Source organism: Podarcis gaigeae (genome assembly GCF_964106915.1).
Source record: "Podarcis gaigeae genome assembly, chromosome: 8".
NCBI lineage: Eukaryota > Metazoa > Chordata > Lepidosauria > Squamata > Lacertidae > Podarcis > Podarcis gaigeae.
In genome coordinates, this window is record NC_139684.1 from 2441053 (window position 1) to 2503012 (window position 61960).

The following is a 61960-nucleotide window of genomic DNA, read 5'->3' on the forward strand; positions in this document are numbered from 1 at the left end:
CTGCTAACGTCCTCTGGTATTACAAAGGCATGTGTGAACCAAGTCCACTTGTGACCTGTATCTGTGTAGGAGGTGTAAGCAGTCTCACAGTTCTAATTGCTCCTCTTCAAGGCCTGGCCTAGATTTTGGAGCCACCAAAGTAAGAGGGGGCCATGGCTGTGACTGGGATTATGCTGGGGTCCCTGTGGTTGCTGAAGGAGAGTTTGCGGGGTATGGGAGGGCTACTCCCACCCCTAAAAGCAGCTGGATCTTGGGAATGGCTATTGCTCAGGTGTTAGGCAGGTGGGCTTCCTCAATCAAGCTCCTTCAATCGGCTCACGGCGTCTATCCCTGGATTTGGGGCTCTGGGAAAAGTATCTGAAGAAGGGTGCATGCACACGAAAGCTCATACCAATAACAAACTTAGTTGGTCTCTAAGGTGCTACTGGAAGGGATTTTTTATTTTGTTTATACCTTTGGTTAAGTTTCCACCAATTTTTCTTCTAATTTCTTCATAACTGTAGCCTTCTTAACTTAATAGTACTATTCTACATCACCTTCTGGGTGACTAGTCAACTCTTTGCACCGTTTCTTTAATTTTACTATGTTTTACAAGCTCACTAAATGAAAGAACAAAAAAAACCCCAACTAACCTGATAGCAATCACATAACATACTGACAAATGTCCTCCTTATTTATGTTGTAATAAATAATCCTTCATAAAAGCTATTGCACAACATTCTTCATTAAATTATCTTCCTTTCCATTGATATATAATTTTATGGTATTACTCAAAAAAACAGTCGTGTTGTGAGTCATCATTGCCAAAACAAGATGACACCCGATTGGCTCTCTAAACACTTATTTTTCTGGTTATTTGGCTATAACTTTTGATAATTGAACAAACATAGTTGCATTACATTCTTCATTAAATTATCTTTCCATTGATGTATAATTTTATGGTATTGCTCAAAAAAAAGTGGTGTTGTGAGCCATCAAACCTCAGAAATACACTTTCTCCAAAAAGTTTCCACAATTTTGGCCACTAGTGTAGTCCTGCTTAGAGAAGACTCATAGAAAATAACAGGGCTCACTTACACCTATTGATTTATAATGGGACGAAGTAAGGATGACTAAGCCTGGATCAAAAGTATGCATTTTATTTCCCCTTTAGAACTTTCTTCTCACCAGAAGCTTATTCACATGTAATTCCTTAATCAGCTCCATCAGAGACGCCCAATAACAGTACAGACCTAAAGAAAAGCATAGGCTATCCAAAACATGAATTCCAGCTCTTAACAAACAACCACATCCCCACCCTTCCAGTTGTTACAGCCTGCAGACTCAAAATGGCGAAGCTTGCCCTTTTGGACTGTACCAGCTCATCAGTGTGCCAAAGGAGCTCTGCTGCATCGACCAAGAGGCCTCTGGCACCAAACCCAGCTCCCAAAGGACCCATCCAGGAGGTGGAGATGGCGTCAGAGCCATGAGCTTGCCTCACACTTTCACAGAAGTGGCAAGGTAGGGGAGGTGACTATACCAGACCTGACATGGGGCTCCCATGAAATGTCCTCCTACTTGAAAAAAGAAACTTGGGTGCAAATGAGGTGGGCCTTTGAATGCGAATGGGGCACACGTTTAACCCTTTTTCTGCAAGCTCTTTATCCACTAAAAATCAATCCCAGCTGTTTTTCTCGCTACATTTGAAAAGATACATGGGCCCAATATATTTCTTCCCGTGGATGGAACAATGACGGGTAAGATGGGGAGGGGATGGTGGATCAGATAACATCCCCCAGGGAAAAGGTTCAGCTGGCCCTTCTCTGCTGCTCCAATTAAATTTGGACCCACCAACCTCATTTGTAGCTGCATTAAAATGTAATTAAGGCCCTAGCAACAGCCTTCCCAAACGCAGTGCCCTCCAGATGTGTTGGAACTGCATCAGCATGTGCTGGCTGATGGGAGTTCTAGTCCCAAACATCTGGAGACCACCAGGCTGGAGAAGGAGCTGTTTCATTTGTCTCTTGTGTTGCATCTAATCTGGCTCTTCAGATAGGGCAAGATCAGAACATGAAATGGCCCAGGAGGCTGGACCATTCCCTTAGCTGGTCTCCTTATGCTTTCAGCTTCATTGCTCATTCATTATTTTACAAAGTGGTCAAACTGGATCTCCATGCGGAGAGGGCAGGACTGGCCAGCAATGGCATCTTATCCATCAGGGGGTTGCAGCAGGTGAATGAACTCTTCTTGGCTCAGCTGATCCAGCGCTGTCCTGTAACTGGATACTGCTTATCGAGCAGAGGGATCTCGCTGTGCCCTTGGCCACTGAGATCAGCAAACGGAAATGAGCTCACCTGTCTCCCCACTTGAACTTTTGAATCAACTTAGTGTTTCCTTTTAAAGAAATATTCCTTGTGACCAAACACTAAATAATAACAGTTTTCACACATCACACTACCAAGACAGTGTCTGTATAGATAGAGATTTATAGATAGATAGATAGATAGATAGATAGATAGATAGATAGATAGATAGATAGATAGACACACACCTAGTCAATGCAGTTACTATGGTATCCTCTTAATATTACCCTGTGGAAAATATCTTTGTCAGCATCCCTATCAATATTTTTTAGATATTTAAGCAATGGAAGCCTTTTATATTTGAAATTTCCTCTCTCCTGTCACCCATCACACAATTGAACCAGCTCTCTGATTTCATGCATTTCGTCAACTAGCTTTTGCATCAACATTTGACAAAAAGCAGCTCTCTTCTCCCCCACCCCAAAACACCCAATGCCTGCACTTCCTGAAGCAGAATCCTGGAGTGTTTATGTAACCTTGAGCGCTTGGGCAGTGGGAATAGCATCTCAACACGATTAAATATCATCCTATCTGGCAGCTATTTCCATCCTGCTCCTCCTGTACCTGTAACATGAACTCTTCAGCGCCAGAGAATCTTGGCTTTCAAATTCCTGTAACCTCCTCCCTTCCCTACCTTCTACCAGACCTCAGTGGTTTATCTGTGAGACTTTGACAGCAGCAGCAGGAGGCTGGCAGAGCCGAATGGGGCTCCAGGGCATTCAGCCAGAGGATGGCTTCTGCCCCAGAGCTTTTCAGCCACGTTGTTTCTCCACCCAGCAATATGGTGGTAGAAAGAGAAGCCGTGCAGCCCACAGTAACAAATGAGCGACAGTTTGGGACACCCTTCGCCAACTTGGTGCTCCCTGGATGCTTTGGATGGTGGTGGGCTGACAGCATCTGACCAGCCAGAAGTTTCCCTGCCTGGTTTCAGCTGCTCAAAGGTCTTACTTCATTTCTTCAGTAATCCTCTTAAGTGTTATTGATCTCATGTGTTTTTGTAATTTATATTCAGTCCATGAGAGTAATTTGCTTCTGAAATTTCCCCTCTTGTTGGACCAGCTTATTCATTCATTCAGTTTTTTTGGTCTGATATAAAACTGCTTCCTAGGCGACTTACAGACACAATAAAAAACCCCAAAATCCCCAGGTTTAATGGTAAAACAATGACACATGATCAAACATTGTAGACATATACCACATCCACACCTTACATGTGAACAGGTGTTGCTTCCCTGCAAAGAATAATGGGAGCTGTGCTTTGTTAAGGGTGTTGAAAGTTGTTAGGAGACCCCCTGTTCCCCTCACAGAGGAGTCCCCTGTGAAAAGGGACTGGTGGTTAAACTGCTCTGGGAGGATCTCTTCTGCTCAACTGTCTACAAATCCACAGGAGGCACAGGCTGCCGTCTGGGCTGCAGCTTTTTAGATCCAGGCTTCACTCCACCTGCCTGTACACAGGGGCACCTGCTCCCTGCTCCTTTACCCCACCCTGAATCCAGAGTGCAAGTTCTGGGGAAGGCGTTCCTGCCGCAAAGGCAGGGGCCACAGCACAGCAGCAGAGCATCTGCTTTGCATGCAAAAGGTCCCAGGTCCAACCCTCAGCATCTGCAGGCAGATCTGGGAATGCCCCCTGCCTGAAACCCTGGAGAGCCACTGCCGGTCTGTGTAGGCAACACTGAACTTGATAGACTAATGGGCTGACTTGGTCTAAGGCAGCTTCCTATGGCACTTGGGCCCCCAGCTGGTCCAGGCTTTGTGTGTCAAGGCCAACAAGGTTGAATCGGGGCCAGTAGCTTATTGGCAGCCAATGCAGCACCCTTGGGAGCAAGTAGCATGGCGGTAGGGAGCCTGTGCCCCCTCCCCAATGTCATGGGACTCCCAACGGCTCTGATTTATCTGGAGCTCTTCTCATTCCAAACAATTGCACATGTTTCCCACTCTGGACCTGGGAATCCCACTGCCAAGCTCTGGAAACCTTTAAACTATGAAGTTATTTTAGCCCGCGTGACATGGCACCTGAATTATCCAGTTTGCTGGAGGGGAGGGAGAGCTTTGGAGCAAAGCCGAAAGGCAGCCTCCCCCCCCCCCCCCGGGTGGAATAAAAACAGCTGCTGTGCCTGGCGGCCAAGGAGTGAGCGTTGTGGCTCTGAGGTAGGGGGGACCATGGAGATCTTCAGCATTCAGCAGTTGGTAAGCGATGGAGGGGTCGGGTGGGGGGCTGAGGGCAATCCAGAGCAAACTGGGAGTAGCGGGGTGGGCGCTCAGCTCAGAGATGGGCAAACGGCAGGCTTTGGCTCTTGTTTTTTTAATGAGAGCCTTTAGGTACACCAGCCACAGTCTGGTGCCAGGCATGTGTGCGTTGAGAATTAAGGAACAGGATGTCTCTGTGAGTGTCTGCTCAGCCCAGGAATTTGTGACCAGGACCAGGACTGAGCTGGATTGTTGCAATTGTTCAGGCAATTAGTTAGAACACCTTGCAGGCATACTGCACATCACCTAGAAATCTACTCAAAGGCTCCACACCTGCCGTAGACCTTATTTGGGTGGTGAGGTTCTCTGATCCAGGACTGCTCCAGACTGCAGGGGCGGGGCAGGGGAGTCACGGTGTCGGGCGGTGTGGGTTGGGTGGCCAGCTATGCGTTGCCCCCAAAAGAAGACAAAAGGGCCAGCAGTTTCCATATGGCCATTTAGTTGTATACACGCAAATTTAGAATGGCGCTCATTTCAATAGGAATGCAGTACAATACAGCCGACCAGCAGGTGATGGGGGTGTGCCTGCTGTAGCCCCCCCTGAAGGCTCTGGGGTCAATGCCCAACAATTAAATTTGCTGTCAAGGGATGGGTCGTGGCTCAGTGGTGGAGTATCTGCCTTGCATGCGGAAGGTCCCTGGTTCAATCCCCCATGGAATCTCCAGGTGTGGGGCTGGGTGAGAACCTGCTTGAACCCCCCCCCCGGATGCTGCTTCCAGTCAGTGCAGGCAATAGTGAGCTAGATGGATCGGTCGAGCGCAACCTCCTATGTTCCCTTGCTGAATGAGCTGAGACTGAACGAACTCCTTCAACTGCCTTATATGTGCAGATGGGAAGGATGTCACAAACAAGCCTGCTAGGCCTCCCCTGGGCTGCAGCTGGTGTCTTATTTTGGCTGCTGTGTCCAGCTGAAGCTCTGCTTGCTGCCTCATGGAGGTCACCCAAGACCTCTGGGTGTCCTCTTCCCTGGAGGCCTAAGAAGCAAGGGAGCCGCCATCCCTGCCAAGCTTCAGGGGGGTCCTCTGAAAGTGGGGGAGGGGGGAATCAAGAAAGGCAGGAGCAGACCCCGAAAGGTGCAGCAAGGCTTTTTAGTGTTGACCCCAGCAGAAGGTGGGGGGAGGGGGAGGGGGCGCCCTTTGGATTCCATCCCAGGCAACCAAATGTATTTGTAATACATTCCTTGGAAAGGAAGATAATGGAGGCTTTAAAAGAGGAATGGACTAATTCCTGGAGGATGAGGCTATCAGTGGGTACTAGTGATGGCATAAGGCCATTGCAAGCCAGGAGAGTTTATTCAACAATTAATCTGCTACATTTATAGCCCAGCTCCACCCCACCCCCGAGCAGAAGGGGACAGACATGGTTCTCCCTGCTCCTTGTTTAATACAACAACCCTGTGAAGTAGGTGAGGCTGAGAGGCCGTGACTGGCCCCGGGGTCACCCAGTGAGCTTTGTGACTGAATGTAAGCCCCGAGCTCCCAGGACTGAGTCCAGTTCCACCCCACCCCACTGGCTCTCTTCTGCTTCCCAGAGTCCTGGACCCCCAGGGCTTCTTGCTGGTTTCCCCTTGGGCGTCCTAAGGGCATCTGGGTGGCCACAGGGAGAACAGGGTGCTGGACTTTAAGGGCTCCTAGGTGTTTGGGTTTTCTGCCTCGCTGCCAACATGTCTCCTGTTGTCTCTGTATGGACCTCTCAAGCAGCGCGTTTTCCTTTGGCCAGGGAGAGCGTGGGGCTGGCTGTGGGCAGACCACGCTGAGCTACAAGCAGTCAGGAAATGATCGCCCTCTTGCAATGACTGGGACGGGCATGAGAGCCTGCGGGTCATCGGAATGAAGTTTGGCCAGCGGCTGTTCCCAGTCACCTGCTAGTGCCTGGGGATTTTCCACCCTGGAGACGTCCTGCCTCAGGCGCCCAAATGTCTCTAGTCGGCCCTGTGGTGGACAGTGCTGACTTTGCCCTTGCGGGAGGAGGGAGCATTCGCCGCACATGATGTGTGTTCCTGAGCCAGGGGCTGCTGCTTATATACATATCCATATAAATAGAAGTTGCTTCATCCGGGCCAGGAGGAGCAGGCGGCAGAGGGGGGGGGGGGATGTTGCAAGTTGGCCCTGGCCCTGGGCACCCTTTCCACTTGGCGGGAGAGCAAGGTGGATCAGCAACTTGCAGAAACATATAAACTGGGCTGAGGGAGCAACTGGCTGTAGGCAGGGTGGGAGCTTAAGAGCAGCTCAAGAACTTCAGTGGGCGTTCTGGGGCCAGGTAGGCTGCTGTGGATTCTGATGCAACTGAGGCAGATTGTGCACCTTTGGTGCATTTGTGAGATGACCTCCTTAAGTTATTTTGTACACCTGCAAAACCTGGGGCTCTCCCTCTCCCTCCCGCCCTGTTTCCCGCCCTCCTGCCCTGCCCTGGTCCATTTTATGAATTCATTGCTGTCATTACTGTCTTTATATCACCTCCTTCCAGCAAGGAGATCAAGGTGGGGGACCCAGTGAGTTTCACAGCTGAGTGTGGTCTCCCCGGTCCTAGTGCAACCCTCTAACCGTGGTACCACAGAGGCTACAATCCCAGCAGTGCAGGAAACTGCCTTATAGTGAGTGAGCTCAGTGATGTCAGTGCTTTCAGGCAGCAGGTCTCCAGAGTTTCAGGCAGGAGACATTCCCAGCCCTACCTGGTGATGCTGGGGATTGAACCTGCACCTTCTGCATGCAAAGAGATGCTCCACAGCTGAGCTATTGACACCCACCACCAGAATTTGCAGCCAGAAGGAGGGATATAGACACTTTGCTGGAAGAGAGAGAGGGGCCCAAGACAGTCCTCATGCTCCTGCCTTTTTCCTTCTCCCGCCAGGTAAGTGGCGAACGACATGACGAGAAAGGGAGAGGTTTTGAAGTGCTGGCAGGAAGCGCGGCCAGGGAGCCGGAGAGATGGCGGTCAGGCCCGGCAGGTGTGTGGGAAGCAGTCAGCAAGGAAAGGCAGAAGGCAGAAGATGCGAAGAAGAAAAAGGTGGGTGAGAAGTTCCACCTTGCTCGTGGGGGGGTGGGGGGTGGGCAGGGGCCTGTCTCCCCCGCAGCCACAAGGGGGCAATAGTGGACAAGAAGGCTCTTGTCTGGGAAGCCAGCTGGCCAGCTGTTTCTTAGTCCCCCAGCAGTCAACCTGCTAAACAGACAACGCAAAGGTGTGCACCTGGGATCTTTTCACGCAGCTGAGCCAGAGGCTGACCTGCGTTCCCAAGGCATCACATGGCACTTGAAAGATCAAAGGTGCTTCCAGACATGGATGATTTAGCAGCAGCAAACTTCTGCAAAGTTCTGCTTGAAGCTGGAATTGGAAGAGCAGCTCTGCTTCCAGATTTCTAACTCAATGTAGTCAACTGGGCAGGTCCACCCCACTTTCCCCCAGTCTTCATTGTAGGACGTGGGAGGGGAAAATGCTATGGGACTATTGTATGTGGGGAAAGGACTAAATACTCCCTGCACTGTATTCTCTGAATGTGATCACACACACCCTGCTTCCTATAGCAGTTTGGAGTATGTGTCTAAACAGATGTAAAGGCAATGATATTTGGGAAGGAGAGAGTGAAAGTGATAGAGCTGATTCCTACAAAAGAGAGGCAGGCCACAGAAAAGGAAATGGCTAGAGCACATTCTAGAATGGTTGAGCAATCTATATGAATACAGATCTGGAATAGCAATGCAATGGATCATCTACACCAGTGTTTCTCAAACATGGGTCTCCAGCTGTTGTTGGACTACAACTCCAATCATCCCTAGCTAGCAGGGCCAGTGGTCAAGGATGATGGGAGTTGTAGTCCCACAACAGCTGTATATCCAAGGTTAAGAAAAACTGGTCTACCTTCGGGGAGATTATGCTCTGGATGCTCTGCTTCTGTTAAATGTCACTGAAGACTGAATCCTCTTTCTGCTTTGATCTCTTAGCCCTTCAAGGGCCGCAAGATTCTGTCGGCTCTGTTGCACTTATTGCTGGATTGAATTTATATCCTGTCTTTCCTCCTAAAGGAGCTCAGGGCAGCAAACACATTCATAACAAAACATTTTTTTCAAGAAAGCAACAGACAATTGGGAGCCTGAAAGGGCACTCCTGATGACTCTCTCTGGGTCTGGTTCTGCTCGGGAGCTCTCAGTCGGAGCCCCTGCATGGAGCCGGGTCCTGCCCCAAAGCAGTTGCTGGTATCAAGGGGATACCAGGTGGGTGGCTGCACCCCAAGTGGCCCACGCGGGTTGAGGGCTGTCAGCATCCTGCCCTGTGGCTCCACCCCTGGTTTACTGTGAAGCAATGTGGGGCAGCCTCCTGAATACAGGGAGCACCAGGAAGAGTGGCAGGATAATTTGTTTTTGTTTTTTAATATAATATAATATTTTATTAAGTTTTAAAAGTAACAACATACAGAAAAAAGAAAAAACACAAAAGAACACAAAAAATACACAAAAAGAAAAAACAAAAATCCCTCTTTTTAAATTCTTATCTTTGATTCACTTATTTTCCTGACTTCCTCATGCCTCCATTTTGTATCCCAATTTGACAATTAATTCAGCAAATTCAAATCCTGCTACTTTACCCTTAAATATTTTACCTCCCAATTTTATAAACTCAAATTTCTCTTGTCACCAGAACCCCTTCATATTATTTCAATGTCATCAGCATTCATACATTTTACAATGCTTCTGTAAGTAAATTTTAAATTTTCTCCAATCTTCTTCCACCAACTCTTCTCCCTGATCTCGGCTTCTGCCAATCATTTCAGCCATTTCCATATAGTCGATTACTTGCATCTGCCATTCTTCCAAGGTGGGTAGATCTTGTGTTTTCCAATGCTTTGCGATGAGTATTCTTGCTGCTGCTGTAGCATACATAAAGAAAGTTCTATCCTTCTTTGGCACCAATTGGCCTACTATGCCCAGGAGAAAAGCCTCTGGTTTCTTCACGAAAGTGTATTTAAATATCTTTTTCATTTCATTGTAAATCATCTCCCAGAAGGCCTTAATCCTCGGGCACATCCACCAAAGGTGAAAGAATGTACCTTCAATTTCTTTACATTTCCAACATTTATTATCGGGCAAATGATAGATTTTTGCAAGCTTGAGTGGCAGGATAATTTGAACTGTGGCAGACAAGCAAACACTTCCCTGCTGCAAAGCAACCCTGCACAAGCCCCACTGAAATGAATGGAAGCTTTGCAAGGGGGTGCGGCAAAGCTCTCCCACTGGGTGTCCCAGGCCTCCCCTCCCCCACTGCGGCAGGTGCTGTGGGGGAAGCCGGTTGCCCACACATCCCCTTTCCCTCGTCTCCTTTCCAGCTTGAGACACTCAGCAATTCCAGGCTGAAGCTAGACAGCCTGCAGGACTTGGAGGCCATTGTCAAGCTTCGCAAGAATAAGAAGAGGTTGAAGAAAGTGGTCCGCCCCAAAGAACGGGAGCCAGAAGTGATGGTGAGTCTCGCTTTGCCAGAAGACTGTGTGCTGCAGCACAGGGGTGGCCTTGACACACTGCTTTGGAGGGAGGGGGCTGCGCTTCCCCTGCAAGAGGAAGTTTGTGGCTTGGACCTAGCTTGGCAGGCATTCATCCCCCAAAGGTTCTTGCGTTGGTGCACCACCAATTGCATCTCTTCTCAGAAAAACCTGGTCTTGTCACAGGTATCCATGCTTGGATAGCATCCCAGACAGACCGCCTGTGAGACTGCCTGTGATCAGCACTTGCGAGCTACTATGGTGCCCAGGTTACCAACTGCGTCCCACCATAAGACAGCTTCCAATTTATTTTTGGGTGCAATTCAAAGTGCTGCCCCCTTGCAAGCCCTAAATTAATTAGGGGCTGGTGCATCTCTCATATGAACTCATTCAACATACCAACATACCCAGATCTGCTTTAGAGGTCCCCTTTATAGGGCTGGGACAAGACATTTTGCTACCTGAAGCAAAGGGCAAGATGGTGCCATCGCATTCCACACCCGGAATTCAAGTTTCACCTTCCACACCACCCGCAGGACAGAGCCTTCTGCTGCATCCCTGGGAGCAGAGGCTGGCCTAAGGGTCCCCAGGGGAAAGGTGGGAGATGGATGCTCTGCCCACCAGCATTGGCAGCTGAAGCAGATGCCGCCCTCTGCCTAATGGGCAGGGCTGTCCCTGCCCATCCACCTTCAGGGCTAAGCACGTGGGCTACAGACTTTGCAATGGAACAGCCATATTGTTATCTCAGAGGCACCAACTAAACCTTTCTTTTTATAAGTAAAATTATTAGTAGAATTATTAGTAGTAAAATTATTTCTTATTTAAGCAGAATTTGTACATTGTTCAACTAAGAAACCCTATTATTATTAGTAGTAGTAGTAGTAGTAGCAGCAGTAATAGCAGTAGTATTGCTTAGTTTTGGGGTGGGGTGAAGGTGGACAAGGCAGACCGAGTGCCCCCTCTCTTCAAAGGGGGACAGGCACCTTGTGGAAAAGCAGAGTTTGACTCCTATCCCCCTCCTCTATAGACAGAGCCTGTGGGTCCAGTGCAGTTTCTTCAAGCGGCACTGGAGAACCGGATGCCTGTCATTGAGAAATACCTGGCAGATGGAGGGGACCCCAACGCTCATGACAAGGTAAAGGGGGTGCTAAGAAACGCAAGCCTCCTGCTTCCATCCGGAATTTGCCTAATGATGAAACAGGGAAAGGGGGATGGGGTCAGTCCAGGGAACCTACGGCAAAGGCAAGGATGGCAGCTGGGGTGGAGGATATTGGCGAAGGAAGGGAGAGAGAGGCAAATTTGCCCAAGATATATTGGTGTCAAGAGCCAAAAAGCACCTCCCCTTTTATTCAGCCTTAAAGGATGCAATCCCCTGGGACGTTCTCTTGCACAAGCCCCACTGAAAGGAACCTACCTGATATTGCGCAACTCTCACTCACTCTGCAGGAGATCTTCTCTGGGGAGTGTGGTTGTTTTAGATCATTTCACTTAAGTCCCAAACTCTGCAGCTTTCATCACAGCTGCAGCATCAGGGGCTCTCACAGCATTCGCTAGAATCAGCCCCCCCCCCCCCCCCCGGTCAGGTCTCTCTCCTGCCCTGATGCAAAAGCACATTTACTTTGGAATAGCCTCATTTTGGTGTAGAAGAGGATAATATATTTTACAGTAAAAATAACAACATGAGCTCAGGCTTGCACCCCCAACTATAAAAAATAAGTTGAAAGGAAGGATAATAATTAATAATAATAATTAATAATAATAATAATAATTTATTTGTACCCCACCCATCTGGCTGGGTTTCCCCAGCCACTCTGGGCGGCTTCCATAGAAAGCAAAAATACACTAAAATATCACAGATTAAAAACTTCCCTGAACAGAGCTGCCTTAAGATGTCTTCTGAATGTCAGGTAGTTATTTATCACTTTGACATCTGATGGGAGGGCGTTCCACAGGGCGGGCGCCACCACTGAGAAGGCCCTCTGCCTGGTTCCCTGTAGCTTTGCTTCTCGCAATGAGGGAACCGCCAGAAGTCCCTCAGCGCTGGACCTCAGTGTCCGGGCAGAACGATGGGGGTGGAGACGCTCCTTCAGGTATACTGGGCTGAGGCCGTTTAGGGCTTTAAAGGTCAGCACCAGCACTTTGAATTGTGCTCGGAAACGTACTGAGAGCCAATGTAGGTCTTTCAAGGATGTTGCTGCGGTGATGAGCGCCAGTTCTGGGGCCTGGGGTACCCCTGCCAGCTCAGGAACCAACGTCAGGCCTTTTGGTCACTTCTTCCATCAGCTGCCACTCTCTGGGATGGTCATTTGATTGCCCCTCCCCCAACGCGCCAACAACCCCAAGATCCAGCCGCAGATGCACTTTTGCATCTAAAGCCATCTTAGTTGATTCAATGCATGCGTTTGAGTTGATTGATTACATCTGTCTAAATTTGTATCAATGGAAAACAATCATTCCCAAAGGATGGTTTTAAAATTCCAGGTGTTTTGTGCCAGGCATCACCTCAGAAGTGCAGTTCTTGCTTCTCTCTCACGCGATGAATGGTTGCTAAGATGGCCCTTTGCTATCTGCAGTTTTGATAGGTGCTTGTATCAAAAATATACACCCACAAGAGTGCAAGAGGAGCGTGGCTGCAGGATCAGGCCAAAGGCCCACCAGCATCCTGTTCTCTTAGTGGCCAAGCCAGATGTCTCTCTGCGTGCGATGGCCAGCAGCCGCCATTCAGAGACACGCTAGCCCTTGTGGCCATCAGCCAAGGAGAGCCTTGTCCTCCTCCACAAATTTGTCCTGTTCTCTTGTAAAGCCATCCAAGTCGGTGGCATCACTAGAAGTGTGAGACAGATTCCATTGTTTAACGTCTGTGTGGAGAGCCTGCTGCTGGATCAGGCCAGTGGCCCATCTAGTCCAGCATCCTGTTCTCACAGGGGCCAACCAGATGTCTGTGGGAAACCCGCAAGCAGGATCTGAGCACAAGAGCCTCTCTTTCCCACTTTTGATGATTCTCGGTATCTGGCAGTCAGAGGCAGACTATCCCTGCACAATATGTTCACATGGAGACAGTTGGTCAGCAACTTTTTAAGCTGCATTGCCCCAGAAGCAGACAACCCCCTGGTGGAAATAAAACATCCCCTTTGGTGTTCCCCAGCTTCATTCACTACAAACCCCCAGATTTTGGGTCCCTTCCATACAGGTGCTGAACCTTTGTAGTCATTTCATGGGGTTTTGTAGCATGAACCCCACGTTTTGTAGCCCCCCCAACTGAGTAATTGATATACAGTATCAAGCTATGAACCCCCGTTTGATATATCAGTTCCTCAGTTTGGGAGGCCCTGCAAAATGCAGGGTTTGCAACTACAGCAAACAACAACAAAACTTTCCCATTGTTTTGGAGGGGATTCATGGTGAATGAAGCTGTTTTCCCCCAACCCCAAAGTAGCAAATGCTTGTCAAAGCTGCTATGTGGCTCTGATCACCGGTTTCTCTGTAGGCAAATGTGTTTCACTGCAGGGGCAAAATCCCCTGCAAAGGAGAATTCCCTCCCTCCACATCCTTCTTCCAGGTCCCACTACCCTGAAGTGTTTCCTCTGCTGGGCTGGCTATAAGCCTGGCAGTGAGGGTGGAGATACCCATGGAGAGGGGGAATCAGTGGAAGGGAAAAGCTTAAGCGCCCTTCTTCCCAGCACTTCTCCCCTACAAACATCCCATTGCCCTGTCCCTCAAGTCGCATGACTTTGACAAAGGTCTGCATTTGCTAGAGCAGCCCTTGTCAACCTGGTGCTCTCCAGTGCTGGCTGTGGCTGATGGGAGCTGTACCTGAAACCGTCTGGAGGGCAAAGGCTATCCTAGAGTCATGTGCAATTCTGCACTAGGAAGGAGATCCCCTGCCCCAGGAGATGCTGTTTTGGCTTGATGGGCTGCGCCAAGTATCCATCACAGAAGACCTTCGGGTGGATGTGAAAGGGGTGGGCAGCCTTGCAGGGTGCCGACCCGTCAAACCAAGGTGCTCCTTTGTGTGTCCTCCTGTAGTTCAGATGTACAGCCCTGCACCGGGCCTGCTTGCGGGGCCATGCAGAGATCGTGGACAAGCTGCTGGAAGCTGGGGCCAAGCTGGAGCCGAGAGACATGGTGAGCACCCAGGGATTCCTGACACCTGCTGATGGAGAAAACGTACCCATCAATTGCTACTTTAACTTCACTCACTGGCTTAAAAATGCTAAAAAGCAGGAGCAAGCCAGGTTGGCTGTCGTCAGGGCCATGATTCCAGCCCAGGGGACAGGCATGCGCTCTCCTGCCTTGCTGAAGCTCTAGTGGTTGAAGAGGGAAAGAGAGGCAGGGAGGGAGAGGTTGGGACCCTTTCCAAAAAGTAGGAGGGGTACACCCACCCCACCATTCTCTTTGCCAACCTGGTGCCCTCCAGATGCTTTAGAGCACAGCTCCCAAGAGCGCCAGCCAGCACGGCTGCATGATGCTGAAGATGCTGGGATTTGTAGTCCGAAATGTGGCAGGCGCCCATTGGCGAAGGCTGCTTTATGCCACAGACTGCCCTTCCCCACCTCCCCGCTCCTGTGGGGCCAGACCTTCTTGTGCCCCAAATGATCTTCTCCCTATAATGAGTGGGCTCTGCTTTGACGCAGCTGGACGCGACCCCTGTGCTCTGGGCCTGTCGTGGGGGGCACCTGGAGACCCTCAAGCGCTTGATGGGCAGGGGAGCCAAGATCTCCACACGGGACAAGGTGAGCAGCCTCAGCCAATGCTGCCTGCCCCATCTGGGGGGCGCTGCCTCCGTGACGGAGTCCCCACCGGGACAACGGGGTGGGCTCTGAGGGATTCTCTTTCTCTGGCAGCTGTGGAGCACCCCCCTGCACGTGGCCGTCCGGACGGGGCACAGCGACTGCGCAGAGCACCTCATTGCCTGCGGGGCAAACATCAATGCGCAAGACAAGGTATGAGATGGAGGGGGGGGCTCTCTGCCTCTGGGCTGTGGGGAGCAGCTGGGGCGGCCAAGCCCTCATTTTGGCTCTGCCCGAGAGTCCGCACTGCTTTGGGGAGGCAAGCTGCCAGCAGAAACCCTTCTGAGTTGAGCGGCTGAGTTCTCTCCCTGCCGCTGGAGGAGCCATGCCTCTGAATGCCGGGAAGTGAGGGGCTGCTCAGGTTTCTTTGGTGTCTGGATGGCCCTTGAGGATGGGATGCTGGACCAGATGAGCCTTTGGCCTGATCCAGCTGCAGGGCTCTTCTGATGGTCTTTCCTTCCAGGCACTTTGGGGTGTATCCTCAAGCACTTTCAGAAATGGCCCTCGCCTCACAGTGAGCTCTTTGCTTTCGCAGAAGGAATTATGCAAAATAAAAGCAATTGCGCTTGTTTGCATAATATATGCAAGACACAGATTTTTTTTAATCTGACACTCTCTGCACACAGCCCTCCTTTTACTGAGTTGGAGCATTCATCCTTCTAGCCCAGGTCAGTTTGTTCATTGCCATTTTCCGTGGGTCCTTGAGACTTCCAGCGGGGCTTTTTCCTAGCCTGGGATCCTTTTAGCCAGAGATTGACCCAGAGATCTTTTTGCATGCAAAGCAGCAGCTCTTCTGCCGAGCTAAGAATCTGCCCTTAACTGGTCCTGGTGTGGAGGAGGCCAGGCGCACTTACTCTGCCTCCCCCTGCCCAGGAAGGAGACACGCCCCTTCACGACGCAGTCAGGCTGGGACGCTTCAAGGCTGTGAAGACGCTGCTGATGTACGGGGCAAACCTGGCCATCCAGAATGAGGTGAGGCATGGACAGCGGGGAGGTTTTACCACCCTTTCAGAATGGGCAGCAAGCAGGGAAGAGCCTTGGGCCCCCAGAGCTTGGGGGGGGGGGTCTGGTGGCACTGCTCCTTGGTGCAAATGTACCATTTGCTTTCTGCACCACTCTGTAGGCTCACTGAGGCTCACTGAGTCTGTCAACTTGCGTCTGGGCTGTATCATAGCAGGTGACAGCTTCAGATGCTAAATGCTCCTGCATAAAAGGGCCCTTCACATAGAAAGGTAGCAGTTCAGGGCAAAGGTCAGTCTATAACCCTTCTCAGCACCATGTAACTTCCCAGTATAGAGGGCTTTTTTAATGAGTGTTCATACCTGCACTCGGAAGCCCAGGCAGATTTACTGGCAGAGTGAGAACTAAGCTGAGGCTCAACGAGGACGGGTGGAGGGGGCTGCTTGGGAAAGAAAAGCCCCCGTTGCTTGCCTTCTGCGGCCAGCGGTGGGCCTGTGCCACAGCCTGCCATCCCATCTGTCAAGAAGCCCAAACAGGCGGAGCCTGTAGTGTGGGGAGCAGGGAAGCTGCGGCTCTCCAGGGTGCAGCCTACTGCCCTGTGGTCAGTCCTGCCACAACACCTGGCATGCCTTGGGCTCCCCTTCCCTAACAGAGATTGAAAGGCTTCTTTCTGCCTCTTCCTGGCCTTCCAGCGTGAGGCAGGAAGCGGAGAGGCAGGCAGAGCTGTCTGATGCCGTTTTTTGTTCTGGCAGGAGGCGGTGACTCCAGTGGACCTGGTGAAAGACTGGCAGATGGGCATCCGAGAGACACTGCAGGCCTGTGCCAACCGGCAGCGAGGCCCCCTCAGGAGCTGCTGAGAGTGGGGGACCCTGGCTGGTGGGGTGCTGGCTCTGTGAGCTGACATTCCACCGTACCCCTCTACCAGCTGGGGACCAACTCACTCCCCTTGCCCTTCAGCAGATATGCCCCCACCCCGTCGTGGCTCTGGTGCCAGCGGGGCACCAGGTACTTATTTGGTACCCTCGGGGTGAGAGATTGTCCCTGAGGCCTCCCTCTTTTGTCTCAACAGGCTTTGAGGGTCAGTTTTCTGCTCCTCGGAGTGGGCTGGGAGCCAGCCATGCTGGGCCTGTCCCCACTTGCTCTTCCTGGTGGAGCCGACAAACTCCCTCCCTCTTGTGGCTCTCTGTGGAGGCTGTCACCCGAGGAGAAACTAAGGCACAAGAGATGGCACTTGGAAACCTTGTGGCTGTGATCTGGGGCGTGTGTGGGAATGATGGTCTTTCTTCGGAAACAGGGAAATCCGCTGTCCTCTCTGGCCAGCGAGAAGGGTGGAGGGGAAAAAAGGCTTTTATGACAGGGAGGTGGGCAGATGCACAGCCCCTTCGGGAACTCCCAAAGCAGCTCTATCAGGCAGGGCAAGCAGGTGGTGAGGGGAACGCTGTGGCCGTGGTCCTGCTGCACAGGAACACCTGGGGTGGGGGGCTGCAGGGCTAGTTCCCCCCCCCCCCCGCCAGACACTAGGCAAAGGACAGCATGGCACACCAGCCTCATTCTGCTCCCAGAAGCTGGTTGTTAATGGCAGTCAGCTCTCACTTCAGTGCTGGTGATGGGCGGCAGACAAGCTTAGAGGGTGCAGGGAAGGCCATGGGGCACACAGCTTTTCTCCCAATGTTCCACTGCTCCGCCTGGGCCTGTTGCAGGGCATTTGCAGCAGCAATGGGTAAGCAGCGCAGCACATTGAACTCACCTGCTGGAGCAGCCAGCCAGGGCGCTCGCAGGTGAGGGTGTACTGAGGCATTGGGAAGACAAAGTAGCCAGCCAGCCACCCCACCAGCCGGAAAGCATTGCTACGGGGAGCTCAGGAGGAACGTCTGGGGAGGACAGGAGCCCTTGTACTGCGCCCCCTCCCCATCTACTGCCTAGACAGCCTCCTCACTCTGCCGCATGATAGGGGGACAGAACTTGTGATGGCTGCCCTTCCCAAGTGCCTTAACAGTTCTGTTGGGGCTGAGAGTCCAAGGAGGCCTTGGAGGAAAAGGCAGACAGCTTCTGCCTTTCACAGATCCTGGAGGCCACTTCTGGAGCTTAGTTGCAGCCCTCCCTGGTTCAGTGGTGAGGACTGGAAGCAACTTCCTTGTAGACCCTGAGACACTTCGGCCACAGCTGGTTATGAACCAAACCTCTGCCGGCCTCCACAAGCAGAAACAAGGATCCTCTCTCAGCTGCCTTAATTTCCCCTTTGAGGCATGAGGGAAGCACCCCAGCTCTTTCTGGTCAAGCATCCCTGTGCCTGTTCCCTTGGGAGACGCCCTGGGGTGGGGCTTTGCACATGCCTCTTTGCTCCCAGCCCTTAGAAGGTGCCAGCGACTGCCTGCTCCTTGCCATTCCCAGCCACTGCTGTGGAGCCACATGCCTCCAGGCACGGCCCTCTCATTCCTTGTCTGTTGGAGAAGCAGGATCTTGGCACTGCTGGTTCAGGCCATGACCCCCCCCCCAACCAAAACATGATCCTCAAAGGATTTATTCTCTGATGCAAAATGGATCTCAAGTGCTGCAGGTTCCACAGTTTGCACACTGCTGGCACAGCTGTTCTTGGCATCATCCCCTTACTGTTGTTGTTTCTGGAGTGTGCAGAGCAGCTCCCTGACTTTCTGCTAACTGACCTTCACCGTGGAACTGGGTTTCACGTTCTGTATACCTGACATACATACCTGTTGATGGATTTTTTTTCAAGGTAATCAGTGAAAGAGCCCCAGAGCCAGGATGGGCATTGCCCTTCAGTGTCTGGTTACCACAATGGTCTACCTTGTTGACCTTGCTGTCTGGTACATGGGTCACACTGGACTCTGGAGAATGAACTTTTAATACATGTCTGTGCCCCTTCCGTGGGACGCGGGTGGCACTGTGGTCTAAACCAGAGAGCTAGGGCTTGCTGATCGGAAGGTCGGCAGTTCGAATCCCCACGATGGGGTGAGCTCCCGTTGCTCGGTCCCTGCTCCTGCCAACCTAGCAGTTCGAAAGCACGTCAAGTACAAGTAGATAAATAGGTACCGCTCCAGCGGGAAGCTAAACGGTCTGCGGACTAACGCCAGCTCCCTTGGCCTATAGAGCAAGATAGATAGCGCAACCCCCGAGTCGTAAACAACTGGACCTAACGGTCAGGGGTACTTTTATGCCCCTTCCATTCTGCAGAGAAATGTGCAGAGGGGATTGGAGGAAATTACTTGAATGGATCTTTGCAAACCAATGTGAGGTCTCAATTCTTCTCAAGTTGATCTTGAATCTAAATGTGTTGAAAACAATGTTCTAGCCTCTAATTTTTTGGGGGGAAATTCTGACAAATTCAAGCAGCTCTGGGCAGCAGCACGTGGCCATCTGGAGGATGGGCTCTCTTTGCCAATCAGGTGGTGGAACTTTCTCAAAGGCTGTTGACCTTGACATTTCTGGCCCTTCACTCTGTGAGAAGACAGCCCTCCTCTCCCCCACAGCTGGCATGTCAAACAAGGCCCTACTTAAGGGACTGCGTGGGGCTGACTATAGATGGCTAAACCCCAGTCACCCAAAAGGCTTGGGTTTGTTTTTTTGGAGTATGAAACTGATGCGATTCCTCTTTGAACAAGAATAAATCATTGGAAGCCCTGGCTTTGTGCACAGAGTTCTGTGTTTTAGGAAAGGGCTGCTCCTGAAATCCTTTCTCTCTCCAGTGCTCTGGCATCAACTCTTTCTCCTCAAAGGTTGAAACAAGAAAGGGCCCCCTCTCAACCACTGTTGGTAACCCTACAGCCCATGCCTCAATCGGGGGGGGGGGGAATCTTCTGGGGAGCCACATACCTGTGGGGAGGAGGATCAAGGGTGACTGGTCATACATGCCAGCCACTCACCAATTCATAGTTTTCTACAACTCCTCCCAGAGACCATTTTCACAGTTCAAGGACACAATTGAGCCCAGCACCATCTCTTGAGGACAGAGAAAAGGGCTGCTGGGGTGTAGCCTGTGGAATGGGGGCCCCCAGCCTGGGACTCCTCAACCAGACATGGCAGACTGGGAGGCGACCCTGGCAAGAGCCTGGCTGTGGTCCCTGTCACCATAGGTAAGCAAGACTGTCTTTGGTGGAAACCCAAGGAGGTCCTCCTTCCCAGAGCCACGGGCAACCTAGGAGTAAGAGGAAAGAGGGGGCATTTGCATCTCCTTCGCAGAAGCCGCTCACGGTAACAGCTCTCTAATTGTTTTTAGAGGTCGTTACACACGCAGCGTACCAAACACTCCTTAAAGCCAGTAACTTATAAATAGATATATAAGATTAGACTATTCCATTTTGAAGGTACAGTCCTTGCAGAAAAACTACAACATAAAGGCAGGTTACAAATAATTTACCTGAAATTATACATTGCTTTTAGACAACTTCTGCTGTTGGTTATGGACAGGGAGAGGACGAGAGAGCGAGAAAGGGAAACCAACTTTCTCTCTTTCCCTCTCTTGCTCTTCAGTCCTTTATTTCATTTTAAAAACAAGAACTCCAGTGGGGGAATACTGTAAGTAGCAACTAAGGGTGGGGTGGGGGGACTGTTTCTCTCTGCCAAAGCTAGCGTGGAGGGCAAGCATAGCATCCTGTGCTGCCTCTCCAGCCAGAACCCGGCAGCCAAGGAGGACAGCCGAGAACAGCCTTCTCCACCTGGTGCCCTCCAGTTGTGCTGGACTCCTGCTCCCATCAGCCATTGAGCAGGAACCATGCTGCATGGGGCTGATGGGAAGGTGTAGTCCAAAACATCTGAAGTGCACAGGCTGGGGAAGGCTAGTCCAGAGGGAAATGCAACAGCAGCTGCTCTTCTAAGCACAAACACAAGGAGCCAGAAGGAGCAGTTACAGGAGGAATGGTGGTCCTTTAGGAATTTCTTCCACCCAGCAGGCTTTCTTCTTGGGTAAACTGCAGCAAAATGCTGCAGATCCTCCATGCACTGCAAGCATTCAGAAGGTGGGAGACTCAGCGCCTGGAATGCCAGCAGATTGATGGGCCAAATCCTGTTGTCCCATCCCCAACCACTCAATAGCTTACGTGAGGAGTCACTTCAGTATTTGGGAAACACCAGCACGGGGTCAGAATGGCTCCCGCCCCAGTCCCCACCTGTGCAAACTGTTTTTCAAACCTGTGTTGGATTTAAGAACTAGAGATGCAAAGCAAGGGGGAAGAGAATGAAACTTTAGGTGAAAGTGGCCAGGAGACAGGCATCCTGTGGGAAGGAAGGGTTACTTTGCAGAATAGCAGCATTCCCTGGGTTGGCACAGACAGAGCCCACCACCCGTTCGCCATGGGGACCCACTTTCTGGAAAGAGGGTGAGCAGTGCAATCCTGGCAAGACAGAGTCAGGCTGCACATGTGGCTCTAGGGAATGTGGACTTTGGCACAATTTGGGGGGGATGGTTTGATGCCCTGCCTGGCGCCAGGTGAGACTCACGGCTGGTTCAAATGCCCTCGGAGCCTGGCGCTGGCATTCAGAAGACCAGCAAGGCGGGTGTGCTTGGAATGTGGGAGGAGCAAGTTTCAGGTCCTGGAGTCAGGCCTGGCATGGCGGCTGGGTGCAGCTACAGTCAAAGACAGGAAGCGCAACAGCTGCAGAGGGAGGCTGGTGGGTGGGGGTGCCCCAGAGCCAAGCGCTGGAGCCACCAGTGAAAGCCTGGTGTGGGGACTAACAAACTGAAGTGTGCCTGGAGGGTGGGTGGAATGTACATATGAGACCGCTGGGTGGAAGGGAGATCTGTTGCACGCGGGGAGGAAAAGATCAACACAGTCAGTGGAGCAGAGGGAACGCTGTTGCAATGACACCCTTGCTGGTCCCCGCTCACACCGACTCCTGCAAAAGTAATCCAGTCCGTAGGCACAGGGTGGCTGTTCTCTGTTGCTCACAGTCTTAGAGATTCCCGCCCCCCCAAACTCAACCACCCTTTGTCCGTCAAGTGCTGCTCAGAGGACGTCCTGGGTGCTGCAGCCGGGTCACAGCACCAGAAGCAACCCAAGAAGCTGCTGGCCAGTTTCCTCACAGTTCCAGGAGTCTCTCTGGGACGCAGGAGCCAAAGGGAAAGGTTCCTCGGAAGGACGGGTGGACTCCAGGAGAAGGCGACTGAGATTTCAGAGGGGGCCTCCCAAGACCCCTTGCCCCCAAAGCCTCTAGCGGGTCAGACACCTGTGCTCTGGCTCTCCTCTTCCAGAAGGTTGAGCTTGCTTCTGCTTTTCCCTGGAATGGGGGGCGGGGAAGGGTGGCAAGGAAGAGAAAGAGTGGCAATGTTTATACTCCATCGTTGCTGGGCTCTTGGCAGTTTGGCAACGAAGAACTGAGCCGTGAGCAGGGACTGAGCATCCTGTATGAAAGAAAGAGTAATGGGGAGCCTGCAGCTCTCCAAATGGGGCTTCAGGACTGGAAGGCCCTGTCTTTGGCCCTCCGCTCTCTCCCCAGGCTTAGTCCTCACCCTTCTTGAGCTCCAATCCTGCCTCTTGCTTGTCTGTCTGTTTGAATGAATGGAGAGGTGTGTGCAGAAAGCAGCCCCTTGCAGAAAGGTCAGCTCCACAGCGGTCGCTCTGCTCACCTTTGCCTCTGGCTCAAGGTGGCATGCTTTCCATCCTCATAGCAAGCAACAGCCCTGCGAGGGACGTTAGGCACTGAGAGGAAGCCCAAGGCTACCCTGTACGCTTCATGGCTGCGCTGAGAAGTGAACCTGGGTCTTGGCAGTCTGAAATGCCAACCACTTTGCCACCCTGGTTCTTTCAAGCACACCACTGCCTTCAAGGAGAAGCAACCAGGGTTCAAATTCCCACTCAGCCATAAGCGGTCTTGGGCCAGGCACTCTGCCTCTCAGCCTAATCCACCTCACAGGGTTGTCGTGGGAATTAAATGAGGAAGGTGGGGGAGGGAGGGAAGAACCATGTACACACCACCTTGACCTCCTTGGGAGAGAAAGATGCAAGAAATAAATAAATAAATAACAAATAAATTGAGATTCTGGGAAGCTGAATATCTCCTCCAATGCCAATTTCTCTGCTCCCATTAAATTGTAACACACACACACACACACACACACACACACAACCCCACAAATACGGTTGTGCATGGTGGGGGGTAGGATAATACAGTCAGCCAGTTCACCAAGTGCTTGCATAACAGAGTGTGGCAAATACCCACTTGATAAACTACCACCTGTACTCTTGGCATGTGAAGAGTGGAGACACGCTTTAGCCCTGGGAAGGAGACAGATTTTCTCTCTCGAGTCTCGCTGAAGGGAGGAGGAAAGCAGGCTAGCATGGAATCAGAACAGCGAAATCCAACCCCCCCCCCCCCGGGATCTCCCCTGCCCTCTTGCAAGGTGGGCCCCACCCCTTCCTCCCCTGCACAAAAGAGCCACATCTGGTTAAGGTGGGAAATGCAGGATGGAGGGGGGATTAGCGATCCAACAGACAAAGGTCTGGTTTGCAGAAGCTACAAAAATTAGATGGTAGAAAGAACTGTTCCACTTTAGGGTGCAGCCAGGAGGGTTGGTGCTGCCCTCGTTAAACAACAAATACAAAGCCCCGCAAGCAGAAAACCTGCAGAAGAGAAGAAGTAAGGGGAGCATTCAAACAGGCACCTCCCACTTACATTCTGACATGATACAATCATTCTACTACTTCTGAGTAGACCCAACCTAAGATGGGTGCTCTTAATGACCCATCCATCAGGCCAGGGGTTGATTAGTTGAGTCTTTCCCCCTGACAGCTCCCTCCTGATGAGATGCAGATTCCATGGGGAAGGAGGGAAGGAGTAACCCAGTTAGCCCCTACGGTGACTTGGTCATTTAAAAGTTCTGCTTGTCCTACAGCAATCACACGAATGGGAGACTAAACAAGGACTAGGCAACCTGTGGCCCTTCCAGGTGTTGCTGACCATGAGCCATGCAGATGGGGCTGAAACCCAATAACCCCCAAGGGGCCTGCTGCTGCCCTTCCCCTGGGTCCAGAGGGCACTGTAAGGAGAGGGGAAATGCAGGAAGGGAACCAACTGGATATATTTACCTTGTGGTTTTCAAACAAAAAAGGCACTCCAGACTATGGCAGAGAGGCCTGTATTAAATGCAGTTCTCAATTGTGCCAAAGAAAGAGAGATTGAGCGGGAAGGCTGGAGGGAGAAAGGAAGAAAGAGAAGAGGAGAGATGGCAGTGTTTAGCTCCTGGAAGGACAGTGCAGAAGAAAACGCGTGGAAAGGAAAGACATACAGCTTTGCTGGGCAAGGAGCCCCACTGGCAATGCCCCTCTGCTCCTGCATGCAGACCAAGAGCCGTCTCCTCACCTTCAAAACTCTCACCTTCACTGCCTCCCCCACCTGCCCGTCTCTGAGCTCTTATGTCCCCAGATGACAGATACAGCCCTGCCTGCGACTTGTCATGTCTTTCTATGTCTCAGGCTCATTGTCATGCCTGGGACTGCCTCCCAGAAAATCAAGCCTCCTCTCCCTTCCTTCTTTCAAACTCCTCCCTTGAAACCCACCTGCCTTTTTCATGAAGCCTTTGGCAAACACCCCTGATCCCCAGGCCCTTTGGCAGCCTTCGCCAACCAGGTACATTCAAGTGTGTCCACATTAAGCATTCATACTGAGTCTTAATTGCATTTTTATTGCTTCTTTTTATTTATTTTTATTTTATCACATAACAATTTGAAGTTTATGGAAATACAATAAAATACAATATAATAAATAAAAGAAGCCATAACAATGCAATCAAAGATCATACAGCACATTACAATTGCTGCAGCGGATAGAGACAAGTGTGCACCCCTCTCTCATAACACTAGAATTCACAGACATCCCATGAAGCTGAATGTTGGAAGGTTCAGGACAGGTAAGCAAAGTCCTTCTTTCTTCACGCAGAGCGCAGCTAAACTATGGAATGTGCTCCCATAGGAGGATAAGGTTCCCAATGGCTCTGCTCGGCTTCTGCGGTCGGAGGCAGCCATGTTTCTGAGCCCCAGTTGCTGGAGGCTACAGGAGGGGAGGTGCTCTGGTGCTGAGGGCGCTTGTGGGTTTCCCTTGGGGGCAACTGCTTGGCCGCTGTGCAAACAGAATTCTCAACTAGATTGGCCATTGGCCTGAGCAAGCAGCTCTTCTTATGTTTTCAGAACAGGCAGAAAAATAATTTAGAGGTCTCAGTAATTTCCAAGTGGTCAATTTTGAGGGGGAGGAGTTGGGAACCCCTCTTTGGGACTACAACTGCCATCAGCCGGAGCCAGTGCTCAAGTCCGTGGAAGGAAAAAATGAATGAAGCCTAAGAAGAGTTGTGCTGGAGAAGATCAGGGCGCATCAACAGATATGCCCTTCAGGTGCTGCTGAACTCCAACTGGCTGCTGTTGAGGGGTGCTGGGAGCTGCAGTCCAGAAACACCTGGAGGGCCCCACCTTGGCTGCCTCAGGACTACCTAGTCCAGCATCCCACAGCCTCCAAAAATCTACAAGCAGGACATGAAGACAATGGCCTACTAGAGCTCCTTGTCAGGGATTGCTCCGTTGTGTCATTCCTTGGCACATGGAGCTCCTATCTAGCCACCAGGCCATGGCGAGACCAATCCTCCACAAAATGGTCTAAGCCACATCTAAAGTCATTTAAGCCAGTAGCCATCACCAAATCTTGTGGCAGCGTCCAAGTTGGAGAGACAATTGGTTGCCACTTCATTTCTGGGCACAATTTAAGGTGCTCATACTAGTGTTTAAAGCTGTTTAAAGCCCAAAACGACTTTTGCCACCTTCCTCCCTGCCAATTTTCTCAGTCAGATGTAAGATCAGCAGAGGGGCCCCCCGGGTCGTTCCACCTTCTTCAGAAGTTTGGGAGGTGGTGGCCTGAGGGAGGACAATCTCTGTGGCAGCCCCACATTGTGGAAATCCCTCCCCACAGAGCTGTGCTTGGCACCTTCACTACCCTGCTTTCAGGGAATGCTGCAGACAAAACTCTTTACCTTGGCATTTGGCACCTGAGGTATATATATTCAGGAACCACCTTATTTCTGTGGTTGTAATTTGTTATAATTGCTTTTGATACTGAATTTTAAATTGCAATCTGCCCTCGGAATTGATTATGAAGGGTGCGTAATAAACGGACTAGACAATAATCATAACTCTGTGCATATACATCAACCGATTTTCCTGACTAGCTCCTCTTCCCTGGTGTTGCATCTGCAGCGCCTGCAGGAATCCTGCCCCATCTCCACCCAAGCAGGCAGCCGTGGTCCAAACGGGTGGAGAAAATGGCAGGTCCCGGCAAGGGGGCTGAGCCACAGCGCCACCTGGTGACCCACAACGGAACAAGCACATACCTGGCGTGGCATTTTTGTCATTCAGAAGCTTTGTCTGGCTGCTGGGGATGATTTTCAATTCAACGGTGTCAGGTGACTGTGGGGAGTTCTGTATCCTCGAGGCCATGAGAGCATTGAGATACTGCAACCGGGTAACCTGCGAAAAAGAAGCCACAGGTCAGTGAGAGATGATCTGCACCTCAGCCACCATCAGCCTGGAAATCACGTGGCTGGTTTGTTCTGTGTTTGCCAAGGGTCCCTGGCTAAGAGCAAAGATGGGAAAGTGCCATGGTTGAACGCTGCATTAGATGAGCCTTTGGGTTTTTTAACTGGTTAATGCAATCAATTAAAGGTGCCACCCTAGTGATCTGTGCTCACCAGAGGATTTTGCCAAAGTCTTGCCTGTACATCTTGCCTAGCTGAATGCGGCCCCCTAGGAGCTCAATATACCTCATATTCCTGAGATTGCAAAAGCAGGGAGATGATCCAGTCCCCATCAGGGCATCATATATGCTGCGGATCAGCACGCGACTTGATGGAGGCCTAAGATTGCAATTTGGTCAAAAGAAGGAACTTACTCAAGCAGGTGAGCCAAAGTCACACACTATGGAAAAATGCTACAGATTTCAAAGAGAAATCCTATTTGCTGAACTAATTTCAAAAGATCTTTGGCTGGTGGTCAACAGCCTACTTCTCCAGAGTCTTTCTTTTTATGGTGTTTACCTTGATGAACTGCAGGTCAGTGAGTGCCCGGACAGTGTAGTCAGGACAGTATGTGGTGGTCTCTGTGCATTCAAGCTGCTGATCACGACGGTTCATCCGGAGAGTGGACACTGGGGACTGATGAACTATTGAAGGAAAGCACATCAGTGTTGCAAATGAGAGGCAGCGAGTTTAGGAATACGGCTTCTAAGCCAGAACTCTGCAAGTCCTGCCTTTAAGAAAATGAATGTGTTTCAAGTTCTCATGAATGCAGCCGAAACAACAACTATCTAAACCTATTATCTGTTCTTGTTAAATGCAGTTCTGTAGCTTTTCCTGAATGCCCCCCTTCCTCCGTTGTTGTATGTTTAAACAAGCCAACAACAAATGCCGGTGGACAATCAAGTGACTCAGCAGCTGAAGCGTGCAGGGGAAGAAGTCTGTGGATGCCTCTCTTGACGCTCAGGCTGCAGGGGGGGGGGGCTAAAGGGCTTGCAGGGGTCCAATCTGTGGGCGGAGCCAACACTGCCGGTCCTTCCAGGCTGTGCTCGGTTCAAAATACAGGAGCATAAGAAGCCGCCCAATACCAAGTCAGAACCATCTAACACAGTGTGGTCTAATCACCAGCAGTGGCTCTCCAGGGTTTCAACACAAGGACACCCCTTTAAAAAAGTAGCCAGCAGCTCAAGCTCTGGTGCAAATCTCTCATCCCGAAAGGGCTCTCAGGGGCGGGGAGAGGTGAGAAGAAACGCGCGACTCACCTGAAGAAGGAGCTGTCAGGGCAGAGACACCGTAATACGTGAAGGCTCCATTCTCAAACTTCAGTCCCTCCTTCCCAATCTCGACTTCAACCCTGCCCTGGGAACGAGAAGAGAAAGCAATGCAAGGTGAGAGGGAGGGAGGGAGGGAGGGAGCAATGCAGAGAGAGGAGAAAGCAAGTTGAGATTTGACCTACTTGAATCTTAGATCCTGATCCCATATTCTTGTAGCTCACTCAGCGCAAGTTGGTTTGGTTTCTATTGCGTGAACCAACCCTTTATTTAGTTTAAGACAGTCCCTGCTTTTACTTTAGTATTGCCACTCTTGAGTTGCAAAAAATAAAGTTTTAATATGAGTTATGCATTAAAAAGAGAAAAGTAACAAACTAAGCACCTTTTACCCAACCTAAAGGCATAGTTCAGATCTAAATAACAATAGCAAAGTTCATATAAGCCCTGAAGAGAAGAGTCTGAAAGTTGCTGATGTCAGTATAAAGGAAGACGTTAACACAACAGCATCTTACAGAATACGGCAGGTACAGTTTCCCCTGGAGGGTTCATGTGCTGGATAAATGGCCACCAATCCGCCATGGAAGTTTCTCATGGGGGGGGGGGCGTTTGTTTGTACTGGACATCTTCTGCTAACCTGATGCCCTCCAGGCCCCTGCAAGAACAGGCATACCAGCTGGGGCTGATCCGAGTGGAGGTCCAAAAACACTAATTTTTGTATCCAACCAAGTTCTACTCAGAGTAGACCCAATGAAATTAATGCACTTAAGTTAGCTGTATTAATTTCCGTGGGTCTATTCTGAGCATTAGATTGGATGGCCAGCGTTGGATACAGTTCTAGGCTGGCAAAGGTTACTGCAGGATTATGGTTCCCCTGATATGGCCCCTGTGGGCACCCCTTGACACACTCCCCTTTTATGTTATTTGAGCGGTTTTGGGGAGGCCTGAGTTTTGTTTTGGGGTGTATGGAGGTGCTGGAGTGTGTTCTGAGCAACACCAGTTTTTCTTCTGTGAAATGGGTATTCTGTGGTGCCCAGAATGTGCTCCTGTGTCCAAAAGGCTGGGGACCTCTGTCCTAAGCCAACTTTACTCCACAACAAATTTTAATGAGGGTGTGGTTAACCTGCTAACACCCCTTCCTTAGTTTCACCTGCAAGGGCAGATTTTCTCTTTCTTTTCCCAAATTCCATAAGGCAAGAGGCAGTGCAAGACCGTGAGCAGATTCCTGCGGAGGCACGTGTGGTTCTCAGTCCCACAGCAGCTGATGACTCCATATGGCAGCACTGGCCAATCTGGCCCCCTCCAGGTGCTGTGGGACCACAACTCAGCAGCTGCTGGCTAGGGGCTGATGGGAGTTGTAGTCCTACAACATCTGGAGGACACTAAGTTGGCGAAAGCTGCAATTCCAAGTGCACCTCCCCCCTACCCCTACCCCAAACACGCACACAATGGCCAAGCTAGTAAGTGAACCACTTTTATAACAATGCATCACCATTCAATGAAGGGAGCATTTTAGACAGTTATGGTTCTGGCTGTGGAATTGTCTCTGCACGTTCCCAACCCCCACAGCAAAGAACCTTGGGAACTGCAGATCGTCCCGCTCACAGAGATACAATTCTCAGTACCTTCAACAAACTACAGTTCCCAGTTGGGGTGTGTACTTTAAATGCATGTCCTCCACCACACCAGGGGGCAGCATCTCAGTTTTGGGAGCACAGGGCAGGCTGCGTGGCACACATAGCTCCGCCCTCCAGTGGAAGGGGAAAGTCAAGATGTTCAAGAAGAACAGCTGGGGGGGGGGGCTGCCAGTGCTGTGCCCACCAGCATCTTCTGCCACACTCTGTCCAATGGCAGAGCCGGCTCTGTTCTCTGCACCGCCCTCCACCAGAGGTTCAGCCTCCCATTGTGGACTGCCTCCTTCTCCTGCTGCCCTCCAGAAGCCCCTTCTGTCTTGGGGCTCAGGGAAGGGCGAGGTGAGGCTGGCCCTCCTGCCGCCCCTCATTGCTCACTGGCTTAGAGGGGGCAGCTGATAGGGAGGAGGCAGAGCAGGAGGGCTGGGGCCACGGCAGAGGGCCCCCTGCTTGGGATGACCCTCGGCAGACGCCTGCAGGTGCTGCCCCCCAATGCTGGGTCTGTTCCTCCCCCAACCCAACAGGGTCCTTTGTGTCCCACAAGTGGGTAACTCTCACTGGGAGGCAACGGGGTGCTTCTTTTCTTCCTTGGCTTCCTACCCAAAGTGAGGAGGGGTCGGGTTGGTCAGGGACCCCTGGGGTGCGCCCACCCCACAGCAGCAGCAGCAGCAGGAGGTGGTGGTGGTGGTGGTTCATGAGGCAGCACAATGGACTGCACCACTTTGGCCTTGGGGTGAGGAGCCCTATTGCTGGGCATTTGCCTCACGTGTCAAGCATGTCAGGGAGAAAGGTCTCTGGGCAGTCTTCTGCCGTGAAGGTTTCCTAGTCAGCACAGAGCTCTTGAGAGAGAGAAGCGCCCGAAAACATCCCCTCCCTGCTCCCCCTGCTGCCATCCAAAGTGGCGCGACCCTCAGCATGCTGAGCCTGAAGCCAGAGCTCCCTATGCGCAGAGGCCTCTTCAGGCGCAGAGGTGAGCGGGAGGTGCACCAGCATGGGCTCCTGGGGTGGGCAGGCAGGATGGCACCTGGTCAAGCAGAAACAGACCGGGCCGGCCAGGGCACAGGGCACAGCCAGCTCCTGAAGGGACTGAGGTTGAGAGACCCTTCCCCGGGACCACCTCCTCCTCCTCCTCCTCCTCCTCCTCTTCTCATCATCATCATCGTCATCATCATCATTGCACCCTCCACCCTCATGTCCCAGGGCAGGACACAACATTAAACACATTATTAAAGCCAGTCCAAAGCAAGTTGCAATCAAGGAATGAGGTGGGTCCTAAAAATATACACCTCAATAGCCCTGAGAGAAGGCATAAGCCAGGCAGCCCAAAACTATCAGCTCCAGAAGCCCATCAAGTAATTAATTAAAAATAATGCTATTACTATTATTCATTACACATTTTAACTGCTTGTCCTTTAACATTTAAAAACGTGAACAGAAATACAGTGGTACCTTGGTTTACGAACTTAATCCCATCCGGAAGTCCGTTCTTAAACCAAAGCATTCTTAAACCAAGGTGTGATTTCCCATAGAAAGTAATGTAAAACGGATTAATCCGTTCCAGACGATGACCCCTAAAACAGCAATTTCACATGAATTTTACTATCTAATGAGGCCACTGATCCATAAAATGAAAGCAATAGACCAGGCTGCAATCTAATACCCAGTATAAACACCCTTACTGCAGTGGCGGCGCCAGCATTCTGCCCACGCCGTCCTGCGCCCTGTGAGGGAATGCCACGGCAGTCACTTGTGGGGCCGAGCCACTTAGCGTTGCTCTGGGGCCCGGAGTGGCAGTTGCACGGGTGACACCCAGTACCAGGGGAAGGTGGGGCTGCGGTGGCATAGCCTTTATGCTGCAGAGACGACAGCGGCAGAGGTCTATGAACAGCCTACTTTACAAACTTTTTGGATTACGAACACTTCAAACCCAGAAATGAGTGCTCCAGGTTGCAGGGGGGTTTTTTGGGGGGGGGAGAGATTGAGAACGTACTCCATTTGTGGTGCGCTTTTGTTTTGTCGGCACGGCCTTGTCGCTCAGCGCTGGCCATGGCAGTGCCACCCAGAAGCACCCAGTGCCGGGGAAGACGGAGAGAGTGAGATGCCAGTTGCTGTCGGCCTGGGGAAAAGAGGGAGCCCGTTCCTTGCCCAAAACCCTGGGGAGCTGCTGCCGGTCCGTGTCAGCAACAGCACACTCGGTGGAGCTGCCAGGCTGACTCGCGAGCAAGTCCCTAAAGGCAGCGCACCTCGGGGGAAAAGGAGGCCAAAGGCGCACCGATAATCTCTACTACTCAGGGAGTGCTGGGTGCTTCTGGGTGATGCTGCCGCAGCCGGCGCTGAGCGACAGAAAGCTGTGCCGACAAAACGGAACTGCACCAGAAACAGCAGCAGCATCTCAGTCTATCCAAAGGCCTGGGGGGGGGGGGAGGCTGAAAAGGAGTCAGCCCAGGGAGAGCATCCCACTGATAGGGAGCCAGAGCTATTTGGTACCATTTGTTCAGGTTAATAGCTAGGTCCTGGGTGCCTTGGCAGAAAAGTGATGGAGATGTCCAGCAATACCCTCTGACCTTCCAACGAAGGGCAGTATACAAATAAATAAATGATGAGGATGGAGGATGGTGTGGGCTGTTGGGAAGCCCAGGCATAAATCCCCCCTCCTGTGAGGCAGTGGTGAATCGTGCAGCGCTGGGGCTCATTGCAATGGCCCGGTGGAGAGTCTACTCCGACAATGGACGATCCCTGCCAGATCAGACCAAAGACCCATCTAGTCCATCCTTCTGTTCTCAGAGCAAGACACGAGAGCAACTGCGCTCCCTTGCGCTCCCCTGCTAGCGGTATGCAGAAGCCTTCGGTCTCCAGTTCGAGAGGCGGCACATAGCTGCCATCTAGCAGCAGCCATGGCTAGCCTTATCCTCCAAGAATCTGCCCCAAAGTGCAAGCCCCTCTGTTGGTCCATATAGACACATGCACTGTACCCACAGAGCGAAATTAGGATCAGCTGAGACACACACACACACACACACACAAAAAAAACTTTGCCAAACATACAAGCGTTAACAAAAGCTCTCCTGTCATGCGCAGTGAAACCTTTAGATTTCATTAGAAATGCAAAGAAGTGGAACTATGAAAATGGTTAGTTGGAAGCAGGGAACCAAAGAAAGGGTTCTGCCTCTGGCTGGCTGTTCTTTATGCTAATCAATCACAAGCAACTGGTATCAACTCATTCCTTGCTAGCTGTTAGCCACTCTGAGCCCGGCTTTGGCTGGGGAGGGCGGGATATAAATAAAAAATTATTATTATTATTATTATTACTATTAGTGTAAGCCGACTATGCCAATAAGCCTGGCAGGTCACCTCATGGCTTCTGCACAGAAAAAGAGAGTCGAGGACCTGAGTTTGTCCTCTGCTAGACTTCACTGCCGCTCTCCTGTGATGCTCACTGGGCAGCACTGGGGCTATTCACTCTCTCCTAGCCTAACCTACTTCACAGGGTTGTTGTGAGGGGAAAACTTGGGTGGGGAGAGCCATGTGTTCCACCTTGGTCTCCTTAGGGGAGGGGGGCGGTAAGAGGATATGAAATGGTAGGTTGTAGACCAAGATGTTGCCGCAGGGCTCCTGTGCATGAAATTCATCTTTACAACAGCCATGTGAGGTAGGCTATGCTGGAGAAAAGAGGGAAGGACTGACCCAAGGTCACCTGTGGATTCCCCGTGGATCCAGGGGTTGAACTAAGGCACCTCTAACTCTACCCTAAATAACTCTAAATAAAATTTATTATTATTGGGTAGCCATCTGACCTTATTTTGATTTTAATCCGATTTTAAGCTGTATTTCAGTCGATTGCTGAATTTCACGTCTTAATATATTGTATATTTTGATATTAGCTGCCCTGAGCCCGGTTCTGGCTGGGGAGGGTTGGATATAAATTTATTATTATTATATTACTCCAATGCTGCAAGCCGGGCTGATTCCAAGAGTAAAGCTTTCCCTTCCCCCGACTTCATTGCATACTCTACCTGCATTATTTCTGCCTGTCTCACAGCTGAACAGGCAGAGAGGTGCAGTGATTAGAATGCTGGACTAGGGCTGGGGTGATCTGGCTTAAAATCCTTGTGCAGCCATGAAATTTAATGGGTGACCTTGGGCCAGCTGCTTTGCCTAATCCACCAAGCAAAGTAGTTGTGAAAATAAAAATGGGAGGAGAGGCAAGAAGCATGAGCTCTTAGGAGGAAGGAGAGGATAAAAACACACACTCTCTCTCTCTCTCTCTCTCACACACACACACACACACACACACAAACTATCTATCTATCTATCTATCTATATATATATATATACACATATACATACATACATACATACATACATACATACATAGTGGTACCTTGGTTCCCGAAGGGCTTGGCTCCTGTACAAATCGGCTCCTGAACGCCGCAAACCCGGAAGCAAGTGTTCTGGTTTGCAAACGTTTTTTGGGAGCCAAATGTCCGATGCAGCTTCCAATTGAGTGCAGCCAATCGGAAGCCGAGCCTTGGTTTTCAAATGGTTCCGGAAGTCAAACAGATTCCCAGAACGGATTAAGTTCGACAACCAAGGTACCACTGTATAGTGTTCTTTTTATATATAACCCTACATTTGAGGATTGTGTGAAGTAGGGCCAGTGAGGGGCATTGTAAGGGCCAGATGGGGGCTTTGGGGGCCACAAAGTGTGGTACCTGCAGGATGAGGATGAAGTAATTGACCGGCTGGTTGCGCTGGTACAAGTAATGCTCAGCAGCAAGTCGGTTGCTGTCGTCAAACGTGACGTCCTGGCTGACACTGGGGTGTTTCAGCAGGTGCAAGAGGACCTTCTCAGAGATTCGGGCTGGGCTGAAGAGATCCACCTCTGCAGGGGAGCGTGCGGAGGAGACAGAAAAGGCAGCATCAGCCAGTTCAGACTTAGAAATTTAGAAATCAAACAACAGTAAAAATAGGCAGAAAGAATAAAAGGAGAAAACTTCACACATAGGATTCAACATCAACAAAACAAATAATAATAATTTTTTATTTATACCCCGCCCTCCCCAGCCAAGGCCGGGCTCAGAGCGGCTTACAAGCAATAACTTAAAAACAAAAATAAAATACAACATTAAAATAATGGAACATTAAAATATTAAAATGTAGCCTCATCGCAGGAGGAGAAGGAAAAGAAGGGGGAAAAAGAGAGGGGGGGGGAGGGAGGGAATCAAATTGGCTCCAAGCCAAAGGCCAGGCGGAACAACTCTGTCTTACAGGCCCTGCGGAAAGAAATCCGATCCTGCAGAGCCCTGGTCTCATGAGGCAGAGCGTTCCACCAGGCCGGAGCCAGAGTTGAAAAGGCCCTGGCTCTGGTTGAAGCCAATCTAACTTCCTTAGGGCCCGGGACCACTAGGGTGTTGTTATTTATGGACCTTGAGGCTCTCCGTGGGGCATACCAGGAGAGGCGGTCCCGTAGATACGAGGGTCCTAGGCCGTGAAGGGCTTTAAAGGTCAAAAGCAGCACCTTGAACCTGACCCTGTACTCCACCGGGAGCCAGTGCAGCTGGAAAAGCACTGGGTGAATATGCTCCCATGGCAGAGACCCCGTGAGGAGCCTCGCTGCAGCATTCTGCACCCGCTGGAGTTTCTGGGACAGCTTCAAGGGCAGCCCCGCATAGAGCGAATTACAGTAGTCAAGCCTGGAGATGACCGTCGCATGGATCACTGTGGCCAGGTCAGGGCGGGAAAGGTAAGGGACCAACTTAGGCACGATCTCATCAATGGCTGCCAAGAGCCAGTTATTCCAGTCCTCAACAAGGTCATCTAATGAGTCGCCAGGAGGAGCAGGGTTCCGCAAGGCTTGTCGGAATCTATCAGGATCCATCAGTTTTCGCGGACGAGCCCAAATAGGTTCGCCACCCGAGCCGGGGAGGAGCAGGAAGTCAATCTTGGCTTTCAGAGCGTAGTGATCAGACCATGGCACTTCCACAGCAGGGAGCATGATCACATCTATGCCAGCCCCAAAGATCAGATCCAGCGTGTGGCCTGCTTGATGAGTGGGGTCCAAAACAACCTGGGAGAGCCCTAGTGTTGCCATGGAAGTCACTAGGTCCAGCACCAATGACGGAGGTGTGTAATCCTTGCTCACCCTACCCTCATCCCTTGGGATGGGGCGTAGATTGGAAGGGGTTCGAGGATCACTGCATCTCAAAACCCTTCGCTGATAGAGATATCTAGCCCCACCGCCATTCCTCCCTAGCCCTTCAATTGTGGAAATCCCAGATCCCATACTAGCCTCCCCAAGAGATGGGTAACATCCCCTCAATAAGAAGTCATCCTTGGGCCAGGACTCCTGGGTCAAAATGGTATGGGAAAGAGGTGGTGGTCTGATAGGGTAAGTATCCCTAGAAGATAAAACCCAACCAACCGCACCCCAAGCGGGGGGGACAGTCCCATGGTGTTTCATTAAAAAACAAACTGCTTTACAAAAGACCCAGCATAGCAAACAGTCATCTCATTAAATGCCTGAGAGAATAAAATTTTAACCTGGTGCCTTAAAGGTTAGAAGAATACAGAGCAGCCAAGTGTGTCTGGGGAGGTGCTGCCACCAAAAAGGCCCTATTCACTCACAGCAGCCCAATGGAGGTGGCGATGTGAGGTCACACGGCCTCAGCTTTCTCCCCCAGAGAAGGTGGGTGCTTCTCCTACCCACACCCAATGAAGCGAGTTGGGAGGAGAACAGGTGTCCTACATGGTTCTTCCTCTCTTCCATTTTATCTTCACAACAACCCTGTAAGGTAGGTTAGGCTGAGAGACAACGACCCACTCAGCTTCATAGCCAGGCAGGGGATTTGAACCCTAGTCTGACACTCTAACCACACTGGCTCTCATTCAGAACATTAGCTATAACTTACTTCATTCATGAACACTGGCCACGCCAGCTGGGGCTGATGAAAGTTGTAGTCCAATAACTAGCACTGCCCCTTTGTGGAATATGTTTAAATTTCAGCATGGCCTTGAAATGTATCAGTTTGAGGAAGAGACCCTTCAGTCTCTGGCTCTCGTCAGACAAAAGAGACGGTTAAATGAAGGATACAGCAATATAGTGTGTGGTCCTGTATCTGCAGAGGGGCTTTCTTTGCTGTGCTGTCCTTAGGGAGCATGAAAATCAAATCTCTCTCTTAGCTGCTGAAAAGGATGTTCAACAACTTCTGTATTTGCAAATTCCCATACAGCATACAGGGCATGTCATTTTAGGGGGTGAATCTTAATTTCTTCAGTGAGAGGTCTTAAAAATATGTTTTTGGTTGTGAGGAATTCAAAATTGTTATTTTTGTGAAAGGACAACATTTAGTTTGATAAGTCTACATCTAATGAAGAAGCACATAAACTGCTTTCCAAAAACCTTCTGAAAATGTCAGGTAATGGTAAATAATAACAATCATAATGAATAATCTGAATATATGCCATTACTGCCAGTACTTGGCAATCATTTTTAATTATTTCTATGCAATTTTACACACATTTTACTTACCAAGCAAAACTAAATTATATTAATATAACCAAAATATATTTTGAATTCCGAAGTTATGTTGCAACTTTTTAGCACCCCTCATTTTGGGAATTTGAAAATTGAAAAAATCAACATGCTCTAATGACCACCTTCTTCAATACATCAGATGCAGATGCATCCACCAGCCCCGGCCGGCACCAATGTCAGCTGTGGTGTAAAACATCAGGAGGGCACCAGGTTGGGGAGAGCTGCTATAAGACATGGTGTGCTCCCTGCTTCTTGGACTAATCTGCAGACTGGGACATAGCTATCAGCTGGACTTTGAGCATCTCCCAACCTTGTAACACAGTTATCAGCCACTTAACTGGATTAAAAACAAACATTTCAGAGGGAAAATAAACCTTGGATCATGTATCCAAACCTCGTGTAGCCCCCTTGAGCAGAGATGGTGGGAGGTGGTGGAGGGAAGGAACAAAAACTGCCAGACGGCAAGATCTCTTCTCTGCTCTTACCTCTGGATAAGAAGCGCTGCGTAGCCAGGAGTAACTGGGGAGAGATTTTCACCTTATACTCATTGTCGGACACTTTGAACAAGGAGAAATCTTCTTTCCTGCGGTCCATCAAGGTCCCAAGGGCAGGCGGCTTCTTCTTCAATTTGTTCTCCCCTAGAGGGATGGGAGAGAAAGCCAAAAAAGACAACAGGAGGCAGAAGAATCAAGCTATCCATCCCTACTAGCACTGGTGGGTTCTCTTGTAAAACAGGACGGTAGGGATTCAACAATTCTGCACAAGTACAGGAAAAAGCGCAGAATACTTATGACTGCGGAACTGAGTTTCCTGGGAATCTTAGTTTTAATACCCCAACCCTAAGTTTCTAGCCCATATCGCTCACATGTGTACAACTCCCCCCCCCCTCAATTTTGATGCATCCCAGAAACTGAGCCAATTTTGTGTGAATTTGTTTCGAATGCAGTATTTATTCAGGGTGGAAAAGTTAGGATAGCTAGGTACAGATTTTTGATGTTTTAAATTTATTTATTTAGGCACACACACACAGCCCTAGGTGTAAAGAGGAAATGAAAATCACTGATGCTCCAAGGAATAAAGACGTGTAGTCTGAGCACTAAACAAATTTCCCTGCCATTTTTTAGGAACTACCACCAGTTGTCATTCCAGCTGCAACTACCTAAAAAGGGCAAGCAATGCACTGCACTCTGAGGGCGATCAGTTATCTCCAACACACTTGGATCTTTGACGTCAGGGAAGAGTTAGAAGTTTCCAGTTTCTCAGAGGGAGAAAACATTCCCCAAGGGGGGAAAGAGAGCAGTGAATCTAATAGAAGGGAGCAAGAGGAACAAGAGGGAGGGACCGGCTGTTCCCAGGAAAGGCCAGGGTTCAGGAGGGGAGATACAGGCCAGCTCTAGCCAGGAGGGTAGGAAAAAGGGCGGGAAAGCGAAGGGAAGGGCGCCTTCGCCATTTTGAGGGTGGCTGGTCACGGAGAAGCAGAGCTCAGAAGGGATCTGAAAGAAGTGACTCTGAGGAATGATATTTAAGAACCGTTTATAAGATTGTTTTCTTAATAATCAATAAAACGTTTTATAAAAGAACAAGAAGCGTTTGTGTGGTGATCTGAAGAGGACAACGACCAGGCCTGACATTTGATTCCATGGAATTTCCACTGGAGAGGAGTCCCCATGCTCAATGGCACCCCAGTGTGCTCCCTGCTTCTCAAAATGCAAATCTCTCTGCAGAGCACACATCCATTTATTAGAAGTACAGAACTGCCATCTCCTGAGTGAAATACTTGTGACAGCAGCTACACACTGTCTCTGGTTCTGAGCTGTGGGTCTGGGGCTTCCCTGCTTTTCTTCCCCCAGCTGTGAACAGACTTCCCCTTCTACAAGTATTAAGGCCCATTCTGCCCTTGCAGCAGAACCTGTTGGCTGAGTGAACTTCAGGGCACACATCAGTCATCACTTTCCTCTGCTCTCCTACATGAAAAGTTTATGTCAAATAGAAAACCACTCCAACGGACAAAAGGGTGCAACAGAACCTTTTCTAGTGCCAGTGTTTTAATTGCAATTGTTTTTAAAGTAAGTCAAGAGAAGCATCTAAAATTGTAATCCCCTTCTTGCAACTTGACCTGATGCAGCTCCCATTTTACCATCTCAGCTTTCCACTGCCTCATCCTCCCGCGTGCATAAATAGACCAAGCTATTTCCCAATTCTGGAGTAGGAAAAGGAATTTATATAAATCCTACCCCACCAACTTAGTAGCTACATATAAGGACTATAAATGCAGCAAAACAGGGTGGTAAACTGCACCATTTCCAATACAGGTGAAAAATAACACTTCTGAATGCTCTCCTTGTATCTTCCCCTGCCCACCTGCACCAGCAAATGAAGCAACTACCACCACCTAGGAAGCAAGCCCACTCCTTACAGGGGAAGGGAGGTTTAAAACATGTCTTTGCTAAGCAAAAAGGGCAAGAGAGGGAGGGGAGCGGAAGAAGAGCAGCCCCAAAGAGACCATACCTGCACGAAACCCACTTACTGTAGTCATCTGACTCATCCATGATCTCTGATTTTATTATCTCCTCAATGACATCTTCCAATGTCACCAAGCCCATGACTTCGTAGAAAGGGTCGCCTTCACCTTCATTGTTTACCTTCTGAACAATCGCCATGTGCGATTTACCTGGGGAAAAGGAACAGGAAAGCACAAGGATTGGTAAAGAAAAAGACCGTTAAGAAGAAGAAATGGGTAGACGTTGCCACAAGACCCTCTTCATACACAAGATAAAAACAGATAGAGGAGAAGCATCACACACAAAAATATTCCTGCATCTGGTTCAAAACATAATGTGGTTTGTGCAGACTTTGAGTAGCTAAGGTTCCCAGGCCCACCGGGCTGCATTTTTACCTGGACAGACAGAGCAACCACAGAAGATGCAGTCCTGGATTCCTGGCTGGGCAACAGTCTCCATCCTTGCCCATCTACTTTACCTCCAGCAACCTCCAGCACCTCCTATTTCGCATTCCTACCACTCAGCTCCTGACAATTAAATGCGCAAATAGAATAATAGCATGGAAACAGGCTGTCCGTGCACAATTGCACCAAACATTTCAAAGGCAGGGTCCTAAGTTTTCTGGTGCAGTACATGGAGGTACAGAAGCCTTTGCCAACCTGGTGCCCCCCAGATGTTTCGGCCTGCAACACACATTTGGCACTTTCTGGCTGCAGCTGGTGGGTGCTGTGGAGGGCACCAGGTTGGCAAAAGGAAAGAACTATACTGATTTCCTCATGAAAAGAGCCCTACTGGATGAGATCAAAGACCAATCTAGCATCCTGTTTCCACAGTGCCCAACCAGGCACCCCAATAGGAAGCCTGCTGCAACCAGCCTCCAATGCTGGAGGTAGGGCACAGGGAGCGATGGGTAGTAGCCAGATAGCTCTGTCCTCCATCAACTGAGCCACCAATTTGGGCTCAGTCTCTCCTGTGACAAAGACTTTGCTGTAGTGGCAGCCTGACTATGAAATACCCTCTCCATTTATTTATGGGCACTAACAGCCCACCTTTTGAATGTGGTCTGAGGGAGGGTATACTTGTTTAGTGCCTACTATGTCATCGTTTAAGCGCCAGGTGAAAACTTTTAATTTCCCCAAGCATTTAGCATTTTGCAATCTCAATCTCTTGCGAGTCTTGCTCTGAAGCTGCAGCTGTTGACCCCACCGTTTCGCTTTTAGTGGATCATTAGAGGTATCCTTGTTTTTGCTGTTTGCATTTCTTAAATACAAAGTGAACAATGCAAACCTCATCTCACTAGCTAAAACATATCCTCTAGCCCAGCCAATTGCTCTGATGACAGATTACGAGAATATTGCACCCACAGACTTGCTCAGATCATAGGCTTCTCTGTGGAGGCTGCCGGCTTGCACCCAGACGAGGCTCCCGATAATAGCTGGGTTCAGCCGAGAAATGCAAAACTAGTGGAATGTCCCCCTGCTGGCTCCAAGGATCTCCTGCAGGGTCATTCACATGAAGGCTCCAAACAGCCCATCTCTCTCTTCAATGAGCTTCTCAAGGTTTTTAGACCATGCCTGGCTCCCTGGAATTTGCCCCCATCTGGTAGTTCTGGTCATGTGCCACCTGGCGGGACCAGAGCCCTTTGCAGCATTAGAAGGTAGCTGTTTTCTTCCTTTGAAAACACTCTGAACTCAAGCCAGGAAGGGGACTTCCGGTCGGCGCCAGCGATTAATGGCTGACTTCTCCCGGAGCTCCGAGAGAAGTCTGCTCCACGGGTTCGGGTCCTGCCGCTACGGCGAAGCGGGGACCCTCAAAAATTACAGGAGGTGAAGCCTGTAAACAAGGAGGCTCGGCGGGTGCCAGTGCGGTCTCCCCAAACTGCCAAAGAGCCTTTTTAAAGGCTCCGGAACGGTGTCGGGGGGAGCGCGGCACTGAGAGCTGCAACCCAGCCTGTGGAGTGAAGCCGCATCGCCATTATCGGAGAGCGCTGATTTCTTCCGGCAAATTGGAACGGAAAGCAACTACTCGTGAGTAGGAATAAAAGCTTAAATTGGACTACAAATTTTAAAGATTCACCGCTACAGGAAAGGTATAAAAAGGAAGTCTGCCTTCCCGCGTTTGTAAATAGAACAAAGTAAAGAGACTGTTAAACTGAAGCCTTTGAAGATAGTACCTGAATTAATCCCCCCCACTTAGCGGGCAGGAGCGGTGGGGGAGAACTGTCACTGAACTACGTAGCCTGCATGAAAGGAGAGGAGGAAATTCTATCCACTGTCTTTTGTATCCTGGGGTCGGACTGCCATGCAAGGGAAAGAAAGAGATCTGTGAAGTGCTAAATAGAGTGAGCCTGAAAGTAACTTGGGGAACTCTGCTAAAAGATACAATTTTAAGGATTACTTTCCAGACTGTTACATATTTGTAACATTTCAGAAAAAGAGCCGGAACTGGGGTCTCCTCCTTTTGAAAAGTGGGGGGGGGGGGATTTTGAAACAATATAACTGATCTAAAAGCCAAGTTGGGAATTCCCCCCTCTAGAGGAGACTTTGTTACTTCTTTGGAAACAGCTAAGCTACTAGAGCTGAGCCAGTGGAATTCTACTAGCAAAAACAAGCTGTTAAGTGTGAGACTGACCTTGGCTTGGCATGATAGTGGCATGGCAGATTGCAAAAAAAAGATAGAGTCGGCTCAGGAGAGAAACCTCAGATCTGGCAAAACGTACAAGGTTGATACTACACAACAAAGAAGGGCCTCATTGACAGGAGCAGCTGCGGCCTCGCAAATAAAATCTAAAATAATGACTTCAGAGGATGCTTTGTCTAAAGCCCTTGGAAAAATAAATGAATCTTTGGAGCTTCTAACAAGACAAGGAAATGATACAAGCAAACAAGTAGCTGAGATCTCAAAAAAACTTGACTTGAACACTTCAACTTTAAAAGAATTGGGAACACAAGTGAATGTTAATGCTCAGAACATTGGGAAACTTCTAGAAGAATCAGCTACTACTCGAAAGATTGCAGAGGAGGCCAAGGAGATTGCAACTGAAACGCAGGAAAAAATACCACCGGTTGTAAAGAAACTGGCGGACTTTGATTTGTCCTTTGCTATGATAGATCTTGTCGTACTCCATGATCTATCCGGAATTAAGATTGCCGGAAGAAATATCAACAACCTCAGATATGCAGATGACACAACCTTGATGGCAGAAAGTGAGGAGGAATTAAAGAACCTTTTAATGAGGGTGAAAGAGGAGAGCGCAAAATATGGTCTGAAGCTCAACATCAAAAAAACGAAGATCATGGCCACTGGTCCCATCACCTCCTGGCAAATGGAAGGGGAAGAAATGGAGGTAGTGAGAGATTTTACTTTCTTGGGCTCAATGATCACTGCAGATGGTGACAGCAGCCACGAAATTAAAAGACGCCTGCTTCTTGGGAGAAGGGCAATGACAGGCCTAGACAGCATCTTGAGAAGTAGAGACATCACCTTGCCAACAAAGGTTCGTATAGTTAAAGCTATGGTTTTCCCAGTAGTGATGTATGAAAGTGAGAGCTGGACCATAAAGAAGGCTGATCGCCGAAGAATTGATGCTTTTGAATTATGGTGCTGGAGGAGACTCTTGAGAGTCCCATGGACTGCAAGAAGATCAAACCTCTCCATACTGAAGGAAATCAACCCTGAGTGCTCACTGGAAGGACAGATTGTGAAGCTGAGGCTCCAGTACTTTGGCCACCTCATGAGAAGAGAAGACTCCCTGGAGAAGACCCTGATGTTGGGAAAGATGGAGGGCACAAGGAGAAGGGGACGGCAGAGGAAGAGATGGTTGGATAGTGTTTTTGAGGTTACCAGCATGAGTTTGACCAAACTGCGGGAGGCAGTGGAAGACAGAGGTGCCTGGCGTTCTCTGGTCCATGGGGTCACGAAGAGTCGGACACGACTAAACGACTAAACAACAACAACAACAACAACATGATAGATCTACAAAGGAGAGAACGCAACTTAAGATTGAGATTCGTACCAGAAAGTGAACAGGATAACTTGGTGGACTTTCTTACAAAAGAGTTTACTGAATTTTGGCAAGAGGGCCTGGAGGGGGGGGGGAGATCAAGATTGTGAGTGCATTCAGACTTGGAATAAGACAAAAAAAGAACAAGGTAAGAGACTGTTTGATTACCTTGGGTTCAAAGGAAGAAAGAGACAAGATTTTAAACTTGCACTACCAAAATACACTGCAAATTGAAGATTCTTTCGTCGAGATCTTCATAGATATACCTAAGCCCATCCTAGACGCGAGAGGGGACTATAAAGACCTGGTCTTACTATTGAAAAAAAGTAGAATCTTCTTCAGGTAGGAATTCCCCCAAGGCCTATCTTTTAAATACAGAGGGAAAAAAATTAGAATAAAGACAGTGAGTGATAAAGACAACTTTTTGAGAGTCCACGAAGAAGACTTGGTGAAGGAAGCGGAAACCGGTGAGGAACCACCACCATTGGGAAAAGGAATACTGCACATAGCAAATTTGTCGTTTGGACTATTGCCACCAACAGACGAAGAGCAACAACTGGGAGCAGTAGGAGGAGTAAGTAAATAACCCCATCATGGCTTTACGACTATTAAGTTGGAACTGCAATGGTTTGAACATGCCTCGAAAGAGGAAGAACGTCTTTCATAATTAAAGAAACAACAATTGGACCTGATTTGTTTACAAGAGACACATGTGATAAGATCACATAGAAAATTACTTATTAATAAAAAATTATAAAAAATTATATCATAAAAAATTAGGACAAGAATTTATTTCATCGGACAAAGTGAAGAAAAGAGGTGTGGTTATATATGCAAAGGAAAGATTGACGCCGAAGTTGATATTTAAAGATGAACAAGGAAGATATTTGGCAATAGAAATACAAGTTCAAGGACAGAAATTTTTGATTGTAGGAATCTACGCACCAAATGAAGGCAAATCTGAATTCTTTAAGAAGCTGCATGAGACACTGCTGGATTATCTGGACTTTAACGAAATCATGGGAGACATGAATGGAGTAGTTTCCATAAACATGGATAAAGCACAGAGACAAGTGATTTCCAAAGATGGAAGATTACCAAAAACCTTCTTTGAAATGACAGACAATATGGACTTGGTTGATATTTGGAGAATAAAAAATCCTCTTGAAAGAGAGGGAACCTTCTTTTCTGAAGCTAAAATGACCTGGACTAGAATTGACCATATATAGGTTACTAGAGGACTGGCTCCAAAGATAAAGAAAGTGGAAATCTGCCCAAAAACATGTTCCGACCATAACGCCGTGAAGATGGAGATCAAACAACAGCTGGCACCTTTAGATGGAGGATGAATGACACCTTATTCAGAAATAAAGAATTCTGCAAAAAGGCCCCAAAAACATTAAGAGACTATTTCGAGATTAATATGAGGACTAATGTAGAAAAAAGAGTAATCTGGGGCGCAAGCAAAGCGGTCATGAGAGGTTTCTTGATACAACAAAATGCAATAAAAAAGAGAGGCCAAAATGCGAAAAAGGACAAGATTTTGGAAAAAAATAAAGGAAGGAGAAAAGAAATTAAGATCAAAACCAAAGTCTCAGGAGATCTTGAGAGAAATTAAACTATATCAAATCCAATATATGGAACTGATGAATCAAGAAATAGAATGGAAAATTAAACAAATGAGACAGAAAACTTTTGAATCTGCAGATAAATGTGGTAAATTTTTGGCTTGGCAACTGAAGAAGAGACAAAAATTAAATACAGTGACAAGTTTAGAAGTGGATGGAAAGAACATTATAAATCCAGCTGAGATTATAAGTTGCTTCCAGAGATACTTTAAACAATTATATGCACAAGGGCCACAAAAGGACACGGATATAGAACAATTCTTGGAGAAAAATGGGATGAAGGAAATTTCGAGGGAAGGGAAAGTACTTTTGAATCAGAAAATAACTGAACAAGAAATAGAAGGTGCCATTCAAAATATGCAACTGGGCAAATCTCCGGGGCCTGATGGACTGACTTCCAAATACTATAAAATTTTAAAAGAATGGTTAATACAACCTTTGAAGGAAGTCTGTAATGAAATCCTTGAGGGGAAAGAAGCGCCTGAAACGTGGAAAGAGGCCTATATCACGCTTATACCGAAGACAGAGACCGAAAAGACTCAACTTAAGAACTACCGCCCAATCTCGTTACTAAATGTGGATTACAAAATTTTTGCTGACATTTTGGCTAAGAGACTGAAAAAAGTTTTGATGGAGGAGATTCATAGGGATCAAGCGGGCTTTCTCCCGAGAAGACACTTGTCAGACAATATAAGGAATATAATAGACATTTTGGAAATGTTAGAAGCGAATATAAACACAAAAGCTGTTTTGATTTTTGTGGATGCGGAGAAAGCCTTTGACAATATATCCTGGACCTTTATGAAGAAGAATCTCCATGGGATGGGGGTAGGCCAAGGGTCTGAAAACGGTATAGGTGCAATATATTCTGAACAAAAAGCAAAGTTGATTGTAAATAACGTGGTTACAGAAGAACTTAAGATAGAAAAAGGGACATGTCAGGGGTGCCCAATTTCCCCACTACTTTTTATCTCGGTCCTGGACGTTTTGCTGAATATGATAAGGAAAGACCAGCTGGTTAAAGGGGTTCAGGTCGGAGCGAAACAATATAAGTTGAGAGCATTTGCAGATGACTTGGTACTTACATTACAAGAGCCAGGTGCTAGTACTAGAAGGGTCTTGGAACTAATTCAAGAGTTTGGTCAAGTGGCAGGATTTAAATTAAATAAATTAAAGACTAAGGTATTAGAGAAAAACTTAACAGTAATGGAGAAGGAGAAGTTCCAGAATGAAACTGGTTTAACTGTGGTTAAGAGTGTAAAATATTTGGGGATTAATATGACACCTAAAAACATGAATCTATTTAAAGATAACTATGAGAACTGTTGGTACCAAGTGAAAAAAGATCTGGAAATTTGGTCAAACTTGAAGCTTTCCTTGTCAGGTCGAATTGCAGCTATTAAGATGAATGTATTGCCTAGAATGTTATTTTTATTCCAAACACTGCAAATTGTTGATAAGATGGAGTGTTTCAAGGGATGGCAGCGTGATATTTCTAAATTTATTTGGCAGGGCAAAAAACCCAGAATAAAATTTAAGATTTTAGCTGATGCAAAGGAAAGAGGGGGATTTGCCCTGCCAGACTTGAAACTTTATTATGAATCAGCAGCTTTCTGCTGGTTGAAGGAATGGCTGCGTCTTGAGAACACAGACATTTTGGATTTGGAAGGTTTTAATAATGTTTTTGGGTGGCATGCATATTTGTGGTATGACAAGGTTAAAGCTCATAAAGGCTTTAAAAATCATATTGTTAGAAAAGCACTGTATAATGTTTGGATTAGATATAAAGATCTACTGGAAAATAAAACCCCAAGGTGGCTTTCGCCTATGGAGGCCAAAGCAGTGAAAAAGCTTAATATGGAATGTACATGGCCGAAATATTGGGAAATTTTAGAACAGGAGGGTTATAAACTGAAGCTGCAGAGTTTTGAGAAGTTAAAAGGTAAGGTCCGAGACTGGCTTCACTATTATCAAATGTTGGAAGTCTATAAGATGGATAGGAAAATTGGCTTCCAGGGGGAAAAATCAAAGTTAGAGACTGAACTGTTAGAATCCAATACTAAGAATTTGTCAAGAATGTATAATTTGCTGTTGAAATGGAATACACAAGATGAAACTGTTAAATCTGCAATGATTAAGTGGGCACAGGATATTGGTCACAACATTTTGTTTGCTGACTGGGAAAAGTTATGGACCACTGGGATGAAATTTACGGCATGCAATGCCTTAAGAGAAAATATTATGAAGATGATTTACAGGTGGTACATGACCCCAGCCAAACTGGCAAAAATCTACCATTTTCCCGATAATAAATGTTGGAAATGCAAAGAAACTGAAGGAACATTCTTTCACCTCTGGTGGACGTGCCCAAGGATTAAGGCTTTCTGGGAAATGATATATAATGAAATGAAAAAGGTATTTAAATATACCTTCTTGAAGAAACCAGAGGCCTTTCTCCTGGGCATGGTTAGCCATGTGGTGTTAAAGAAGGATAGAACTTTGTTTATGTATGCCACAACAGCAGCAAGGATTCTTATTGCAAAGTATTGGAAGACACCAGAGCTACCCACCTTGGAAGAATGGCAGATGAAAATGACAGACTATATGGGACTGGCAGAGATGACGGGCAGAATCCGAGACCAGGAGAAAGAGACAGTGGAAGAAGATTGGAAGAAATTTAAAGATTATCTTAACAAATACTATAAAATTAATGAAGGCTAGAATGACATGGGTTGGAAAATAATATGGTGTTCAGAGATGTAGATTAAGAAAAGGAATGGAATTGTCAAAAAACTTTGGGAAATAAGGGAATGGATTTACTGACTGGATAATGAAATTAGAATGCAAAACGGGGAGGTATGAGGGAGTCGGGGAAAGTAGGTTGAGAAAATAAGGTTTGAAACTATACCTGTTGTTTTTGTTTATGTTTGTTTTTTATTGTTGTTGTTTTGTTTGTACCTGTTCTTAATGGAAATCTCAATAAATATCATTTAAAAAAAAAATGAACTCAAGCCAGGAAAAAGACACAAGTGAGGGTGTGGCCTGGGGAAAGAGTTCCAAGGGCCAAACAGAGAGATCTGGATGTCCACGTCTGGCCCCTGGGACTGAGATTTCCCACCTATCCTGGTGGGTTTTGCTTCCAGGATCTGCTCTGCCACCCTCAAAGATGCCTGAACAGAAAGGCAGAAGAGGCAACAGGGTTGAAACTGGCCAGACTTCAACACCCCGAGAATGTTTGGGAGAGATGAAAGCAAGCACTTCTTCCTGCAGCACACAGTTAAACTACAGGAAGCAGTGATGGCCACCAAGTGGGTGACTTACAGGAGATTAGACAAAGTAATGGAGGAGGATCAGGCTATCCCTGGCTACTAGCCCTGATGGCTCTGCCCTGCCTCCACAGTAGGGAGTCAGGCGCAGCACTGCTTCTGAATACCAGTTGCTGGAACCCACAGGAGGGGAGGGGCTCTTGGGCACAAGTCCTGCACGAGGGTTTCCCATGAGCAACTCTTTGGCCACTGCAAAAACAGGATGCTGGGCTGAGTGGGCCACTGGACGCCTCCAGCAGGGCTTGTGACAATGACCACAACTGAGCGGTAGAAGAACTGCTTTGCAACCAGGAAGTCACCAGTTCAGTTCCGAGGGTCTCTTTAAAATGATCTCCAGAAGCAGAGCTGGGAAAGGCCTTTGCCCAATAGCCCTGAAAGCTGCCTGCCAGACTAGGCCACCGCTCCCCAACGTGACGATCACTGGGTGCTTTGGACTACAGCACGGCCATGGCTTGGGCTGATAAGAGCTGTAGTCCAAAACACCTGGTGGCCACCAGGCTGGACAATGTTGTTGATGACTTATTGTGTCTCTCCCTTTCTCCTGTGTGCTACTCCTTGTTTATGTGCTACTAGAGCAGGATCAGGCTCCCACCACTGTAGATTTCTAACTCCCAAAGCTGTGCTGGGACATGCAATCTGCACCCCCACTTTCCGCTCCCTGTCCCTTTTTACTTGTGTGTCATGTCTCAACAATTGCAAAGCCTGTGGGCAGGAACTGACTTGTCCATAGGTTGCTCTGGGATCCTTGTGGCTGAAGAGCTGGGAAAACCTTGCCCCCCCCCCACTGGATGTTACTGAACTACAACTCCCATCAGCCCCAGCCATCATGAACAATGGTCAGGGCGAAGCAGCTGGTAGTGCAACAAAATCTGAAGGGCCACAGTTCCCTCATTTCTGCTCTAAACAAATAAGCAAAATGAAAGGCAGCACAGAAAGGAGGCGATGGAGACGGAGGAGCCAATCTTGTTCCAAAGGTTGAGGTGAAAAGGGGCAAAGCTGTTCATTTTCGTCACATGCCAGGAGAAGGGGAAAGCAGCTTCTTAGCTGTAAGGACAACCAATCTGTGTGTATGAGAGGGGGAGGGAGGGCTGGATGTGTAAGATTCTTAGGAGGCTTATTCTCCCAGAATAAAATGGCCTGGGGCCTGCTTGGAAGTGGTAAGGCTGGAGAACTGAACTCGTGAACTTGGCTGCTCTGTTTCTCTGCAGGGCAAGCCAGATTCCTGCAGGTATGCAAAGGTCACGGGTGCCACCCAGCTATTCCTGCCAAACGCTTCAGGAGGGAGAAGGGCTAGGGGAGGAAAAGGAGATAAACGTCTTGGGGAAGGCCTACCAGTTTAAAAACAAGAATATTTCTCTGCTCAAGGAAAGCCTACGCAGACACAGCCTATGTTACAGGCAAGGAGGCCTGGACTCCAGCAGTCACTCTTTGGCTTACTTTACTGGGCAAGACTAAAACTGTGGCCATCTCCCAGGAAGTGGCCCACCGCACAAGGGAAGCTTGCTGGTTTGGTCCCTTAAAGGTGCTCTGAATGCTATGCACAGAAAATCCTAAAACGCCTTGTGGTTTTTCCTAGGAGAAGGGCTGGTGAGGAGAATGAGCAGCTGGGCACGGGAAGATGACTAGAGTGGGGCTTTCAGTGGGGCTTCTCCTGCTTGGCAGAACAGCATCCCTGTTGAGGTATGATCCCTGTTTACAGAAACAACTGAAGTGACATTATTGTTGCGACTAACTTTTCAAATCAGCCTTCTGAAAATAATGTTTTTAGGCCTCTACTTTGGGTCTTATTTGTATTGTTTTTAGACCTATCATTAGTTTTTGGGTTTTTTGTAGGACGGCAAATTGCCTTGAAACTCAAATAAATTAATACTTCCATAAATGAATAAAACAATAACAGCAGTTGGGTTTTTTCTTTGCCAATATGGCCCCGCAGCGCCAAGACTCTCCAAGCTCCTTTTCTGTGTAGCTGCCAGACAACTCAAGAGCCGTCCTTTGCAGCCATCTTAGAACTGGAGCTGGGGCAGAGATTGCCACACAACAGGCTGGCATCCACCCATCTCTGCAGCTCTGAAGGTGGGAGGAAGACTGGCCTCTTGCCCTACCCACAAACCATCATGGTGGAAGGGTTACCATGGAAACAGAGGGCGATTCATTACACACTGGGCAACCACTGGCCTTGCTGCCCTTGAGGTGGTCAACCTGTGTCTGGCCTGTACCACATCAGGTGGGAGATGACAAGATGGAATGCTCCTCCATAGAAGCAAGGTAGGTTTGGACCTGGCTTCCTCCCAGATACACCTTTTTGTACTTGAAGAGCATTTTGCTGTGGTCGTTGGTGCTCTGCTGGTTCAGAGGAACAATCCATTATATGAGCCCTTTCAGAAGTGATTATATTCCAGAGACAGGATTATAGATGCACAATACATATAGTAAGGTCAAGCTTCTTAAGTCAAAGAGTTTGTTCTGCTCAGCATCTAGAGGGCCTGTGCTTACCCAGAAAAGTTCTGAGTGCAGAATAGGTTCCTACACACTTAACTCCAGCAGGTTCAAGGCCTAGATTGCTGGAGATATTATTACAGCCTCTCAGGTGACCGGAAAGGACTAGTTACTGAACTAGTAAAATATCTACACTTATATGCAGCCGTACCTTGGTTCTTGAACGGAATCCATTCCGTAAGTCCATTCAACTTCCGAAAACATTCGGAAACCAAGGCGAAGCTTCCGATTGGCTGTTCGGGTTCCAAAGCGCATTTGCAAACCGGAACACTCACTTCTGGGTTTGCAGAGTTCGGGAGCCAAAACGTTTGACTCGCGAGGCGTTTAAGAACCAAGGTACGATTGTAAAGCCAAATACAGTTGTACCTTGGTTTTTTGGAAGCTGAATGTTCAATGGGGCTTCCACAGCTTACAATTGTGAAGCCACGCTTACAATCAAAAGCTTACAATCAGAAGCCACGCTTTGGTTTCTGAATGTTTTGGAAGTCGAACAGACTTCCGGAAAGGATTCTGTTTGACTTCCAAGGTATGACTGTACAGGAAAGCGTAATAAAACCAAGTGGGGTGGGAGAAAAAGAAATGAGGTTCCTATGCATTAGCGGTGCCTGAAGTCGTATTTAAAACCTCTAGCTGTCCATGTCCATGGAGGAAAGCAGATGAAACCTCTACTGGGTTGCCACATGGTTGCCCCTGGCCATTACCTCAGTGTGTATATTTGCTGGGATGCTGAGACTGGCTGCAACTTGGACACTACATGTATGCAGCAAAAAACCAAACTTACAAAAGCCCCACTTGTCAGCTTATACCTGGCCTGCTCATGTGGCTCATAGAGCAGCTGGAGCAAAGCTGAGGTACTTGGCACAGCTCTTGCTGTACTGCCTGACTCAGCCTCTGCCAACCTGGTCCCCTCCAGACATTTTGGATCAGCCCCAGCAAGCCAGGGGTGGTGGGAGTTGGTATGGGGAAGCTGTGGTCCTCCAGATGAAGCTGCACTGTTACCCCTCCCCACTGGCCATGCTGACTGATGGACCCGAGAGAAGCAGCTTTCCCATGTCTGTTCTAAGGAAACGGGGGCTTCACAGAAGATGGTTTGAAAACCAATTGTCTATTCTCTTGGCAATGACTCTCTAGAGACGTTTCTCAACCTTGGGTCCCCAGCTGTTGTTGGATTACAACTCCCATCATCCCTAGCTAGCAGGATCAGTGGTCCGGGATGATGGGAGTTGTAGTCCAACAACAGCTGGGGACCCAAGGCTGAGAAATAGGGCTCTAGAATCTTGGGCAGACCTTCCAAGGCAGTGGCCTAACTGAGGGGCGTGTCTTTTACCTCGCTTGAACTCCTCCAGCACAGCGTCCAGCTTGGTGTCGTTGAAGACAAAGTGGAGTGGGTGATTGTAGAATTTGATGATGGTGCTGAGGGGGGTGCAGTCATCAGGATCCACCAGGGCCAGGTCCTTTACGTAGAGCATGTCCACCAGGTTGGTGCGCTCCTCCTCGTAGATGGGGATGCGGGTGTAGCCGCTCTGCATGATGGTTGACATGTTGTTGAAGTCCAGCACAGCGTTGGCATTGAGCATGAAGCACTCGTCCAGCGGCGTCAGCACATCCTCCACGGTCTTGTTGCGCAGGGCGCTCTTGCTGAACTCTTCCCGAACAAACTCGTTGTAGGGGTCACTGTTGCGCACCATATCCAGGATCTTCTCGCGCAGGAGGCAGGTGCTGGTGTCGTGCTGCAGGGCCAGTTCCAGCACCTTGCTCAGCGGCAGCGACAGCGGGAAGGTGAGCAGCATGAAGAGCTGCGTGAGCCACAGGCCGCGCGGCGCCAGCGAGAGCCCCCAGCGCGAGCTGAGGGCGAAGGGCAGCACCTCGGCCAGCAGGAAGACCAGGCCGGCGGCGCCCAGCACGGCCGGCGCCAGCATCCCCACGGCCTGGTAGAAGAGCACGGCCAGGGCGGCGTGCGCCACGCAGCCCAGCAGCAGCAGCGAGCAGAGCACGAAGGCCCCGCGCTGGCGGAGCGGCTCCAGCGCCTTGCAGGCCTCGCGCTCCCGCTCCGAGCCGCAGTCGCGCAGCACGTACAGCTCGGCCGGCTCCAGCCACAGCGTGCTGAGCTGCAGCGTGCGCAGCAGGGCCAGCAGCGCCAGCAGCAGCGCCACCAGCGAGCCCAGCAGCCAGGCCGGCAGCCAGGGCGCCAGGGCCACGGCCGACACCCGCCCCGCGCCGCCCTCCTCCTCCGTCACCAGGATGGCGTCGCCCGGAGCGGCCGGAGCCCACGCCTGCCCGGGCCCCGCCGGGATGCACAGCTGGAAGCGCCCGCCGGGGCCTCCGGACGCCACCTGCACCGTCACCAGCGCCGCGTGCTCCCCGACGGCCCGCGCGCCCTGAGCCAGCACCTGGGGCGCCGCCCGGGGCGGAGAGGCGGCGGCGGCGGGGGCGCAGGGGGCCTCGGCCGGCACGAAGGCGCCCCAGGGCCAGCTGCGGTTGCTGAGGCCGGTGCCGTAGAGGCGCAGGCGGAGCGTGGCCCCCGGCGCGGCGCGGATCAGGCCCCCGGAGGCCCAGGCGGCCGAGGCGCCCTCCTCCAGACGGAAGCCCATCACCCGCGGCGGCGGCGGAGGCGCCCCCGCCGGGCCCCAGGCCCCGGGCGAGGCGGAGGCGGCGGAGGACGAAGCGGTGGTCCGGAGCTCGCCCCCCGCGCCCCTCCGCCCCAGCGCGGCCCGGCCGCCCGGCGGCAGCACCAGCAGCAGCGGCACCAAGAACAGCAGCGGCGGCGGCGGCCCCCCCAGCCCTCGGCCGCTGCCCACCATCGCCAGAGCCGCCGCAGCCGCAGCAGCAGCAGCAGCGACAGGGGGAGGGGCCGCCCGGGAAGGTCAGCTGACCGCTGCGCCGCCGGCGCCTCCGAACTTGCCTGCGGCGCCCGGGCCAATGCGCGCCAGGAGCGAAGGGGTCCCGCCAATGGGCACGCAGGGGGCGTGGCCGAAGAGCGGGAAGCAAGTTCGGCGCCGCCGTGTTATAAACAAGGCGGCGAAGAGGAGGGAGGGGCTGTGGGGGGGGGGAGCTGCGATTTAAAGGGGCCGCGTCCATCCGTTGCGCTGGTCTCGGGAGGCGGGGCGCTTTCTCGTGGCTCCAGTAGTGATGTGTGGAAGTGAGAGCTGGACCATCAAGAAGGCTGATCGCCGAAGAATTGATGCTTTTGAATTCTGGTGCTGGAGGAGACTCTGGAGAGTCCCATGGACTGCAAGAAGATCCAACCTATCCATTCTGAAGGAAATCAGCCCTGAGTGCTCACTGGAAGGACAGATCCTGAAGCTGAGGCTCCAAGACTTTGGCCTCCTCGTGAGAAGAGAAGACTCCCTGGAAAAGACCCTGGTGTTGGGAAAGATGGAGGGCACAAGGAGAAGGGGACGACAGAGGATGAGATGTTGGGACAGTGTTCTCGAAGCTACAAACATGAGTTTGACCAAACTGCGTGAGGCAGTGGAAGACAGGAGTGCCTGGCGTGCTCTGGTCCAGGGGGTCACGAAGAGTCGTGGCTCTGACTCCCCCACCCAACATAGCCGTCAACTTTTCCCTTTTCTTGCGAGGAAGCCTATTTGGAATAAGGGTGTTGTGTATTGAGTCAAAGGATTTTATATCTGTATTATTATTGTCTGTATTGCATTAGGGTAAAGTAACTGCCTTTTGGTTCCAGAGGGTACAGCTACTATTGGTTCATTTAAGCTGCTGTATTTGGATCCTCTGTCATTCGTTCTTACCCCAGAAAGCTTCGGTAGCTGAACCATTACATAAACTGTTGCAGAAAAAGAATGTGTGGCGATGGGGGTAGGAGCAGCAGAAGGCTTTTGACTTCTTGCGAGGAATGCTGAGTAGCAGGAGCGTCCTTGCTCATTATGATGAATCGAAGCCGCTGGTCCTGGCATGTGATGCCTCTCAATACGGTCTGGGGGCGGTGCTGAGTCATAGGGAACCGGATGGGTCGGAAAAGCCCATCTCTTTCTATTCCCGTACGTTGTCGGCCACGGAGCGCAACTATGCTCAAATTGACAAAGAGGCTTCCTTGTCAGGACGTATTGCTGCTATTAAGATGAATGTATTGCCCAAAATGTTGTTTCTGTTTCAAACTTTGCAGATTGTGGACAAAATGGGGTCTTTTGAGAAGTGGCAGAGAGATATTTCTAAATTTGTCTGGCAGAGCAAAAAGCCCAGAATTAAGTTTAAGATATTAACTGATGCTAAAGAAAGAGGGGGCTTTGCCCTGCCAGACTTAAAGTTGTACTATGAATCAGCAGCTTTCTGCTGGTTGAAGGACTGGCTGCTCCTCGAAAACACAGATGTTTTAGATTTGGAAGGATTAAACAATACTTTTGGATGGCATGCATACTTGTGGTATGACAAGGTTAAAATACATAAGGCCTTTAAGAACCATGTTGTCAGGAAAGCAGTGTTCAATGTCTGGTCAAAATAAAAAGACTTATTGGAAAGTAAGACCCCAAGGTGGCTATCACCAATGGAGGCTAAGGCCCCGAAAAGACTCAATATGGAGGCCAAATGGCCGAAATATTGGGAAATAATAGAAAAAGACGGAGATAACTGGAGGTTGCAGAGTATGGAGAAAATAAAAGACAAAGTGCGAGATTGGCTACATTATGCTCAGATTAAAGAAGTCTTTAAGATGGACAAAAAGAAAGGATTCCAGGTGGAAAAATCAAAGTTAGAAACAGAACTGTTAGAACCCAGCTCTAAGATACTTTCAAGAATGTATAACTTGTTGTTAAAATGGAATACACAGGATGAAACGGTCAAATCAGCTATGATAAAATGGGCACAGGACATAGGGTACAACATCATGTTTGCTGACTGGGAAAAGTTATGGACCACAGGTTTGAGATTTACGGCATGTAATGCCTTGAAAGAAAACATTATGAAAATGATATATAGGTGGTACATGACTCGTCAAGCTTGCAAAGATATACCATTTGTCTGACAATAAATGTTGGAAGTGTAAAGAAGCTGAAGGAACATTCTTTCACCTCTGGTGGACTTGCCCTAGAGTGAAGGCTTTCTGGGAAATGATATACAATGAGCTGAAAAAGGTATTTAAGTATAACTTCCCTAAGAAACCAGAGGCCTTTCTTTTAGGCATTGTCGGCCAGAGTGTGCAAAAGAAGAATCGAACTTTTTTTATGTATGCTACAACAGCAGCAAGGATACTCATCGCCAAATGCTGGAAAACTCAAGATTTGCCCACACTGGAAGAATGGCAGATGCAACTGATGGACTATATGGAACTGGCGGAGATGACTGGCAGAATCCGAGACCTGGGAGAAGAACTGGTGGAGGAGGACTGGAAGAAATTTAAGGACTATCTACAAAAATATTGTAAACTGTATGAATGTTAAGAAAGATGTAAAATTAGTAATAGTATGGTTCCAACAAATTAGTTATAAGGAATATAAATCTAAACGCAATTGGGGGAAAAAGACAAATTTTGGATAAATAGTATATTATAATTAAGTTTCCAAAAGAGTGATTTAAATTCTAAAATTTTGAGATTTAACATTGGAAAATTACATTATATGAATTGAAACAAGTCAATAATTTGCTAGCAAAAACTATGAGTTTAGAATGCAGGAACAAGAGATGTGAGGAAGTCCAAAGATGAGAATGAAATGTGGATATTGGAAAATATTATGTTATTATCTATGTCTTTTATTGTTTAAACAAAATTTAATAAATATCATTATATATATAAAAAAAACAAATTGACAAAGAGGCATTTGCAATTGTGGCAGGAATCAAAAAGTTCCATGATTATGTGTACGGTCGCCATTTCTCCATTGAAACGGACCACAAACCACTGTTAGGGTTGTTCAACCCGAACAAACAAACGCCACAAATTCTCTCCCCCACAATGTTGCGTTGGTCTATATTCCTGAACGGGTTCCAGTACACCTTGACCCATGTGCCGGGGAAGCGGTTGTGCCACGCTGATGCGCTGAGTCGATTGCCCCTTCCTGGCGGGAGCAACGAGGATCCTGCTCCAGCGGAGCACATAATGATGCTGGAAACACTTCCGGGGGCTCCTGTAACGGCTACTGATATAGCTGAGAAAACGAGGAAAGATGCTGTTCTCTCCCGTGTGCTCACTTGGGTGGGGAGGGGGTGGCCAGGTGGTCCGCATGAAGACAAATTCAGGCCTTATGCGACAAGGCAGCACGAGTTGTCCATGCATAAGGGTTGTCTCCTGTGGGGAGATAGGGTGATCATCCCAGCACCACTGAGAAACAGGGTTCTTGAGACGCTTCACATGGGACACCCGGGAATGGTCAGGCTGAAGTCGCTAGCCCGATATTATGTGTGGTGGCCTGGAATGGACCAGAACATAGAACAATGGGTACGAACATGCAAGGCATGCGAAGAGGTGCGGCCAGAAGTGGCCAGAGCACCAGTTCACTGGTGGGAGCAGTCCAGATCTCCCTGGAGCCGGCTGCACTTAGATTTTGCTGGGCCATTCCAGGGGAAGGTCTTTTTGGTTATCGTCTATGCATATTCCAAATGGTTAGAAGTGGCGATGGTCCCTAGCATGGCATCAGCTGCCGTAATCAAGGTGTTGAGGCAGCTGTTTGCAACCCACGGGTTACCTGAGACCATTGTATCAGATAATGGGGCAGCTTTTGTATCCCAAGAATTCAGGGCATTCTTGGCTGATAACTTCACATCCGCGCCCTTTCACCCATCCTCCAATGGGCAGGCGGAGCGCATGGTAAGAACAGCCAAAGAATCCATTGCGCGCTTAATGGAGGGTAACTGGTCAGCTCGCATCGCGCGAATGTTATTTTTGCAGCATGCGACGCCGTGTACTGCAATGGGCAAGTCGCCAGCTGAGCTGCTCTTGGGTAGAAGACTGGTAACGGTGCTGGATTATGTCCACCCAGATAAAATGCCAAAGCGTAATGTAAGAGCAACCCCCCAGGCTGAGACTGACACAACAAGGTATCTCGCCCCTGAAGATCTGGTCTGGGTGAGGAACTATTCACGAGGTTCGCGGTGGGTGGCTGGTGTGGTCACCCGGGCTAGTGGACCTGTGTCCTATTATGTGACCTTGGAAAATGGGCAAGTTTGGAAGAGACATATAGATCAGCTGAGGCGCCGGGCGCTCAGCAGAGAGGAGTCTGATAATTCATCCCTGGCTAACGACGCAGAGCTACAAGACCAGGGTGAAAATGGCCCAGAGGTGCAGTCACCAGGGGCCTCAGCTAATGAACCAGGGTCTGCTGGTCCTCAGGATGACGAGGTACAGGTAGGGGACCCTGAGATGTCTGGGACTCCATCTGTTCCTGACGAAACCCCTATAGCAGCCCCCCTACCACAGGTGACACCCAATCCAGAACCGGCAACACCTGTTGTCAGGAGATCAAGTAGAAGTTGTAGGACCCCACAGTACCTGAGAGATTACGTCTGCTGTGCTCACTAGGGGGGGAGGGGTGTTGTGTATTGAGTCAAAGGATTTTATATCTGTATTATTATTGTCTGTATTGCATTAGGGTAAAGTAACTGCCTTTTGGTTCCAGAGGGTACAGCTACTATTGGTTCATTTAAGCTGCTGTATTTGGATCCTCTGTCTTATTGGTTGCCTCCAAAAGGCAGGACTGTGATTGCCTGAGATTGTTCCCTCCAAAATGTATCCTTTCTAGTTAGTTCCCTGTCCCTATAAATGTAGCTCTCCCCTCCTCAAGTCTCAGTCTTGTTTGCTTTAGTAAAGAAGTGTTACTAGAGAACTGTCTCCAGCATATTATGTCAAGAGAGCTGAAATCACAAACCCCACGTCACAACAAAGGGAATGTCCCTTAAAAAGGGGGGGGGGGAGTTGACAGCTATGCCACCCAGCGCAAATAGCACAGGGCTGTGCAGCTTCAGACCCCGTGCATTCTTATTCAGGTGCAAAGCCCCGTGTGGCTCAATGGTACTTACTCCGAATTACAGGTGCAAATAGCATTTAACTGTACGGAAGGACGCTTCTCCCTCCCTTGCTCCCCCTCGTTCCTATGCGACCCAGTTGCATGCTTACTCGGGAGCAGGTCCCAGGGCCACGGAGGATTTGAGCCCCACAGTAGTGCGCGCTCTTCACTGGATTGCTTTCTGTTCCAGACTTGATTTTTGTTGGGGAGAGTAGCCAAAGTTGTTTTTTAAGAAATCAAAGTTTCTTGGGAAGATGTGGGTAAAAATACCGGGGCAGGATGCTTCTAGGAGGGGGCAGTACCTCAAATAATTGAGTACTTTCAATGCTTTTCAATAATAATTGTGGACCTGGGGGGGCAGCTGCCCCCCTGCCCCCCTTGCCTATGCCTATGGGGACACACAAGCAAACAATTGCAATCTTCATTCCCATTTCTGTCCCACTGTGCTATGATCCCTCTCCTCAAACAACACTGGAAGCGGACTTCTATCAACTCAGAGGATGGGTCCTCTCACCTGCTCTGCCCCTCCAAGATGATAGGCAAGGGTCTTCCGCAGGGCTGCTGTCTGAGATCCTCTTCACTGGAGATGCTGGATCTTGTGAACATAAAGCCTGTGTGCAGTCATGGAGACAAAGGCCCACTCCAAATATATGTTGAACACAATCTGAGTCAAAGGCACCGGGCCAGACGAGAACACAAGAAGTGCCATATAGTGAGTCAAACCACTAATCCGAACTATGGAGTCCAGTATTGACTCTGCTGAGAAGCAACAGTTGTGGTTTATTACGTATATTTATATATTTATTTAAAGCATTCTCAGCCAATCTTCAGGCAAAAATGGTTCCTGGGGTGGCTTAACAGAGACAGGTCCTGCCATCAAGCTTACAGTCCAAAAGACACAACACAAAAGGAAAAAGAAATGAGAGCGAGAAGCGGGGGCAAATCCAGACTCGGGTTCTTAATTGCAAAAGGTCTTATAATGAGTAGCTGGAATGGAAAGTGTTTAAAGTGAGGAGAGACCAAATGTTGCTGGACTCGCAGCAGAGTCATGGCGTGCCCCAATTCTCTCTCTTCCTCTGCTGCAGGCGTACAAATATACACAGAAAGCTCTGCGGCCTCAGGGCCAAGGAGAGACATTTAGCGACTGGCTTTTAAAAAGTAGATTGCAGTAGGCTCCTGGTCCAGATCTGGGACCCTGACATGGGAGGGGGCGGGGGGGATTAAACCATTGTACCCCACTATGGACTCAAAGCAGATCGTGGCACCCTAGACCTGCAGTTTGCATGCCCGTTTGTGTGTGTGAAGCTCCCATTAGCTCCTTTAACTAGATACAAGGACCCCGGACCTTCTTGCTTGCAGTGCCAGTTGTAGGATTTGAGGGGCCTTGCAGCAAGGGACCCTCAAGCAAATCTCCTTAACCTCGAAGAGGAGGGGTGTGCAAACTACTCCCTGGCCAGACTGCCCGATCTTGCAACCCTCTACAGCTGACCCCACAAACTTCCTCTTCTCTTCTTCACCCAAGAGCAAAAAGGACCTTGAAGTAGATGCCACATAGCAGGAAGTCAATGCTCCATGCCCCCCCCCCCCCCCCCGTGGGAAGCCAGGGACATTAGCCATCCTGCTTCTCTCTTCTTCAGGCAGAAATCTGATCCTTTCAAACTGGGCATGTCCAGGGTTGTCTTCTAGTTCGTGATACTTTCTCCTTGCTCTGCTCTTGTGCAACTCCAGCTGATTTCATTTGACAGCTGATCTCCCTGGCGGATTGTGCCCTGTGAGTCAGATTTATCTATCCCTCATTCTGCTGCCTTTATTTTTTTTATTATATATCAACAGCACAAACACAATACAAAACCAGTACAACCACCGGAGTGTAATAGCAAAAGGTGCCCAGAAGCAGGAGAAGAGCGCAATCTCTCCCTGCATATTGCCTCCGACCCCAGAGGTAGAGCAGGACCGTCATGCTGTCAACTGTTCAGAACACATCTGGCCAGCTGCTGGATGGGAAACAGCCAGCTCTGCCCCCAGCACTGCCTCTGTGTTCGTGTGCCCACATCTGCATTCCCTGTCAGAGGTTCAGAGGTATCTCTAGCAATGCAGATTAACACTTTGAAATGAGGTCTCCTCCAAAGGCAAAATGGGAACTGCAGTTCACCCGGGATAGGTGATAGGACAAGCAGCACAGACCCAGGCCAAAAAACCCCAAACCCTACTGGAGCACCATTTAAAATCAGTGCAGAAATAAGACTGTCAACTGACCAGATTAAAAATTCAGCCTGGCTTCCTCCTCTGCCTTTAATAGCAGCTGCTAATTTAAGTAGACAAATCTGCTAACTGCAAGGAGATGAATATCACCAGCTGGTCCACCTGCCAGAAAGGGAGATTAGCTTATCAAGCACAAGAAGCAAGGCTTTTTCAGTGGTGGCTCCACATTTATGGAGCTTCCTCAGGAAATACAATCAGCTCTCTCATTGTTGTCATTTATATGGAACTAAAAACAAAATTGGGGAGCAGTTTAAATTTTTTTAGTGGCCCTGGTTTCCAGTCCCTGGCTGGCAAAAACAGTATAAAAACACACACGATTTTGTTTCTTTTCATTGTTACTGCTTTTTGTTATTTTAGGCACAGGAGCAATGATAAGTGTAAAAGCTGCCAACCCCATTGGATTGTGGCCTTGGAAATTAAGTCTAGGACTGGGTGATATATCATCCAAAGCCGGTTTGAAGTCCCAATTGTGATACAGTGGTGCCCCGCAAGACGAATGCCTCGCAAGACGAAAAACCCGCTAGACGAAAGGGTTTTTCTGTTTTGGAGGCGCTTCGCAAAACGAATTTCCCTATGGGGTTGCTTCACAAGACGAAAAAATCTTGCGTCCCCCAGCGGTGTTTTTTTTTGCTTTTTTTGCCCTTTTCCTAAGCCGCTAAGCCGCTTATCAGCTGTTCCGCTGATAAGCCGCTTAACAGCTGATCGCTGGAAGCCGCTTGACAGCTCTAGCACTAATCCGCTAAGCTGTCAATGGGCTTGCTTCGCAAGACGAAAAAACCGCTAGACGAAGAGAATCGCGGAACGGATTAATTTCGCCTAGCGAGGCACCACTGTATTGGTTTCATAATTTTTGACCTGGCTACATCACAAATCATGATTTGTGTGTATGCTATGTGAGAAGAACCATGAAGCCAGTCAGTGAATCTCCATAGCTCCATCCTTAAATCAGACATCGCGATATTTCAGTATATCGCAGTGTTTAGCTGGTGATATATCATGATGTTGGAAACCAGATATTGCCCAGCCCAAATTACCGTATTTTTTGCTCT

The 61960-nt window shown here is 49.2% G+C and overlaps 3 protein-coding genes across 11 annotated transcripts in view; 2 read left to right on the plus strand and 1 right to left on the minus strand.

Annotated features, from left to right (window-relative positions):
* The window catches only part of ANKRD39 (ankyrin repeat domain 39), a 5799-nt gene extending 5095 nt beyond the window's left edge, over positions 1–704 (plus strand). For all 7 annotated transcript variants that reach the window (XM_083753460.1, XM_083753459.1, XM_083753463.1 and 4 more), the window contains exon 5: positions 1–704. This exon is cut by the window's left edge and continues 198 nt beyond it. The gene's annotated coding sequence lies outside the window, so the exon portion shown is untranslated.
* A 3576-nt stretch (positions 705–4280) lies between these two features.
* Positions 4281–19447, plus strand: ANKRD23 (ankyrin repeat domain 23). 2 transcript variants are annotated; one of them, XM_083753331.1, is made up of 10 exons: positions 4406–4529; positions 7440–7767; positions 8412–8925; positions 9695–10038; positions 11084–11191; positions 14083–14181; positions 14691–14789; positions 14901–14999; positions 15720–15818; positions 16559–19447. In XM_083753331.1, exons 4-10 carry the CDS (start codon positions 9772–9774, stop codon positions 16661–16663), a joined length of 876 nt encoding a protein of 291 aa, XP_083609457.1. In that variant the 5' UTR covers positions 4406–4529; positions 7440–7767; positions 8412–8925; positions 9695–9771; the 3' UTR covers positions 16664–19447. The 2 variants fall into 2 exon arrangements, with proteins under 2 accessions (XP_083609456.1, XP_083609457.1); XM_083753330.1 differs by lacking the exon at positions 8412–8925 and having other exon boundaries at positions 4281–4529; positions 7440–7595; positions 9907–10038.
* Positions 19448–20083: 636 nt separating this feature from the next.
* On the minus strand, positions 20084–53313 carry CNNM3 (cyclin and CBS domain divalent metal cation transport mediator 3). Of its 2 annotated transcripts, XR_014567571.1 has the most exons (9): positions 52025–53313; positions 39271–39414; positions 37229–37381; positions 33922–34091; positions 27573–27669; positions 26833–26957; positions 26131–26266; positions 23846–23948; positions 20084–22037 (listed from the first exon to the last, which is right to left on the minus strand). XR_014567571.1 is itself a non-coding variant. In XM_083753254.1 (8 exons), the coding sequence occupies exons 1-8, from the start codon at positions 53286–53288 to the stop codon at positions 21979–21981; spliced, it is 2148 nt and encodes a 715-aa protein (XP_083609380.1). In that variant the 5' UTR covers positions 53289–53313; the 3' UTR covers positions 20084–21978. The 2 variants fall into 2 exon arrangements, 1 of the variants encoding a protein (XP_083609380.1); XM_083753254.1 differs by lacking the exon at positions 23846–23948.
* Between the last annotated feature and the right edge of the window lie 8647 nt (positions 53314–61960).

What these genes read in the sequence shown, in the direction of transcription:
- CNNM3 (XM_083753254.1), bottom strand. Translation starts at nt 53,288, where the DNA reads ATGGGCTTCCGTCTGGAGGAGGGCGCCTCGGCCGCCTGGGCCTCCGGG. An exon ending in CCTGACAGCTCCTTCTTCAG is followed by an intron (nt 26,958 to 27,572) that starts GTGAGTCGCGCG and finishes TTCCTTCAATAG; the next exon opens with TTCATCAGTCCCCAGTGTCC. An exon ending in TGACAAAAATGCCACGCCAG is followed by an intron (nt 22,038 to 26,130) that starts GTATGTGCTTGT and finishes CCCCCATTCCAG; the next exon opens with GGAAAAGCAGAAGCAAGCTC.
- ANKRD23 (XM_083753330.1), top strand. Translation starts at nt 4,503, where the DNA reads ATGGAGATCTTCAGCATTCAGCAGTTG. An exon ending in ACCCCAACGCTCATGACAAG is followed by an intron (nt 11,192 to 14,082) that starts GTAAAGGGGGTG and finishes GTCCTCCTGTAG; the next exon opens with TTCAGATGTACAGCCCTGCA. An exon ending in ACATCAATGCGCAAGACAAG is followed by an intron (nt 15,000 to 15,719) that starts GTATGAGATGGA and finishes CCCCCTGCCCAG; the next exon opens with GAAGGAGACACGCCCCTTCA.